This window comes from Grampus griseus (genome assembly GCF_964374135.1).
Source record: "Grampus griseus genome assembly, chromosome: 19".
Lineage (NCBI taxonomy): Eukaryota > Metazoa > Chordata > Mammalia > Artiodactyla > Delphinidae > Grampus > Grampus griseus.
The window spans coordinates 14,521,252-14,573,785 of NC_139013.1; the positions used below are offsets into that span (position 1 = coordinate 14,521,252).

A 52,534-nucleotide genomic window follows, 5' to 3' on the forward strand; every position below is an offset into this window, starting at 1 on the left:
ATCTGCATCTTTAGTGTCCTTGAATTATATACAAGAATTGTGACTTCTATGATTAAAAATAAATGCGTATGACAAGGATTCAATAAAGGATAGGCACTAATAAACTGTACTCCATACTTACTGGGGTGAGGTCTTTAAAGATGCTACTACAGTAAGAAAAAAGAAAAAGAAAAGGCAGAGAAACTGCATTGGCCAACAAGATGCTAAAATCTACCTAAGTCAGTTATTCAGCACACACACACTAAATGGATGTATAAAATGGTCAACACAGTCTCCTTGAATATAACCCCTTATTAATAGGTCCGTGGAGTAAGAGATGGTGTTCTACGGAGTCAGGGATGGGAGAATATGCATTATCAGTGATGGGGTGTCTGTGAAATCAGTGAAGGGGCTACGTGAAGGCCAGACCTGTGGGGTTATTGATCAGGATCTGTGTGTCAGTGATGGGGATTGTGTAAGGTCAGTGAGTCAGTATGTGTTCGGGGTCCGGCCAAGTGCACCGATACCACCCACCACTGGGTGCGGTCTGGAAGGACAGTGACACCTCGGAGTGAAGGGCGGGGTTGGTGGTGGTTTTTCAGAGACGGCAGACATCCGAACACCGGAGGCTTTTAGGAAGCAGTTTTTGTCTGGGTCGCATCAGGGTCCAATGGGAGACCTGGTGGGAGGTACTGCCGGGCTGTAAATAACTGGTGAAGGCGGGGCCTCTCAACAACAAAGGAGCCAATTGGAGGCCTGGGATGCTAGGCCATTGCTGTGAGTGACCGGCAGGGACAAGCCCTCCCCAAAACAGAGGGCCCCTAGGAAAGAAATCTGTGAACCAGCGGACACTGAGACATTGCTATGGGAACAAAGGGCCTTTCAGGTCCAGGATCAGATCCTCTCTCTGACGATTTCTCTTTGTCTAACTGGCGAACTTTCGTCCAGTGCGTCCCCATGAGGGTCCAGTGTGCCGTCTCCCGCCGTTTTCTCTAATCTGGGGGCTATGTGTTTTCCTACGTCACTGCGCGAGTCTCACTCGTCTCCTACCCCAGGCATTTGCCGCGTGTTGCTAGACATGCCCTCTCTCGCTCTACGCAAGAGAGCAGTTGGGATTTGGGGGAAGGAGGCAGGTGCGGGGTAGCTATGGCGGGGTGGGGTTGGGGGAGGGGAAGAGAACAGAGTCCTTTACCACACCGTAGCCCACTTAGATTCCCCTGTCTGTGACAGGAGAATCATCTTTTCGCAGGGTTTTAAATCTGAGGCACTTGGGGAGAGGGCAGAGTTGCAGCATGGCAAAGTTGGGGATTCGAACGGTGGGAGATGTGTCAATGTGAGTCGGTATCATTATTCCTGGCACCCTATATTTGCCTGCTCAGGTTTCCCAGTCTGTACCAGGTGCACCGCTGACCCGCAGGGCTCTGAGGGGAAGTCAGTCCCAAGTCTCTGCTCCCCTGGGCTGGACTGGAATTTGGTCCCAGAGGCTTCAATCTCAACGTACACATCCTGGGTGGAGGGGATAGTGTCTTTCCACTTTTAAATATTCAGTTTTTGCATAGTTACATTTATCAGTCTCTTCCTTTATGGATCCTGGGTTCTGTTTCTTATATGCAAAGATATCCTCGTGCTTAGATTTAAAAAAAAAACTTTATGTTCACCTAATTCTGTTATAGTTTTGATTTTTTAATTTCCCTTGGAATTTATTTTGGGGTACGGTGTAAGGTAGAGATGTAACTATTTTTTTCCCAGATGGATAAACAATTGTCCAAACACCATTTACTGAAGAGTCATCTTTTCCCCCTCTCTTCCATGTTTGTTACTGTCCCAATAACACAATGAAGTTCTGCAGACTATCTGACTTCTGACAGGGCAAGTCCTTCCATTATGTAATTATCTTCCAAAACTTTTCTGGCTCTTCTGGCCCATTTTGTCTTGCAAATGAGTATCAGGATGGGCTACTCAAATTCTACTAAAGAAACGATGCTGGGATTCTGATTGAAATGGCCTAGAATTTATAGAATATTTTAGAAAGAACTGACATTTTAACATTAAATCTCCTATTGGGAATTCTGGTATCTGTTTCCTTTTATTCAAGTCTTCTATGTCTTTCAGTAAAATCTTATACTTTTATTCAAGTAGATCTTCCATAATTCTTTTTAGACCTATTCTGAAGCTTTATTCTAAGACCTATTCTTAGAACTATCCTAAGTTTTTATTTAGTTTTATAATGATATATATTGTGATTATTACATTTTCTAAGTAATTGTTACCTGTGTGTATTTTTTAGTGTTGATCTTTTTTAAAATTAATTTTTATTTATTTATTTGGCTGTGCTGGGTCTCGGCTGCAGCATGCGGGATCTTCGTTGCGGCATGCAGGATCCTTAGTTGCGCGTGTGGGATCTTTAGTTGCGGCATGCATGTGGACTCTCAGTTGTGGCATGCTAACTCTTAGTTGTGGCATGTGGGGTCTAGTTCCCTGACCAGGGATTGAACTGGACCCCCTGCTTTGGGAGCTCATAGTCTTAGCTGCTGGACCACCAGAGAAGTCCCTAGTGTTGATCTTATTTGTTTTAAGAATATAAAACATATATAGAAATAGTTTCGTTTTGTGTATATAAATTATACATATTGTTTTATATCTGGTTTGATTAGTTAACATTATCTCTTGGGAATTTTTCCATCTTGGTATATATAGATATTATATTTCTGGTTTCTTTTAAGCTGCATATTGTTTCATAGTAAAAATGAGCCATGGGATTGGCTGGGCCTCTGCCGTGGTAGGTAGCTCCGAGAGGTAGGGAGGTAGGTGGGCCGCATCGCGCCGCCTCCACCTCCAGTCGGTAGCTTTGCCTCCCTCTCCTGTTCTGCCGCGGGCCCACGATGCCGCAGTACCAGACCTGGGAGGGGTTCAGTCGCGCAGTGGAGAAGCTCTACCTCGCAGACCCTACGAAGGCACGTGTGGTTCTCAAATATAGGCATTCTGATGGGAGTTTGTATATTAAAGTAACAGATGATTTAGTTTGGTGTATAGAACAGGCCAAGCTCAAGATGTAAAGATTGAGAAATTCCACAGTCAACTAATGCAACTTATGGTGGCCAAGGAATCCACAGTGTTGCCATGGAAACGGACTGAATGGTTTGAAATGAAGACTGTCATGTTCTTAGGAAGTAGATATCTTTTGAATTTGAGAAAGTGTTGGGACAGAAAATACTTTATGTAACTAAGTGGGCTATTCAGAAGCCAAGAGATCATTTTTTGTACTTTGTTTTTAATGTTTACTTTAGAGAGCTAGGAATGTAAATGCTTTCAGTTAGAAAACCTTTATTTTTGGAAATGGAACAAGGAATGCCTCTATCTTGGAAACTATTTGCAGATCGTTTGATGTTAGGCAAAATAAATAATTACTCTCTGGTAAGTTCGTATCAGTAATTTGAAAATGAGCTATCAAGAAAAGCCAATTCTTCCTTAAATTTAATTAATCTGTCTTTAAAATAAAAGTAACCATTTTGATATATTTCTTTTGGAGCATGAATTGTGTGCTGTTGATGATCAGCAAATATAAAATACGGTAACTGGAATTAACTGTGCACAGCAGTATAGCTGATTATATATGGTAGTGTAGTCTCAATTATATCTAAAAATAACTATGAAAACAAGTATGCTTTACCTTAAACTTTACAAATTTAAACTACATATTTTGTTGTTGTTGTTTTTTAACATCTTTATTGGAGTGTAGTTGCTTTGCAATGGTGTGTTGGTTTCTGCTGTATGGCAAGGTGAATCATCTATACATAAACATGTGGCCCCGTATCTCCTCCCTCTTGCATCTCCCTCCCACCCTCCCTATCCCACCCCTCTGGGTGGACACAGAGCACCAAGCTGATCTCCCTGTGCTATGCGGCTGCTTCCCACTAACTATCTATTTTACGTTTGGTAGTGTATGTGTGTCCATGCCACTCTCTCACTTTGTCCTAGCTTGCCCTTCCCCCTCCCCGTGTCCTCAGGTCCATTCTCTACGTCTGTGTCTTTGTTCCTGTCCTGCCCCTGGGTTCTTCAGAACCTTTTTTTTTTTTTTTTTAAGATTCCATAAACTATATTTTTAAATACAAGGGATTCATAGTATCATTAACTTGTTGAGCAAAGACTTAACTTTGAATCTAATTTTCAGTGCTCAGAAACATCTGCCTTTACTTTAAATGCACGAACAGAACACTCACTAATGGACTGAAACCACCATATTACAGAAATATCTGCCACCTATATTTTCTCAGAAGGGCTAAGGATCATTTGAACTGTTAAATTTTTGCATACCTCTATGACACCCCAACCCATTTCTCTCATTACTTAACCAAGGTGTTAAGCATGACTGTCACAACTGTTCTCCATTAAACCAGAAGTATGATATTATTTGATATTTATCTTATATTTGTAACCTGAATTTTATCACCTAAATATAATGTTCACATGTTGATACCTATATTAAAATATTTTTTGTTAGAAAAAAAAATGAGCCATGGTTATTTACCCATTCCTGTACTGGTGGATATTTAAATTATTTTCAATGCTTTGTTTTCACTAAAAACACTGTACTGAGCATTTGTTCTAGGTGGAATTGCTCACTGAAGAGTCTGTGAATTTCAGCTTTTAATGGGCACTGAGACTGTCTGGATAAATGTTCTTTCCCAGAAGCCACCCATGAGGGTGCCTTTTTCTACCACAGCTGCCAACACATGACCATTCAGAACCATTTGTGGCCCCTTGGACCATTAGTCTGCAGCTTCAGGGTATAGACTATGTTTTCCTCCCCTTCTTCTTGGCTGCTCTTTCCTTTTAAAATTTCTATGAGATGAGAATACAATAGACCTTCAGATTCCTCCATGACCTTCAGCTGTTGCTTCATACTTGCCATTTGCACTGCATCCTGGCAAATTCCTCAGATCTATCTTCCTGTTTAACATGTCCAACTTAAACTGTATTTATTCTTCCATCCAGCCCACTTACTATACTGTTTTTATTTCAGTGATTTCACTTTTTATTTCCAAGTTATTTTGCTGATCAGTTTTAAAGAAGTAATAACCTCTCACATCTCTCTGAGTAATTAGACTCATTCTAACATTCTGCCCTATTTGCTTTATTAGCCCTATCCCCTGGTTCTATAATTGTTTAACTTTTTGACTACAAGCTACCCTGAATGTTGCAAAAATAGTACAGAGAGTTTCTGTGTGTTAACACCTTCCCCCAAATGTTAACATCAGAAATAATTATAGCACAATTATCAAAACCAAAAAATTAACATTATACAATACGAAGTGGTTTTCTCCTAATAGGATATTTATACTTAACATATCTGTGTGCTTATGATTTAAACTCACTACTCCCTTCATTTTCAAGGACCCTATCTATTTTGTTTTCCTCTTCTTTTCTTTCCTGCCTTTGGTTCTACTCATTTGTTTAGTTTTTTTCTCCTCTAGTGGTAAAGAATTTTAATCTCCTTTTGCCCTATTTATTTATTTATTTATTTATTAACATCTTTCTTGGAGGATAATTGCATTACAGTGGTCTGTTAGTTTCTGCTTTATAACAAAGTGAATCACCTATGCCATATTTAATATTATTCCTTGCTTTCTATTTGTTTGATATTTTAATATTGCTGTACCTGAATCTTTTAACATCTTCCTGTGATATCTTTTTAAAAAATCCCTGTATTTGCAACCTGTACAAGTCTGTTTTAGTTGTTCCTTAAAAACAGCATGTAGCTCAAAATTTCTTTTCCAATCTTAGAATCTTTGTCTTTCCATCCAATAACTCAACACATTATTTTATTGAATTAATAATAATAGTAACATTAATTTGAACAATTATGATGTGCCAGGCCTATGTGTAGTATTTTACATTGGTTATAACAATGGATTATACCATTTCATCCTAAGAAATGTACAATTATTCATATTTTTTAGATGTGAAAAGTAAGACCAGAAAAGGTACTAGAAAGCTTTGCCCAATGTTACACAGAAAGTGGAAAGCAAGAATTTGTACCCACAAAGACTGGCTTCCAAGTCCACAAGCTTAGTCACTGTGGTATATTGCTACTTTTGGACTCATTTTTTTAAAATTCTGCTTTTCTTTTTCCCTATGCCTTCAGGCATTTTTCATCAGTTTTCTTCCTCCATTTATTTAATTCTATATGGAAAAGTCAGTATTCCCCCTCAAGCTACATCCTCCGACCCAGTTCAAATATTGAATATTGGGCTTCCCTGGTGGCGCAGTGGTTAAGAATGTGCCTGCCAATGCAGGGGACACGGGTTTGAGCCTTGGTCCGGGAAGATCCCACATGCCAAGGAGCAACTAAGCCCATGCATGTGCCACAACTACTGAGCCTGCGCTCTAGAGCCCGTGAGCCACAACTACTGAGCCCGAGTGCCACGACTACCAAAGCTCGCGTGCCTAAAGCCTGTGCTCCGCAACAAGAGAAGCCACCACAATGAGAAGCCCATGCACAATAAAGAGTAGTCCCCGCTCACAACTAGAGAAAAACCCATGCGCAGCAACAAAGACCCAACACAGCCATAAATAAATAAATAAATAAATAAATAAATAAATAAATAAATAAAATGAATAAAAAGAAAGTACAGTTCATCCACCGGGGAAGGTGGGAAGGAAATTAATAGAAACTGTCCCTGGAAAAGCTCAGACAGACAAAGACTTTCTAGACAAAGACCTAATAGGCAAAGACTTTAAATCAATTATTTTATATATGTTCAAAGAGTGAAAGGAAACCACAAGAACAATGTTTCACCAAATAGAAAATATCAATAAAGAAAAAGAATTTACAAAAATGAACTACATGGAAATTCTGGAGCAGAAAAGTACAATAATTGGTATGAAAAATTCACTAGAAGATTCAATAGCAGATTTGAACAGGCAGAAGAAACAATTGACAAACTTGAAGATAAATCAAATGAAATTATCCAGTCTGAGGAGCAAAAAGAAAAAGAAAAATGAATAAGAGAACTATGGGACGTTTTCAAGCATACAAACATACATAAAATGGTAGTCTCAAACTGGGTAGGGGAGAGGAAGAAAGAATATTTGAAAGTAATGGCCAAAAACTTTCCAAATTTGATGAAAAACATGGATCTATACATCTAAGAAGCTCAAGAAACTCGAAATAGGACAAATTGAAAAAGATTCACAGGCAGACACGTTATAATCAAATTGTTGAAAGCCAAAGATAAAGAGAGAATACTTAAAGCAGTAAGAGAGAAGCCATTCATCATGTATACAGAATCATTAACAAAATTAACAGCTGATTTCTCATTAGAAACCATGAAGGCCAGAGGCAATAAGATGACATATTCAAACTGCTGAAAAAGAAAAACCAAAATTGTCAGTCAAGATTTCTATAACCAGTTAAACTATCCATCAGAAATAAAGAAGAAATTAAGATGGTCCCAGATGAAAGTTCATCAGTATTGACCTGCCCTTCAGGGAATGCTAAAGAGAACCCCTCAGGCTGAAACAAAATGACACTAGACAATAACCCAAATCCACATGAAGAAATAAAGAATGCCAGTAAAATAACTACATAGGTAAATACAGAAGTCAGTATTAGTGTATATGTGGTCTATAACTCATTTTGACCCCTATATGAATTAAAAGACAACTGCGTGGGGACTTCCCTGGTGGTTCAGTGGTTAAGACTCCATGCTCCCAACACAGCGGGCCTGGGTTCAATCCCTGGTCAGGGAACTAGATCCTGCATGCTGTAACTAAGAGCTCACATGCCGCAACTGAAGATCCCACATGCTGCAACAAAGGTCCCACACGCAGCAACAAGGATCCCATGTGCCACAACTAAGACCTGGCACAGCCAAATAAATAAATAACTAGTTTTTTAAAAAGCCAAATGCATGAAAAAATAATTATAAATCTATATTGATGGGCACACCTGTAAAAAGATGTAATTTGTGACAATAATAAAAAGAGGGCATAGAGCTGTACAGGAGCAGAGTTTTTGTATACTACCGAGGCAAAGTTGGTATTAATTCAAACTAGATTGTTATAAGTTTAAAATGTCAATTGTAGGGAATTCCCTGGTGGTCCAGTGGTTAGGACTCAGCACTTTCACTGCTGGGGCCCAGGTTCAACCATAGCTGGGGAACTAAGAGCCCGCAAGCCACACTGCATGGCCAAAAAATAATAATAATAAATAAAATAAAATGTCAATTGTAATCCCAAGAAATCACTAAGAAAAAAATATATATATATACAGAAAGAGAAATGAAGAGGGAATCAGAATGGTACACTACAAAAAAACTCGATTAAAAATAAAAAATGGCAATAATGAAGGAATTTGAGGAACAAAACATGTATACATATGAAACAAATAGCAAATTGGCAGAAGTCCTGTCTTATCAGTAATTATTTAAATGAAAACAGATTAAACTCTCTAATTAAAAGGCAGAGATTGGCAGACAAGATTTTTTAAAAGATCTAATTATATGCTGTCTACAAAAGACTCACTTTAGATGCAAAGACAGTTTCAAAGTGAAAAGATGGAAAAAGACATTTTATGCAATTAATAATTCAAAGAGGTTTGGAATTGTTATAATATTAGACAAAATAGACTTTAAACCAGAAAACATTACAAAAGACAAGGACATTATATATTAACTAAAGTGTCAACCTATCAAAAGATATAACAATTGCAAACATACATGCAACTAACAACAGAGCCCCAAAATATATGAAGTAAAACTGACAAGATTGAAAGGAGAAATAGTTCAATAATAATGGCTTAAGACTTCAATACCCCACATCCTTTAATGGACACACGAGATAGAAGATCAACAAGGAAATAGAAGAATTGAATAACACTATAAACCAACTAGACTGAACAGACATATATAAAACACTCCATCCAACATCAGAATAAACAGTTTTCTCAAGTGTACATGAAATATTCTTCAGGACAGACAATACATTATATCACAAAACAAGCTTCAATAAATGTATAAACTCTGAAACCATACATAGTATCTTCTCTGACCAAAATGGAATGAAATTAGAAATCAACAGCAGAAGGAAATATGAATATTCACAATACATGGAAATTAATTCACATTCTTAATCAAAGAAAAAAATCACAACAAATTTAGAAAATACTTTGAGATAAATGAAGACAAAAACACAACACACTAAAATTTATGGGCTACAGCTAATGCAGTACTCAGAGGGAAATTCATACCTATAAACTGCTACATTAAAAGGAAGAAAAATTTCGAATCAATAACCTAACCTTCCACCTTAAGGAACTAGAAAAAGAAGAGCAAAGAAATGTAAAGTAGGAAGCAGAAGGAAGGCAATGATAAATATTAGAAAGGATATAAACAAAAAATAGAAAAACAGTAGAGAATCAACAAAATCAAAAGTTAGTTCCTTGAAAATATCAACAAAATTGGTAATCACAGACTAAGAAAAAAAGGGAGAAGATTCAAGTTACTAATATCATGAATGAAAGAGGAGACATTACTACTGAACTTACAGAAATAAAAAGGATTATAAAATAATATTATGAACAATTTTATGGTAACAAATTAGATGACCTAGATGAAATGGGAAAATTCCTAGAAACACACAAACTATCAAAACCTATTCAAGAGAAGTATGCCTTTCTATGACAAGAGATTGAATCAGTAAACAAATAACTTCTGTTATGGACTAAACGTTTGTATCTCCCACAAAATTAATATTGAAGCCCTAACCTCCAACATGATGGATGATATTTGGATGTGGAGTCTTTGGGAGATAATTAGGTTTAGATGAAGTCATGATGGCAGGGTGCCCATGATTGGACTAGTTAGAAGAAGAAACCAGAGAGTGCACCCTGTCTCTCCCTCTCTCTCTCTCTCTGTCTCTCTTCTCTGCCATGTGAGGATACAGCAAGAACAGACACCATATCTGCTGGCCCCTTGATCTTGGACTCCCCAGCTTCCAGAACTGTGAGAAGTAAATGTTTTTTGTTTAAGCCACCCAGTTTATGGCATTTTGTTATAGCACCTTGAATTGACTGAGACAACTTCTAACAAAGAAAAGTTAAGAATCAGATGGCTTCGCCAGTGAATTCTACCAAACATTTAAAGAAAAATTAACAATACTTCTCAAATTTTCCCCTCAAAAAGATAAGGAGGGAACACTTCCTAACTCATTCTATGAGGCCAATATTACCCTCATATCAAAGCCACTTATATACATCACAGAAGAGAAAAACTACAGACCAATATTGTTTATGAATATAGATGCAAAAATCCTCAACAAAATACTAGCAAATTGAATCAAGCAGCTTATTAAAAGAATTACTGTATGCACCATGACTAAATGGAATGTATCCCAGAAATGCAAGGCTGGTTCAATACTGGAAAATCCATTAATGGAATACATTATATTAACAGAATGAAGGAAAAAGGGCATGTATGGAAATACCTATAACTAATATCACACTTAATGGTGAAAGCTTTCCCTTCTAAGACAAGAAACAATACAAGAATATCTGCTCTCAACAGGTCTCTTAAACATTGTCCTGGAAGTTCTAGCCAGGGCAACTGGGCAAGAAAAAGAAATAAATGGTATCCAAATTGAAAAGGAAAAAATAAAACTATCTATTCACAGATAATATGATCTTATAGAAAACTCTAAAGAATCCACTAAAAAACCATTAGAGCTAATAAACGAGTTCAGCAAAATTGCAGGATACAAAATTGATATACAAAACTGAGTTGTATTTCCATACACCAGCAATGAACCCAAAAATGAAATTAAGAAAACAATTCCATTTACAATAACATTAATAAGGTACTTAAGAATAAGTTGAACTAATGAGGTATAAGACTTGTACACTGAAAACTACAACACATATTGTTGAAAGAAATTAAAGAAAACCAAATAAACAGAAAAGCATCCTGTGTTCATGGACTGGAAGACTTAATGTTGGTAAGATGGCAATACTCCCCAAAGTTACTGCAGAGTCAGTGCAATCCATATCATAATCCCAATAGCCTTTTTTGAAGAAATGGACAAGCTGACTCTAAAAGTCATATTGTTATTGCAAAGGAATGACCAAAAATATCTTTTTTCTTGAAGAACAAAATTGGAGGACTCACATTTCTTGTTTTCAAAACTTACTACAATGTTACAGTAATCAAACCAGTATGGTACTGGCACAAAGACAGACATATAGATCAATGGAATTGATGTTGATTTTTTTTTTTGGCCATGGTGTATGGCAGGCAGGATCCTAGTTCCCTGACCAGGGATTGAACCTGGCCCCTGCTGTGGAAGTGCAGAGTCCCAACCACTGGACTGCCAGGTAAGTCCCAGCTTAGTGGAATTGACTTTAGAGTCCAGAAATAAACCCATACATATGGTCAACTGATTTTCAGGAAGGGTTCAAGACTAGTCAATGGGGAAAGAATAGTCTTTTCAACAAATGGTGCTGGGACAATTGGGTATCAACATGGAAAAGAACTAATATGGACTTCTACCTCATACTATATACAAAAATTGATTCAAAATGGATCAAACGTAAATGTAGGAGCTAAAACTATAAAACTCTTAAAAGGAAAAATAGGTATAACTTTTTGTGACTTTGCATTATGTAACTATTTCTTAAATATGACAGCAAAAGCACAAGCATCAAGAGAAAAGAATAAATTGGACTTCATCAAAATTAAAAACTTTTACACATCAAAGGACACCAACAAGAAAACGAAAACACAATCCAAAGAATGGGACAAAATCTTTGCAAATAATATATTCATAAGGGCCTGGGATTATATAAATAACTATTGCAACTCAAACACAAGAAGATAAACAATCCAATTTAAAAATGGGCAAAGCACTTGAATATACATTTCTCTAAAGAAGATATACAAATGGCCAGTAAACACATAAAGAGAAGTTCAACATCATTAGTAATTAGGGAAACGTAAATCAAAATCACAGTAAGATACCACTTCACAGCCACTAGCATGGCTATGATTAAAAACAAAATAAACAAACAAACAAAATATGGGAAATGACAAGTGTTGCTGAGGATGTGGAGCAAGTGGGACCCAAATACATTGCTGATGGCAAGATTAAATGGATCTGTGGAAAACAATTCAGCAGTTCCTCAAACAGTAAAACAGAATGATCATATGACCCACTAATTCCACTCCTCCATATATACCCAAAAGAATTAAAAGCATATGCTCAATGAAAAACTCGTATATGAATGTTTATGGTAGCATTATTCATAAAACCCCAAAACTGGAAAAAATCCGAATGTCCGTCAACTTAAAAATGGATTTTAAAATGTTGTATATCCATACAATGAAATATTGTTTGGCCATAAAAAGAATGAAGTACTAATACATGCTACAACATAAATGAACCTTGAAAACATTATGCTAAGTGAAAGAAGCCAGACATAAAAGGGCACATATTGTCTGACTCCTTTTATATGAAGTGTCCAGAATAGGCAAATCTATAGCAACAGAAAGTACATTAGTGGTTGCCAGAGGCTGGGGGAGGCGGAGAATGAAAAGTGACTGCTTAATAGTAATGGGGTTTCTTTCTGGCCTGATGAAAATATTCTAGAATCAGACAGTGGTGATGATTGTACAACATTGTGAATATATTAAAAACTATTGAATACTATACTCTGAAATGGTTAAAATGGTGAATTTTGTTTTCTGAATTTTACCTTAATAAAAAAAATTTTTAAACAGAGTGATTCTTTGGAAAAACATTTTAAACAAATCTTTATTTTTTGAAGGTATAAAGATGACACAATATCCTAGTCTAGGATTTACTTTAAAATACTTCAGGACTGTGTGTGAGGGAGCAGGGTGGAATAGAATAAACAAAATTCATCATGAATTGATTACTGAAGCTAGATGATGGGGACATGAGTGTTTGTTACACTGTTCCATTTCTGTATTTGTTTGAAATTTTCCAAGTACGTGTAAAAATCCAATGTACAAGACAATTAAGCCCAGTTTTTTACAAGTTTTAAAATACCCATCAAGGGACTTTCCTGGTGGTCCAGTGGTTAAAACTTTGCCTTCCAATGCAGGGGGTGCAGGTTCAATCCCTGGTTGGGGAACTAAGATCCCACATGTCTCGTGGCCAAAAAACCAAAACATAAAACAGAAGCAATATTGTAATAAATTCAATAAAGACTTTTAAAAAAATGGTCCACATCGAAAAAAATCTTAAAAAATAATTAAAATAATACCCCATCAATTCTACTCCAAAGTATATACCCAAGAGAAATTAAAGTATATGTCCACACAAAGATGGGTACCAATATGCTCACAGCAGCTTTATTCATAACGAACAAAACCTGGAAAACCTGGAAATAACCCAAATGTAAACGTCCATCAACAAGTGAATGGACAAACTGTGGTTCATTCAAATAATGGAATACTATTCAGTAATAAAATGAATGAACCTCTGAATACATGCAACAACATGGATGCAGACATTGAGTGAATAAAGTTCTATATGAAAGATTACATATTGTGTAATTCCACTTATATGATATTCTATAACTTGCAAAATCAATCTATGGTTTTAGAAGTCAGGATAGCAACTCCCTTTGTGGGGTAGTGAGTGGAAAGAAGCATGCAGAGGTCTTTTGGGAGGGCTGAAAATGTTCTATTTCTCCATCTAAGTGCTGTTGATCTGTCCTCTTTTCTGTATAAATACTAATAAATGCCATACATCATTAAGCCTGATCCATGTTGGGCACCTCGGCACCCATGCCCTGGCACTCTCCCTGGCTGTGGAAGGCACCTGCATGTGCAGAGCCCAATCCTGGAAGCCTCTCCCTACAGTGCACTTTCTGGTGCATCTGCAGGTGGACTCTCTGACTGAAGCCCTTCCCACACACAGCACAGGGGTAGGGCTTCTCCCCTGTGTGCACCCTCTGGTGCCTCTTGAGGGCCGAGCGATGCCTGAAGTCCCTCCCACAAGCCTCACACCTGTAGGGCCGCTCTCCCGTGTGGACCCTTTGGTGGATACCCAGGTCCTTGCTCCAGCTGAAGCACTTCCCACAGGCCTTGCACCGGAATGGCCTCTCCCCAGTGTGAACACGCTGGTGCAGGTAGAGGCTGGCTCTCTGGCTGAAGCCCCGGCCACATGTGTCACACACATAGGCCTTGTCTCCTGCGTGGTCCTGCTGGTGTCGTGCCAGCGTAGAGCGTGAGGTGAAGCCCCGGTCACATACCTTACAGGCATGGGGCTTCCTTCCTGTGTGGACACTCTGGTGGATCTGCAGGGCTGCCCTGCGGCTGAAGTCCTTGCCACAGTCAGAGCACCTGAAGGGTTTCTCACCTGTGTGGATGCGCTGGTGGATGGAGAGGTTGGAGCTGCGGCTGAAGTCCTTCCCACACACACCACATCTGTAGGGCTTCTCGCCTGTGTGTATTCGCCGATGGATGGACAGGTTGGAGCTACGGCTGAAGTCCTTCCCACATTCCTCACATGTGTGAGGTTTCTTTCCCATGTGGTCCTTCCTGTGCCTTCTCAGAGCAAATTCTGAGTTGAAGACTCTGGAACACTCCATGCAGCGGCAGGGCTTGCCTCCTGGAAGGAGCACAGGAAGGTTAAGGTCTGTTGTCCTTTCACTGAAGGCTCTTCCACCCTCGTCATATGGAGAGGGCTTCTCTTCCTTACGGGTTCACGGGTGAATTAGAAGGTTTCTGAGCTGGCTGAAGTCTTGGCCACACTGGGGATAGCTATAGGATTTTTCTCCTGGAGAAACTGGCCAAGAGAGAATCCCATCATTCTCATCCCTGACTCCTGGGACAAAGAAAATTAGATGACGAAAGTGAGCAGAGGTTTTGTCTGAGGCTGCACGGTACTCCTGGACATACTTCGGCAGTACTGGTAAAGCAAAGAAGCTTCACTGAGTGAAGAAGCGTTGCTGCTGGTCTCTGTCCTCCTGACATTAGGTTTTTCATTTTTGCTTCAAGGGGAATGGGACGATACTGGGGACCTTTTCCTTAGTCAAGGAAACTAAATGTTACTAGAAACACCAAGTCAAATTCTATGAGCTACAAATGGGTTAATGTTGTCAAAGTATGATTATCAAAAAGTTAAAAATATAACTTTCATACAATTATGGAGTGAACAACTGTCAAAATTTTAATGAGGAACTAAGAAAATGGTAATGCTGGTTCCAAGTGAATTTGAGGAGCTTGGGCATTTAATGCTTTCATAAAAAAAGATATGTGGGGGGACCTTCAAGATGGCGGAGGAGTAAGACGTGGAGATCACCTTCCTCTCCACAAATACATCAAAAATACATCTACATATGGAACAACTCCTACAAAACACCTACTGAACACTGGCAGAAGACCTCAGGCTTCCCAAAAGGCAAGAAAATCCTCATGTACCCGGGCAGGCCAAAAGAAAAAAAGCAAAACCAGAGACAAAAGAATAGGGATGGGACCTGCACCTCTGGAAGGGAGCTGTGAAGGAGGAAAAGTTTCCACACACTAGGAAGCCCCTTCACTGGTGGAGATGGGGGATGGGCATGGGGGGGAACCTTCGGAGCCACAGAGGAGAGCGCACCAACAGGTGTGTAGAGGGCAAAGCAGAGAGATTCCCGCACAGAGGATTGGTTCCGAAAAGCACTCACCAGCCCAAGAGGCTTGTCTGCTCACCCACTGGGGCAGGTGGGGGCTGGGAACTGAGGCTCAGGCTTCAGAGGTCAGACCCCAGGGAGAGGACTGGGGTTGGCTGCGTGAACACAGCCTGAAGGGGGCTAGTGTGCCACAGCTAGCTGGGAGGGGGTCCGGGAAAAACTCTGGACCTGGCTAAGAGGAAAGAAACCATTGTTTCAGGGTGTGCAAGGAGAGGAGATTCCTTCCTTGTCTGCCCACAGAAGGCAGAAAACCGCCTAAACAAGCTCCAGAGACGGGTGCGAGCCGCGGCTAACAGCTCAGACACCAAAGACAGGCATGAAATGCTAACGCTGCTACTGTAGCCACCAAGAATCCTGTGTGCAAGCACAGGTCACTATCCACAACACCCTGGGAGCCTGTGCAGCGCGCCACTGCCAGGCTGCTGCACTGTCAATTCCAATTATAACTACCGTACCTCTCCCTCCCCACCCCTTGCCCCCTGCCCTCCCCCTCCCCAGCATGAGTGAGCCAGAGCCCCCTAATCAGCTGTTGCTTTAACCACAAGCATCCTGTCTGGGCGGGAACAGATGCCTGAGAGCAACCTACACACAGAGGTGGGGCCAAAACCAAAGCTGAACCCCAGGAGCTGTGCAAACAAAGAAGAGAAAGGGAAATTTCTCTGTGCAGCCTCAGAAGCAGTGGATTAAATCCCCACAGTCAACTTGAGGTACCCTGCATCTGTGGAATACCTGAATAGACAGCAAATCAACCCAAACTTGAGGCGGCAGACTTTGGGAGCAACTGTAGACTTGGGGTTTGCGGTCTGCGACTGACTTGTTTCTGATTTTCACGTTTATCTTAGTATAGTTTTTAGCACTTCTTATAATCGGTGGATTTGTTTACCGGTTTGGCTGCACTCTCTTTTTTTTATTACTCTTTTTATTTTTTAATTTTAATAATTAAAAAAATTAAATATTTTATTTAATTTTCTTTCTTTTTTTCTCCCTTTTCTTCTGAGCCGTGTGGCTGACAGGGTCTTGATGTCCCGGCTGGGTGTCAGGCCTGAGCCTCTGAGGTGGGAGACCCGAGTTCAGAACACTGGACAACCAGAGACCTCCTGGCCCCACATAATATCAATCAGCGAGAGCTCTCCTAGAGATTTCCGTCTCAATGCTAAGACCCAGCTCCACCCAACGGCCAGCAAGCTCCAGTGCTGGACGCCCCATACCAAACAACTAGCAAGACAAGAACACAACCCCACCCATTAGCAGAGAGGCTGCCTAAACTCATACTAAGTTCACAGACACCCCAAAACACACCAGCGGACGCAGCCCTGCCCACCAGAAAGACAAGATACAGCCTCACCCACCAGAACACAAGCACCAGTCCCCTCCACCAGGAAGCCTACACAAGCCACTGAACCAACCTTACCCACTGGGGGCAGACACCAAAAACAACAGGAACTACGAACATGCAGCCTGTGAAAAGGAGACCCCAAACACAGAAAGTTAAGCAAAATGAGAAGACAGAGAAATATGCAGCAGATGAAGAAGCAAGGTAAAAACTCACCAGACTGAACAAATGAAGAGGAAATAGGCAGTCTACCTGAAAACGAATTCAGAGTAATGATAGTAAAGATGATCCAAAATCTTGGAAAAAGAATGGAGAAAATATAAGAAACGTTTAACAAGGACCTAGAAGAACTAAAGAGCAAACAATGATGAACAACACAATAAATGAAATTTAAAATTCTCTAGAAGGAATCAATAGCAAAATAACTGAGGCAGAAGAACGGATAAGTGACTTGGAAGATAAAATAGTGGAAATAACTACCGCACAGCAGAATAAAGAAAAAAGAATGAAAAGAATTGAGGATAGTCTCAGAGAAGTCTGAGACAACATTAAATGCACCAATATTCGAATTATAGGGGTCCCAGAAGAAGAAGAGAAAAAGAAAGGGTCTGAGAAAATATTTGAAGTGATTATAGTTGAAAACTTCCCTAACATGGGAAAGGAAATAGTCAATCAAGTCCAGGAAGCGCAGAGACTCCCAAACAGGATAAATCCAAGGAGAAACATGCCAAGACACATATTAATCCAACTGCCAAAAATTAAATACAAAGAAATAATATTAAAAGTAGCAAGGGAAAAGCAACAAATAACATACAAGGGAATCCCCATAAGGTTAACAGCTGATCTATCAGCAGAAACTCTGCAAGCCAGAAGGGAGTGGCAGGACATATTTAAAGTGATGAAAGGGAAAAACCTACAACCAAGATTACTCTACCCAGCATGGATCTCATTCAAATTCGAAGGAGAAATTAAAACCTTTACAGACAAGCAAAAATTAAGAGAATTCAACACTACCAAACCAGCTTTACAACAAATGCTAAAGGAATTTCTCTAGGCAGGAAACACAAGAGAAGGAAAAGACCTACAAAAACAAACCCAAAACAACTAAGAAAATGGTAATAGGAACATACATATCGATAATTGCCTTAGGGGCTTCCCTGGTGGCGCAGTGGTTGAGAGTCCACCTGCTGACACACGGGACACAGGTTCGTGCCCCGGTCTGGGAGGATCCCGCATGACAAAGATTAATCTCCAAAATATACAAGCAGCTCATGCAGCTCAATATCAAAAAACAAACAACTCAATCCAAAAATGGTTAGAAGATCTAAATAGACATTTCTCCAAAGAAGATATACAGATTGCCAACAAACACATGAAAGGATGCTCAACATCACTAATCATTAGAGAAATGTAAATCAAAACTACAATGAGGTACCACCTCATACCGGTCAGAATGGCTATCATCAAAAAATCTACAAACAATAACTGCTGGAGAGGGTGTGGAGAAAAGGGAACCCTTTTGCACTGTTGGTGGGAATGTAAATTGATACAGCCACTATGGAGAACAGTATGGATGTTCCTTAAAAAACTAAAAATAGAACTACCATATGACCCAGCAATCCCATTACTGGCATATACCCTGAGAAAACCGTAATTCAAAAAGAGTCATGGGGCTTCCCTGGTGGCGCAGTGGTTAAGAATCTGCCTGCTAATGCAGGGGACACAGATCCAGGAAGATCCCACGTGCCGCAGAGCAACTAAGCCCATGCGCCACAACTACAAAGCCTGCCTTCTAGAGCCCGCAAGCCACAACTACTGAACCCATGTACCACAACTACTGAAGCCTGCGCACCTAGAGCCCGTACTCCGCAACAAGAGAAGCCACCACAATGAGAAGCCTGTGCACGTCAACGAAGAGTAGCCCCCACTCACTGCAACTAGAGAAAGCCCACACGCAGCAACAAAGACCCAACACAGCCAAAAGTAAAGAAATAAAATAAATTAAAAAAAAAAAGAATCATGTACCACAATGTTCATTGCAGCATTGTTTACAATAGCCATGACATGGAAGCAACCTAAGTGTCCACTGACAGATGAATGGATAAAGAAGATGTGGCACATGTATACAATGGAATACTATTCAGCCATAAAAAGAAACAAAACTGAGTTATTTGTAGTTAGGTGGATGGACCTAGAGTCTGTCATACAGAGTGAAGTAAGTCAGAAAGAGAAAAACAAATACTGTATGCTAACACATATATATAGAATCTAAAAAAAAAAAAAAATGGTTCTCATGAACCTAGGGGCAGGACAGGAATACAGACATAGAGAATGGACCTGAGGACACAGGGAGAGGGAAGGATAAGCTGGGACAAAGTGAGAGAGCAGCATTGACATATATACACTACCAAATGTAAAATAGATAGCTAGTGGGAAGCAGCTGCATCACACAGGGAGATCAGCTCAGTGCTTTGTGACCACCTAGAGGGGTGGGATAGGGAAGGTGGGAGGGAGACACAAGAGGGAGGGAATATGGGGATATATGTATACATACAGTTGATTCACTTTGTTATATGGCAGAAACTAACACAACATTGTAATGCAATTACACTCCAATGAAGATGTTAAAAAAAAAAGAAAAAAAGATATTTGCCTCCAATCAAATAAATACTTAAATATTTTCAATTAAATTATCAGCATAAAAAGTCAAATAATATATATTTTTGAAGTTGCTACCCATCCCTTCATGGATTCATAGGGTTATTAATGGCATTTTCTCCTGGCTGACTGGTTCTCACCTGAATAGGAGCTTCTTGGTATTTTTTTCTCCATCCACACATCATCTTCTTGTTCAAAATGGGAAATCATTTCTGGTTTGGACAGCAGATGTCCTGCTTGAGGGGAAAGACTGGTGGATTAGGGCAATATGATGTGGACAAGGACCCTGCCACAAGTCAATCTTATCACTTGGTATTCGTGAAGGTCCTATGAAGACTGGGAAAGGTGAATAAAACCACTGCGCATCAAAATCACATTTTGTATTTATATATATATAGACACACGCACACACACACACACACACACACATAAATAAAAAAACAAACAAATATTTTCTTCCCCAGAGAAAAAAATGGTTCCAGGAATTCCAGGAATTTCAGTGAAGAGGCCTATTTGCAATATACAACAGTAATAATTCTCAGTGGGGTGAACAGGCAGTAATGATTGTGTGTCCACCAGAGAAGCACTGCCCAAAGTGTGGTTTGAAGAGACTTATCAAAAATGCAGACTCCATCCCAAATCCACTGAATCAGCAGCCCTGGTGATAGAACCTAGGGACGTAGGTTTTTCGGATAACATTTTATTTTAGAGAAAGATAGCAAGAGTGATACACAGAACAGAATGCCTGTAGAACCCTAACCCATAGTCACCAATTGTTAATATTTGGCCCATTTACTTTATTATTCTCTCTCACACAATTCTTTTTTAAACCACTTAAGAGAAAGTTACAGGCCCCATGGCTCTCTATGACTAAATTCTTTCAGTACACATTTCCTAAGAACAGGGACATTTTTTTCCATAACCACAGTACAGCCATCAAAATCAGGAAACTTAACATTGATGCAGTATTAGTATCTAGTTCACAGTTAATTTGTAAATGATGCCAATTGTCTCAAATATGTTCCGTTTAGCACTATTTTCCTAGATATTTTCTATCTAGAATAAGACACTGCATTTAGTTGTCTTATCTCTTTAGTCTCCTTTAATTTGGACAGGAACTGGCATTTCTTGCCTTCACCTCAGGTACTTCTATGCACTCTCAAATCTGATACCCACTACCATTAAGGGATCTGGAACATGTGGACCCCCAAATGCAAACCCCCTCAGGATTTACTCTATACAACTGAACCCGAGAGAAAGCAGATGGGGTCAGGAAGATGCTGTTCTCACCCAAGGAGATGAGATTCCCATAGTTCTCCAACATCACTTCTCTGTACAGGTGCCTCTGAGAGGGATCCAGATGCTCCCACTCCTCCTCGGTAAAGTCCACAGCCACATCCTGGAACGTCACCAGCTCCTAAAACAACAAACAAAGTCACCCTCACACATACCCATTCCCACAGAGGAATGCACCCTCACACATACCCGTTCCCACAGAGGAATGCAGCACTGTTGCTCAGACAAGCAACAGTGACATCCATAAGTGGTCCTGAGCGCTTCCAGGGTCCTGAGTTAGACTAACTTAGGCACACATCCATGTACTTGATTGTGTTATATCATGCAGAAGATTGAAAAGATGCATGAGGTACATTTTTTTTTAACACTTCAGCCCTTAAAGTCTCTTTGGGTGATAAGACTCAAACTTCAACCACAGTACACCAAAAGCTACACGATTTCAGAGGTGTCATCCACACAACATTCTATGAATCAGAATAAGCTTGAGATTTATTTGGGGAAGGGTCCAGAGAAGGAGTCCAAGGTGGGTTGGGGCCATGAGGGCAGGTACCATGGAGAAAGCCAGGTACCAGCCTTGTGGAATGGTTAAAATGTGAATGGAGGGAAGGGAGGTGGGGAATTCCACTTGGCAAGAAAAGTGAGTGGATAGTTGTGTGGGAAGGAACAAGACGTAGATCAACAATAAGGACTCTTTGGTTAATAAGAAATGCTATATAGGAAACATCCCTCTGATAATTATGTATTAACAATGTTTATTATGGGCCCCAAATCCCCACTCCCACATTCACAACAGAAAGGATATATGAACACTTGCAGAGTCACATGAAGGACTAATATTCAGTACCAATTCCCAAACTGTGGTTCAGGGACCCATGAGGTTCCCCAAGACCCTGTCAGAGGGGTCTGTAAAGTCAATATCATTTTCATAATAATTCTCAAGGCTTATACACTCTCATTCTCTTACAACAATATGGAGGCTACATGTTGTGTGATCTTGCAACTGAGAAAATGTTGAAGCAGATGTGAGATTCCAGCTGTTTTCTATTAGGCCAGACATTAAAGAGATTAGCAAAAATATAAAACATTTCCATTCTTCTTTTTTATCTTTTTTTTCGTTTTGGAAAATTAAGTATTTTTCATAAAATGTGACATTAACTGTAATGGATTAATTTTTGAATGGATTAATAAATATTTTAAATTTTTGTTAGCTTGAACCGCCAATCTGTTAATATTGATAACACACATAATAAAAGCCATTTTTTAAAGTGTAAAGGGGTCCTGAAACAAAAAGTTTTAGAAACTACTGCTATACTGAAATGAAAGTGAACAAACTACATACACATGAAACAACATACATCAATCTCACAACATAATATTGAAAAAAAACAAGCACAAAAGAGTACTGTATGTACTCTTGATTCTATTTAAAAAGTTCAAAATCAGACTAAACTAATCTACAGTACTAGAAGTCAGAATAGTGGCTACCATTGTGGGGAAGACGGGGTTCTCTAGTAGGAGGGGTTTGTTCAGAGCTGAAGTGAGAGGAGAAGGCACAGAACAGCTATAGATTAATTTAGCCTGTTCTAGAGCTTCATATTAATGGAATTGATACCAACTGGGGTTCTTCCCCAATCAACAGAAATTGACTAGAGGCCAGATAAGAAATTCAGGCTAGGCTTTATTGGGGCCCCTGCTGCAGTGAGGAGGAGCAAAAACAAACAACAGTTTCCCTTGCTCCCAGAGCCAGGGAAGGCGAGCTGGTTCCTTATATGGGGTGAGGGTAAGGGTGTGTCCAGGGGTCGGGCCACAGGGGTGGCTTAGGTGTTTTGCCCAACCCTTTGGTGGTGCTGAGTGCAGGGCGCATGTGCAGTACCCAGCTTTTGCTCCCAGCTCTTCAGAAGTGGCAGCTGAATTTTTTTGGTCTTTTTGTATCTTTTGTCCAGAATTTGCCCCAACTGCACATGCATGCAGTTATTTTTAGTCCCTTATAGTTCTTTGCATTTTGTTGCTCAAGGAGACGTTTGTCCAGGTGCAAGCACTGCAGCAAAAGGTCGAGGGCCCAGCCTGTCTCAGAGTCACATAATATGTACTCTTCTGTGTCTGGCTTATTTTTTCTCAGCATAATGCTTTTGAGATTCATTCATGTTGTTATATGTATCAGCAGTTGTTTCCTTTTTTTTTTTAATGAGTAGTTCTTAATTATACGGGTTAACACATTTTATCCATTTATCAGTTGATGGACATTTGGGTTGTTTTTAGTTCAGGGCTATTATAAACAAAGCTGCTAATAGTCACAGATTTTTGTGTGGACATCTATTTTCATTTCTTCTGGGTAAACACAGTGAGATTTCTGGGTCAATGGTAAGTGTGTGCTTAATTATATAAGAAACTCTAAAACTGTTTTCCAAAGTATATTGCACCATTTTGTCACTCCTACCAGCAATGTTCAGACTTTGTTGAGAAACTGGAGTAACATATGTCTAGCCCAGGGCCAGCACAATATACATGTTATATTGCTCTCCTTCCCCAATCCCCAAAATGAGGTATGTGGGTGATATTTTGAGGGAGAGAAGGTGGACTCTAATTTACCTGTAATTTGGGCATTTCCTCCTCTTCCTGAAGAAGGGCAGAAACCTCAGAAGGCAGTGCTGGTTAAGAAGAAAGAAGCAGTGAAAAATGAACTTGGCTCACTGAAGCAGACCAGTATCTTAGTTACCAAGAAGGGAGAAGGGGTACATTGTATTCAGCTGGTAACACTGGTCCTTGTTTACCATTACCTGACTTTTCTAGGCCCTCCCCTAGAAAGCCTTTTCCTCTCTTTCTACTTTTACAGATGGCCCTTCGACCCAGACACTTTCTCCCTCCCTCCTTGCAAAAACCTACTGAATACCTACTGTGTGCCTTGGTAATGATTTAACTCTCACCTTTCTCCTTACTCTTTGAGGTCACACCAGCTTCTACATGGTCCCACATCTTGCCCTCCCTGTTAGGAGGGGAATCCCCTCAGTCCCAGCAGCTCTGCTGAGGGAATCTCTCTTCAGCCTCTCCAGACTCCACCTGGAACATCCAGAGGGAGTTTCAGGAGATGTTGTCTCCACCAAAGATGGAACTCCTGCATGTGGGGGACCTCCTGCAGCCTTCATGCTCAGGTAGCTGTTTTGTTCCTGTAGGCAGGAGAGGAGATGTCCCAGCAGCCCGGACTTCAGGCTGGGTCCTGGACTTCTCTATTTAAGTGAGAGCACAGTTAATAAACTAAAGCACAGTTAACGTGATAAACGTTTACTAAGCATCCACTGTGTACAAGGCATAACCCTACTTCCTAGGGGTACCCAGCTCTGACTTTCTCAGGACTGTAGCTTCACAGGTTGATCAAGTCACAGGGCAGCAAATTCTGTCTCCTCTGTGAAGATTTCCTGGAAACCTCCCACTTTGGGGATACAAATCCACAATTCTCAAAAGGTGAACTGGTGAAATACTTGAATTTCTCTTTTTAGCTATCAGATCAGTAAATGTTTTAAAATCTGAAAACCTTATCACTAGTGAGGCTGTAAGAAAATGATCAGTCTCATATGCTGTTAGAACATAAATAGGTACAGTCTTCTGGGGGGAAGCAATTTGATTGTATCCTTCAAATTGAGGGGGCAGGGAGGGTCAGGAAGCAGGGGTTACAAAAGTGAACCAGGAAACTTTGGGAGGTGATAAGATACATTGATTATCTTGATTGAGATGATAGTTTCATGAGTGTATAAAAATGTCAAAATTGAATATATTCATGAATATATATATATGAATATAAAATTGAACACTTTATGTGCAGTTTATCATGTGTCAATTAATCCTCAATACAAAAAATTCAGTTCACTAAAAAAAAGTTTTTTAATGTACAGAACACCTTTGGTCCCACACTTGCAATTCTAAATGTCAGACTTGCACAAGAGCATGAAGACATGAGTGCAGAGATATTTATTGTAGTTACATTTGTAATATTGAAGAACTTTCAGTTATCTGAAAGTACACCCACACTGGACCACACAATACTGAATATCTGCTAAAGAATGAGGCAGCTCTGTATATACTGACAAAGAAAGGCAACTTTAGTGTAACTTTAGAGAAAGCAGCCAAACTGTGTTAAGATTTACTTTTGTAAATTTTTTTTTTAAAGTATGAGTATTTTACATAGATGTAAATGATTCTCAATGCATTGGATGGGAAATTGGACACAGGATAATTCCACGTTCAACTCTATATCCAATTGTACTCTTCTATTTACAACAAGCAATATGTTTAACAAGCAAAATATTAAGCTATTTTCTTTTTAAACAAATATAAACTATGGAATAAGAAGTGACATAACAAAATGTTAAGGTGACAGCTGGATGAATTTCAGAGATATTACACTGAGTGAAGGGAGTACAAACTGTATTCATGCAGTTATAGAACAGGCAAAACTAATCAGAAATAGTGGTTGCCTATGGGGGAAACTGGGAGGGAGCACAAAGGGAACTTTATAAGGTGACAGACATATTCTGTATATTTACTTGGGTGGTGATTTCACTGCTGTGTATATATATGTAAAAATTCACCAAGATGTACTTAAGATTTGTGCAATTTATTGCATGTAATTTACATCTCACTTTTTAAAGTTTTTGCAAAAATTTAATAAGGTATGGTGATTCTAAAAAACTCTAATTAGCAAAGTCATGCAATAACACCCAGTTTTTTGTTGTTTTTTTTTGTTTATTGTGGTACGCGGGACTCTCACTGTTGTGGCCTCTCCCGTTGTGGAGCACAGGCTCCAGACGCGCAGGCTCAGCGGCCATGGCTCACGGGCCTAGCCGCTCCGCGGCATGTGGGATCTTCCAGGACCAGGGCACGAACCCGTGTCCCCTGCATCGGCAGGCAGACTCTCAACCACTGCACCACCAGGGAAGCCCTTGAATATTTTTGTTTCATTCCATCTTCACTGTGATCACCCTGATCCAGGACACAATCAGCTCTTATCTGGACCACTGTGGCCATCTTCTATATAAGATTCTATTCCCTCCCTGTCCCCATTTTGATATGCCTTCCACATGATAGTGACATCCAACTTAAGAGATCTGTTCCCTTCCTCTCTAATCCTCAAATAGAAAAGTTACAGTGGAGAAACCTGGCAGACTCAACATTAATTAAGTGATCAAAGTTAGTATCATAATGAAACAAATCAATATTCTGTGCCAACTGATAAGACAAATTGAGGACACATCACTTCTGTGTTACTCCTGCCAGAAGTGTGTAATCTTAATCTAATCATGAAGAACCAAAAGACAAATCCAATTTGAGGAACATTTAAAATAACAAGGCTGTACTTTTCAAAAATGTTAAGATCAATAAAGACAGAAATGTTAAGAAAGTATTCCAGATTAAAGAAGACTAAAGACATGTAAGGGCAGGGGGTGTGGGGCATAAAGAAACTTATTAGGACAACTGGCAAATGTTTATTATTATAAATTGGAGATTAGACAATAGTACGGTATCAATGTTAAATTCCCTGAATTATACTATGGCTATTTAAGGGACTGTCTTTGTCTTTAGGAGATGCATGCTGAAATAATTAGGGGTAAAAGACGATGTCTGCAACTTACTCTCAAATGATTCAGAAAATGACAAATACACATATAGAGATGGAATGATAAAGTAACTGGCAAAAAGTTGACAATTGATGAATGTGAATGAAGGGTATACAGGTGTAATTTGTACTATTCTTGCAATTCTTGTTTATTTAATACCACTTAAATTTTAAAATCCATTGCAGTAAGGAAAACAAACAAACCATCCACCTCAACAAGGCCTACAAGTCCTCAAGAAAAGATAATACTTCCCAATGTACACAGTGCACACCAGGGCATGTGGAAGAGAGGGTGAACCATTTGTGGACTAAATTAATGGAAAGTAGGGGCAAAGGTTAAGGTGTGCCAAGAGCTCTGATACCGATGGGGTCAAAGGGGGAGGTAAATTGAGGAGAGAGAGTGGGCTTTCCTCTAGAGTTTCCCAAAGCTGTGCCACGTTTCATGTTTGTCTTAGAGCCTTGGTGGGCACTTCGAGGCAGTGAACAAACATGTCATCTAACTGGGGACAGGGATTACTGCATGAAAGAGGTTAAAAATCACTCACTGAGGGTCCTGCTGCCAGGAATCCTGGGGCCATTTTCTCCTCTTTTCACAGATCTCTCAGGGCCAGCAGATTCCAAAGGGGGCAGAATGGGGAGCCAGGAGCAATGAGGACTGAGTCACATGCCAGAAATCTTCACACTTAGTCTCTGCAGATCCACCCTTACCTAAAGGAAAATAAAAGAGCCATGAGCCAACCTTGACCTGAAAGACCAAGGAAAATGTAGAGCATGTTCATCCCGCAACCTCTGCACTCAGAGAGGCTTTGCAGAGTTACAGCCAGGCCTGTAACGTACGAGTCACCTGTGATACCAAATTCACAACTGGGACACCTCCACCTTTAAAACCTGGAACTATAACTTCCAAAGAGACAACAAAGGAAATACAACTCCCCTACAGCCCTCACTGGCCAACAGTGTGGAGAATTCTCTTTTGCAGATAACTGTGGAGGTGATTATAGGTGTGATATTCCTGGCTTTGCTACCCCAGAGGCAAGTACCCAGGGGGAGGTCATTTAACTCCACAGCACCTGGGAAGCTTACAGAAGCTGCTGACCACTTTAAGCTCTGCGGTTTCTCAGATGCAAAGTGGCAGCAGGCCTTTGGCAATTCATAGAGGGCCTGGCTGGGGGAAGAGCCCACCCTGGTGGCTAGCACAATCTGTCCATCCCTCTGATAACACACCCCTTGGCTCACTTATAGAAAAAGCCCTCTGAGTCAGAGGTGACAGTGGCCTCACAGGAGCATCTACAACAAAAGGGGGGATCCAAGACTCTGGCCCCCCTCCTCAAAGTCCAAGTCACCTCCAAACTAAGGGATGTCAAAACATATTGTCACCATAAAGACCAAGACTCATGACCCTCACTATATCCCAAACCCAGGGGCACCCACTTCCTAATTCCTCCCCACATCTCCCAAACCCAAGCATGCACAGATCTAGTTGCCCAGACAAACACCTCAGAACATACAGCCCCAATATGCTCCCCCAGTGGACTAAGAATGCCGCCTGCCATATCAGTAAACAAAGGATGTTGTGGTCAGCAAGCCAGTACCCACTGCAGCCACCCCCAACTGTGAACCCTGAAGGGATTCAGGATGGAGAAAAGCAGGATACTGGCCCTAGATAGCTAAGGTGCATATCAAAGGAATGATTTCAATGAGCCCAGACTCTCGCATCTTCCCATACATAGAAAAGTGCTAAATTCATTAACTTGAGATGTCTGGTTTTTTCCTAATTAACAGTAATCTTTTGATGTTCCGACTGCCTGGTTTTTGTTGCAAACCTCCCCCCCTTACCTCTTCAGAGCAGTCCCTCAGAGCAGCGGTCCCCAACCTTTTTGGCACCAGGGACCACTTTCGTGGAAGACAATTTTTCCACGGGGTGGTGGGAGGGTACGGACATGGTTCGGGCGGTAATGCGAGTGATGGGGAGCGATGGGGAGCGGCATACAAAGCTTCTCTCCCTCGCCGGCTGTTCACCTCCTGCTGTGCGGCCTGGTTCCTAACAGGCTGCGGACCGGTACCCGGTGGCGGCCGGGGGGTTGGGGACCCCTGCCTTAGAGATAAGAGGCTGGGTCCTGGTCTTAAGTCCTCAGAAAGCTCACCAAATAAAACATAATTCTCAACTTTTAGGCTGTGCTTTTTTTTTTCAGTCGACACCCCCAAATCCCTGGACCCTGCCTCACTGTCCTGTCCCCACCAACCTGGGGTTGCAATGCACCAGAGGAGCCTCCCAAACCAAAATGCCCGTCATGGGCTGTCGGACCCCGCGACTCCCGGACCTTCGGTTTTCACGTTCCCCCTTCGCAGGACCTGGGGACCCCTGGCTATTCCTGCTGTCCTCAGCCAGCGAGGGGACTCACCTCTCTAGGCCCGGAGGTCTTGGGCATGTAGGTCGCCACTGGGTCTTCACGAGCCGCTGTTTCACGGAAGCAGCGCGACCTACCCGCGCCGCGCACCCAGAAGGCCCAGCCGGTGGTGCCCGTGCGCAAGCAGAAGACGCGGCCAGGCGGCGGAACCACATCTCCCAGAAGACCTTGCGCAGGTTGGGGCGCTCTCCAAGCCCCTCCCCAAGGCGCGATGGGGGCGTGGCGAGGCCGTCACAGGTGAACTGGAGGTCTCACGTGGGATCATCCACCTTGCTAGGACTGGACATGCAAAATCACACGGGTGCCTTCGCCCACCGTCTATAACCAGGAATGAATAAATAAATAAAGAAGCAAACAGTAATTTCTGTATTTAGGCATAGCTATATTTAAACTAATATCCTTTCACATAAATATTTGTATTTTCTTAACCTACTTTTTAAATCAGATGTATATTGAACATTAAGGGGTTTTCCAGAATATTCTGTAAATTCTACATGCCACTTATGTAATTAATGTTTCTCTTTATCGTTAGGTTGTTTCCAATGACTGGTATTACAGGCCACAGTCACTTGTGTTTGGCAGAGACTCAAAGGCAGGCAGGGGAGTGGCAAAACTTCATAGTGAAAAAAGAGAAGGCTTCAGGTATATTCTGAATGGAGGTTATTGGCATAGAGAAGCTGGAGGTGGGCCAACTACAAGCAGTGCAACTTATGTGATTGGTTTGGGGGTAATGGTTTGGCTTTCTCTGGTTGGTTCTGAGTTGGAAGCAGAGGCAAAAAATAGGGAAGCTGGTATTGACCAAGTTCTGACTGTTCTGGGCTGATTGCTGCCAAAGTTGTAGTTTGGTTTTCTGGTTGGAAACCAGTTGTTTACTGCAGAGTTTGTGGGTCAGAGTTCTGTTGTCGTATGCAATCTGGTATTGTTTTTGTATAACCAGTCTCTCAAGTTTAGTGGTTTCAAACAACAGCAACCATTTATTATCTTTCATGGTTTCTCTGGGTCAGGAATTCAGAAACAGCCTATCTGGACAGCTCTGGCTCCACTGAACGTGGAACAGTGTGAAATTCCAGGAGCAACTGGGAGCTGGCTGGACATCTCTTGTTTCATGTAATCTCAGGGTTTCTCCAGGTGGTATTTCTGTGTAGGCTAGTTTAAGCTTCGTAATAGCATGGTAGCCTCAGACATCTTACATTGCAGCTCAAGGTTCTCAAGGCAAGAGTCCCAAGAAAGATCCAGATGGAAGTTGTAACACCTTTTATGTCTAGCCTCAGAATCACATAACATCATTTCCACTTACTCACAGTTTTAAAAGCCCATCCAGATTCAAAGGGAGGGGACATGGACTCCACTTCCTGATGGGAAAGTGGCAAGGTTCTGGAAGACCATGTGGAAACAAAAATATAGTCATAGCCATTTTTGGAAAATACGATTTGCCATAAACTGCAAGCAGATCAAAGCAGAAGAAGAAGTTTTAATTTTCAATCTGCCATGAAGACCGCATATTTATATTACTGAACTGAAGCCATTTGTAGTAAGTAGGAGTGATCAGAAAAATCATGATCTCTCATGATTAAATTTTAAGAGGATCAAAGAAGATCTAGCTCCACTGAGCATGTTTAAAGAGACAATGAGAGACAAAAATGAAGCTGTTTTCTTTTTAGCCTCTTGAGTATTGGGTCCAAAGTGATAATAATTGATAAAGATTATTCTGCACAATTAGGGTATTATGGCTAACTGGGGTCAATCAAAAAAGCCACAAAGAACTTCCTTATGTTCTCCATGAAAAAGAGATCTGGGACTTCCCTGGTGGTCCAGTGGTTAAGACTCTGCACTCCCTATGCAGGGGGCCTGGATTCCATCCCTGGTCAGGGAACTAGATCCCTCATGCCGCAACTAAAGATACCACATGCTACAACTAAAGATCCCGCATGTGGAAATGAAGATCCCGCGTACCGCAAATAAGACCAAGCACAGCCAAACAATAAATTAATTAATTAAAAAAAAAGAAATGTGAGAAAGTTGGTTTAAAACAACAAGCATTTATAGTCATTCACACATCTGCAGGTTGACTGGGGGTTAGCTTTTCCTCGCTGGGTTAAGCTGAGGTGATTTGACTGGGGCAGCTCTCATTGTCTCTGGACAGTAAGGTAGCCAGGGCACATATTTCTCATGGCACTGGCTAAAAATGAAGAGGGAAAGTGGAAATATACAAAACCTCTTAAGGTCTAGGCTCAGAATGTGCACATTGTCCAAAGCAACTCACATGGCCAAATCCGAAATAAAGGGCAGGGAAACTATATCTCGCATATAGTGCACTCAAGGCAAGAGTGTTGTGACTGATTGGTTTTTTTTTTTTCAAATAGTCGCAATAAGATCTCCCTATCTCACATATTCTTTCAATATGACTTTGAGAAGAAGGGAAATTCAGTGGTCCCTCTCCTTGAACTAGTTGAGCCTGTGGTTGGAAATGATAGTATATGACTTCCAAGGGTAGGTCACAAAAGGCAATATAGGTGGGCACCCACTCTGGAGCCCCTGAAGTGATATGGCCACTCTGCTGTGCCCAGGGCATGTGGATGGGGATTCAACATGAGAGACAAGTGCCAGACCCCAGGCCCATGTGCCTGGGCTGTGGCTGCGACCTAGAGACACTGCCAGTTCATGGGACCCTCCAGTTTTTGAAGTTGCTACTCTGCTTGAGTTAGATCTCACCCAGCACTCTATCTTTCTCTATGTACTTTGTGCGGATATGTTTTGGAGCATCAGTTAGGAGTCTATGGGTGAAATCTAGCTTTCATTCATCGATGAGGACTTATTCTTGACACAAGTATTTTAAAAGAAAAATCTTTACATTCTTGACACAAGTATTTTAAAAGAAAAGTCTTTTACAATAGCCTCGGTGGTAGTTAGTTCTGTTCCCACTACTGCTTCTTTTGGCGGTACGCGGGCCCCTCACTGCTGTGGTCTCTCCCGGTGCGGAGCACAGGCTCCGGACGCGCAGGCCCAGCGGCCATGGCTCACGCGCCCAGCCGCTCCGCGGCATGTGGGATCCTCCCGGACCGGGGCACGAACCCGTGTCCCCGGCATCTGCAGGCAGACTCTCAACCGCTGCACCACCAGGGAAGGTCCTCCATTACTGCTTCTTGTTTTGCCCTGTTACAAGTAGAGAGTGACAGTGCTTCTAATTCTGAGCCTGGAAAAGGTAAAGATTGGAATACTAGAAAGGATCACCTCAATGTGGCAGGGAGAGCTCATGTATGGGTTGATCTGACCATGAGCTCTGTAAGTCCTGCACCGCATCTTGGGGGGGCTTTGTTCACCTGGATGTGCTCAATGACCAGAGAATCTACATCTAAGCCCTTAAGTTCAGCATTACTCTCTGCATTTTTGAGCATGTGCAGTAAAAATTCAGCACTCTTTTTAGGCCACCGACCCTGCATTCAGCCCCAGTGTTGGGCCTGGGCACACCTACCACCTCCACCTTTGTAACGATGGAATAGCACACATTGCTTCTTTAAAGTGACATCCTTCAGATACTTGGTGGCTTTTCAGATATGCATACCCTTAATGGCCTGGGCAGTTTCACGAGTGTTCTTAAAGTGAACACAAGATTTGAACCTCTTGACTTGCATGATTTTGTGGCGTTTTCTGGGCCAAGTGAATAGTGAGCCATTTTTAGAGGTCAGGTCATCTCAGGCCACTTCCCGGAAAAGTCTAGTATTTTAATGTATGCATGCACACTGGGTTATAAAACTTCCAATACAACTTTGGCTGCCACTCACAGGTTTGTTTTTTTTTAATATTTATTCATTTTGGCTGGGCCAGGTCTTAGCTGTGGCACACAGGATCTTCATTGCGGCATGCGAGATCTTTAGTTGCGGCACACAGACTCTTAGTTGTGGCATGTGGACTCTTAGTTGCAGCATGCATGTGGGATCTAGTTCCCTGACCAGGAATTGAACCCTGGGCCCCTGCATTGGGAGCACGGAGTCTTACCCACTGGACACCAGGGAAGTCCCACAGGTTTTTCAATTGTGTTCTCATATTCATTCACGTTTAAATAATGTGTATATTAAGGTTTTAGTTCCTTAACCCATGTTAACCAAGAGGGGACACTAAATTAATATTCAGATATTTGCTGGCCTTCCTTTTGTTACTGTTTCCCCCATTCTGGTCAAATAATGTGCCCTGTATATTTTCTTTTTTGGAAACTAATTATTAGGAAAAATATTCTTATCTCTTCCTGCTTATTTGACTGTGCTTTCAACTACCCATCATTGTATCAACAGGGTATTAGTCTTTGTGCAGCATAGAAAATAAAGTCTGAATGTAGATTACCCACGCAAACTTTTTTTTTCCCCTTTTGAAATTTCATGCAGAATAATGAGTGATGGGGAAAGCTTTCCTATGTTCATTACACTTATTTCTCTTTTTTCATTATTAATTCTTGGATTTAGACAAAAGTAAACAACATGGTTAAAATCCTTTCCACAAATAATAATGACGATAATTATGAAAATGGGTGTATCAATGATAATAGTGGACTTTTACTAAACATTTACTACATGATAGGAAAAGTTCTAAATACTTTATTAACTCATTGAATCCTCACAACAAACCAATACATAGAACGTGATTATATTTACTAATACATAAGAAATAAAATGTCACTAACATATATAAGTAAAAAGTTTAAAAAACCTGGAAGCCTAAATAATACTGGTAACAGTAGTTAATTACCTTTCTAGTATGAGCTTAGGGTTAGGGTTGATGAAAAGGAACAAAACAGTTTATAAAGGAGAAAATATGGATAATTTCAGCAACTAAAATAGATGCTTTAAAAGGAAAAAAACAAGCATCCGAAGATAAATTTTGGGTCATATTAGTCAGGGAAGATTTTATAACTGAAAACAATTAGATGCAACCATAACATGAATAATAAATAAGGTCATTTTAAAAAGTCATTAAGTACATCGATAAAGATAAAAATCTATATTTACTGAAATGGCAATCATATTTTATAGCATTATAAAAGCCAACACATGTGTATCAGGTGAAGGTGCAACATGTGTACCATGACTACATTTTCTTTAAAAACAAAGTCTGGTAGGATTTGCTCTACCAACTTGAGAGTCATCATCTATAGTTCATATAATTACAATTAATCTTGGCTTTTTTAATTTCTAGTTTTCTGATATTCTGTTTTATAATAAAAAATATAAATTTGTGAAATGACACAAAAAGACTAACAGTGACTTCAAAAAAAGGTTATATTGTAATTAATTCTACAAGGAATTACAAAATACAAGGTCACACAATTTAAACAGTGTGATGTTGGTATAAGCACAAATATATATATCAGAGAAGAAAGCATAGACTTAAGACTCAAGCAAATATAAACAGGAATATAATCTATCTCCAAGAAGGTAGAACAAAATAATAGGAAAGGAAAAAATTGTTGAACTGCTATTAGTACAAGATGGGGTTGGGGAAGTAAGGGGGAGAGACAGGCAAATGTCAATTTAGAACCCAAATTCATAACTTAGAGTAAAATATATTTGGATTAAAAAGAAATATAAAATAAAATTAAGAAACAAAAAATAGTGAAAGAGGGTAGCTATCACACATGAATTTTTGTTGTTGTTGTTTAAAATATCAGGAAGGTGACAAGAGCTTTAGTCTTTATTATTCATCAGTATGAATTCCCTGATGACGTATGAGATCTGAGCCACTACTAAATGCCTTTCCACATTCCTTACAGTTATAGGGCTTTTCACCAGTATGAATTCTGAGGTGTCGAGTAAGGTTTGAGCATTTATTAAAGGCCTTTCCACATTCATTACATTCATATGGTTTTTCATCTGTATGAATTCTCTGGTGTTGAAAAAGCTGTGAGTTCTGAGTAAAGGCCTTCCCACATTCAAGACATTCAAAAGGTTTCTCACCAGCATGAATTCTCTGATGCTGACGAAGTTGTGAGCTCTGAGTAAAAGCCTTCCCACATTCCTTACAATCATAGGGTTTCTCCCCAGTGTGAATTCTCTGATGATTAGTAAGTGCTGAGCCACTACTAAAGGCTTTGCCACATTCTTTGCACTCATAGGGTTTCTCACCTGTATGAATTCTCTGATGCTGTACAAGCTTTGAGCTCTGAGTAAAAGCTTTGCCACATTCCTTACATTCATAGGGTTTCTCACCTGTATGAATTCTCACATGTTGAAAAAGCTGTGAGCTCTTAGTAAAGGCTTTCCCACATACTTTACATTCATACGGTTTTTCACCAGTGTGAATTCTCTGATGGTCAATAAGATTTGAGCAATAACTAAAGGCCTTCCCGCATTCCTTACATTCATAGGGTTTCTTACCGGTATGAATTCTCTGATGTTGAGAAAGGTATGAGCTACAGCTGAAGGCCTTTCCACATTCTTTACATTCAAAGGGTTTTTCACCGGTATGAATTTTCAGATGTCGAGTAACATGTGAGCCACAACTAAAGAATTTCCCACACTCCTTACATTCATAAGATTTTTCGCCAATATGAATTCTCTGATGTTGAAGAAATTGTGAATTCTGACTAAAGATCTTTCCACATTTCTTACATTCATATGGTTTCTCTTCACTGTTAATTATTTGATGTAGAGTAAAGAATGTCTGTTGAATAGATGTGGGCATGTATTCATGAGTGAATATTTCTTGGCTGAAATGCCCATTTTGATATCCCACTTGTCTTTCAAAGTGGTTTCTATATTCCAAAACATCTCTAAAACTGGAGTATTCAAGGCCATGCTTTGTAAGTCCCATCATCTCCCTCTGGCATGATTCTATTTCATAAACTTCCTTCTTTAGTGATAATAACTTGGTTTCACACATTGACTCCAGATCTGAAAGAAAATAAAATGGTAAATATTCTTCCCCCACCTCATTTGTGAAAAGTTAAACTTTTAAAATAGAAATGGAAAAACTAAAGTGAAAATAATATCTGGTAGTGAATGACATAGAGTTCTCAAGTATATCTGTTTAATCTGAAAAATGGACAAGAAATGCACAAAATTAAGGAGATATAATGCAGGAAGCAGCAGGAGGAGACTATGGAAATAGGAAACCACAATGATTCTCAAATACTGATGTGGATCAGAATCATCTGAAAAGTTGATAAATATACAATGCTTGGGCATATTAAAAGATGACTAGTTTTATATACATCTCTATAAGCTTGTATGTATGTGTATGTAAGAAACAGAGTACATCATCATACTATATATATTACAAAAAGTGGACAATTTGTTACCTCCATTAAAGGTCTACTGAGAGGAATAAACGCATATAGGGGGAGATTCTTGGGCTCTGTAGTATAATAAAGTATGAATTTGGTCTTTGTCCCCAGTTCCTAACACAGAGCTTGAAAAACCCTTTGAATTTCCTGAGTGATAGCAGTGTTTTCATTATGCTAATGAGGTGACTCATGGTGGACCCCTAGATAGTTTTAGGATGGGCAATGGTCACTAGAAAGACCCAGCATATGATTAGAGGATTGGGACTTTCAGCTTCTTGACCTCTGGGGTGGAGAGAGAGGCTAGAGATTGAGTGGCCAATGCCTTAATCAATCATGCCAATGTAATTAAGCCCTGATAAAAACTCTGGACACCGAAGCTCAATGGAGATTTTTGGTTGGTGAACACACTGAGGCGCTTCACCAGGAGGGTGACACACTTTGACTTCACAGGGAGAGGTTATGGAACCTCTGCCTCCAGAAGCCTACCCTAACTCATCTGATATGTATCCTTTACAGTAAAACTGCAATTGTTTTACTGTAAGTACAGTAAGTACAGAGCTTTCCTAAGTTCTGTGAGTCATTCTAGCAAAGCCTGCAGGGGCCATGGAAATCCCAAATTTATAGCCAGTTGGTCAGAAGTGTGGGTGGTCTGAGGAACCCCTGAGACTTGCAGCTGGTGTCAGAAGTGAGGGCAGTCTTGTGTAAGACTGGCTGTTAACCTATGGGGTCTAAGCTAACTCTGGGTAGTTAGTGTCAGCATTAAACTGCAGTACAGCCAGTTGGGGATAAAACAGAATAGGGTCCATAATAAAGGGCATACTAGATGCAACTTAAAAGCGATTACAGAGGGTCAGCCAGATGGGGGAACAGCCTAAGATAAGTCAATGAACTGATTTGATGTGAGTGGCAGATAGGGAAGACTCAGAGCATGCTATGTTCTGGGGATTCAGTGAAAATACTGTTTGCCTTGGAATTCTGTGATGCTGATCTTAGGACAAGGGAGAGACTTGCTCATGTACCACTGCAGTGACTGAGAGGGGAGACTCCTGAAGTTTAAGGCAGACAGAGAGAAAAAAGACACAGTGCAACAGCAAAGGAAACAATAAACAAAATGAAAAGACAACCTATGGAATGGGTGAAAATATTTGCAAACAACACCACCAACAAGAGCTTAATTTGCAAAATATACAAATAGCTCATACAGCTCAATATCAAAAAATCAACCCAATCGGGACTTCCCTCGTTGTCCAGTGGATAAGACTCTGTGCTCCCAATGCAGGGGGCCCGAGTTTGATCCCTGGTCAGGGAACTAGATCCCACATGCTGCAACTAAGAGTTCTCATGCAGCAATGAAGATCCCACATGCTGCAACTAAGACCCTGTGCAACCAAATAAATAGATAAATATTTTTTTAAAAAATCAACCCAATCAAAAATGGGCAGAAGATCTAAATAGACATTTCTCCAAAGAAGACATTCAGGGGACTTCCCTGGTGGCGCAGTGGTTAAGAATCCGCCTGCCAATGCAGGGGACACATGTTCGATTCCTGGTCCAGGAAGATCTCACATGCCATGGAGCAACTAAGCCTGTGCTCCACAACTACTGAGCCTGTGCTCTACAGCTTGCAAGCCACAACTACTAAGCCTGTGCACCACAACTACTGAAGCCCGCACACCCTAGAGTCCGCATGCCACAACTACTGAGCCCATTAGCTGCGACTACTGAAGCCCACACGCCCCAGAGCCCATGTGCTGCAATAAACTGAGCCCGCATGCTACAACTGCTGAAACCATGCACCTAGAGCTCTTGCTCTGCAACAAGAGAAGCCACTGCAATGAGAAGCCCGTGCACCTCAATGAAGAGTAGCCCCCACTCGCCATAACTAGAGAGAAAGCCCATACAGAGCAATGAAGACCCAACACAGCCAGAAAAAAAACAAAGAAGACATTCAGATGGCCAACAGGCACATGAAAATATGCTCAACATTGCTAATCATCAGGGAAATGCAAATCAAAACCACAATAAGATATTACCTCACAACTGTCAGAATGGCCATCATCCAAAAGTCTACAAATAATAAATACTAGAGAGGGTGTGGAGAAAGGGAGCCCTTATACACTATTGGTGGGAATGTAAATTGGTGCAGCCACTAGGGAGAATAGTATGGTGGTTCCTTAAAAAACTAAAAATAGAGTTACCATATGATCCAGCAATCCCACTCCAGGCATATATCCAGAAAAGATGAAAACTATAATTTGAAAAGATACATGCCCCCCAATGTTCATAACAGCACTATTTATAATAGCCAAGACATAGAAGCAAGCTAAATGTCCACTGACAGATGAATGGATAAAGAAGATGTGGTATATATATATACACACACACATACATACATACACACACAATGGAATATTACTCAGCCACAAAAAGAATGAAACAATGCCATTTGCAGCAACATGGATGGACCTAGAGATGATCATACTAAGTGAAGTAAGTTAGACAAATACTGTATGATATCACTTATATGTGGAATTTAAAAAAATGATACAAATGAACTTATTTACAAAACAGAAACAGATTCACAGACCTAGAAAACAAACTTATGGTTACCAAAGAGGAAATATGGGGGAGGGAATAAATGAGAAGTTTGGGATTAGCAGATACAAACTACTATACATAAAATAAACAACTAGGTCCTACTGTATGGCACAGGGAACTATATTCAATATCTTACAATAAACTATAATGAAAAAGAATCTGAAAAAATATATATATATGTATAACTGAATCACTTTGCCGTATACCAGAAACTAACACAACATTGTAAATCAACTATACTTCAATTTAAAAAAAGAACAATATAAGGGAAAAATAATTCTCAGGAGTTTCATACAAGGATTGTAAAAAATAATAATAATAAGACACAGTGCAAGATACTACCATGGAAAGATGACAGGAGTCAGAAGCAGATTGATGAGAGCTGAGTCCCATCACTGAGAGTTACTTACTATAGGTTCCTAGGCAATTATTTAACCTTTCTAGTCCCCATTTCACCTGTAAAAGGGAGATAATCCTTAATTCATGATTACTAAGAGTGTGAGGAAAAGTGTAAGTGAATGTCTTTGAGTAAAGTGTTCAGTATTTGATAACTATTATTATAAAGCAATTTCTTACCCAAAATGGAGATTTTAGGCAAATTAAACAGTGTGAAGATATCAAAATGGAGCCTATTAGAACATCTCAAGCCAGAAACAGGGAATTCATTTCAGCATGTTCTTCTTCCTCCTACCTCCATAGGATCTTTCAGCAACTTTCATCTAGTTAAGCTCTTCAGTAGCTTTTCTATCTCCACTGCCAATACCCTATCCCAAACCAGAATCATCTGTTACTCAGACCACTCAAGTAGCCTCCTAACCCAGATCCCCACCAAGTTTGCACAGTCTTTAATCTCTTCAGGCACAAAAATGACATTTGGCCTGGCCTTCCACTGCTCAAAATCCAAACTCCTCATAACCACTGGCAAAGGCTGAATAATGTGGTTCCTACTTGTCTCTCCAATCTCGACTCACACTCCACTCATGCTTGTTCTTGGGCCCCAACAACGCTAGCTTTCTTTCAGTTCTTCAAACACACCAAGTTTTCCCCTCCTAGAAGGGCCTTCACCGGGGTTCTTCCCTCTGCCTGGAGTTTTCTTCTTTATAAACACATTAAAGAGTAAGACCTAGCAGTGAGCCTAATACTATAGTAATTCTGAAATAGTGATGAGCATAAATGGTATTTCAATACGTCTACAGCAACAATAAAATGATATGAAAATATCTGTGATTTCCATTCATGTCAAAGTCACAGGAACTACTAACACTACTACGGTTTGTTGCATATACCATAACAGGAAGAGATGCTAAATTTCAATTAGAGGATACTAAATATAAAGATGCATTTTTTTCTTTTCATCCAAGTTCATGAACTCCCTCAATTCTATCCAAAGGAACCCAAATCATTGGCCAGCAGCTATAAGGAAGACTAGTACTTGGAAGGGAGGGGCAGTGCAGATACACGCAGACATGCGCCCACGCATGCACACACACATAAACTATTTTGGGAGTTGTAACAGAAAACATTTAGATGAGTCGAAGAGGAAGAAAAGCTAGCAAGGAACTGAATCTAAAATATGGGTAAAAGAGTTTTCTTTGTGGGGGATGTGAAGGGCACCTTCTACTTGAAATTAAGAGGGGGAGTGGAGAAGAGTAGTAGAAAGCAGTAAGTGAGGGAAGGAATGAAACAGGTCATTTGTAAACTCGTGCTAAAAAGACTTAGTTTTTCCCACAGGCCTATGGTTTTGATGGGAGCTTCCAAGATAACATCTCAAAGGTGCTGTTTCTTCACTGATCAACTGAGTTATTGCCTGTAGTGTCCTGCTTCTGTCCAATCATTTCTCACTCACCTGAACACAGGCCTCTTGTCAGCTCTCTGCCAATCATCCAGGGCTCTTTCCCCTGTTCCAATAAGGAGATAACTTGAGGCTTAGGAATGTAAAGTCCTGCTCACAAGAAAAGATACGGAACATGGTTACGCTGTGGGTAAATCTGATCCAGAAGTAAGATCCAGTCCCTTGATGACCAAGGAAGAGATGCCACTACAGGAACAGTCAAACAAAGAGGATGAAGCTCAGCCACAGCCAATTGGAGCTGCCCATTTCCCACTCTTCCTTTTCATTTCAGTTCAAACCATTTACTTGGGAACAGGGAGCAGAAATTCAGTGGGTAGCTCGAAAAGCAGCTGAGAAATTCACTGTGGAAGAAACAGACATTCCAGAGAACTCAAAATTACTGGGATAGATGCCCTTACCCACTGACACCAGATTGCTATAGTTCTCCAACATCACATCTCTGTACAAGTCCCTCTGAGCAGGGTCCAGGAATTCCCACTCCTCTTGAGAGAAGTCTACAGACACATCACTGAACATCACTGATCCCTGAAACAACAGACACGTGTATTATTTGTGTAACAAAAAGAAATATTTCAGAGACTACTGTGCTTATATTTGGGAGTAAAGCAAAGAGCAATTATATGGGTGTCACTAAGAACCAGAATCTTTAGATCCTAGAAATAGGTGCAAGAGTTGTCAGTTTAGTTTGTATTAAAAAAAAAAATTCCTCACTCAGTCCATAGAAAAGGCCTAGAAACAATAATTAACCCAGTAGTGATGAGCATCCCTAGTGTCTAGATTGTAGTCTCTAAGTATCGTATTCAAATAAAAGTAACCAAAGTTGGGAAGGAGACAATTTCAGAATTGAGTCAAATGCACAGGATGAGTCTGAACATTCTGTTGTATCAGAAAACAAGAGAGCTATCAAAAACTACTAGAATCATGTTAAAAGGACACAGGAGCCTACTTGAAAAGCCTCCCATTGGCCAAAGACAGCATAATTTGAGGATCAAATGTAATGGACTGATGAGATCAAAAATGTTTAAATCCATGAGCTCATAACAATATTGAACAAAAAATTACTAGCCATCTTTGTAGGATTCTAAGAAACCAACTCATTATTTTAAAAACTGCTAAATAAGGGGTAAGAATCAAACATTCTTTTCCATACAAACTGTCCTTTAGGGTAATCAAACAGTTGATGAGACATTTTACTTTACAGATAGTACTCTACCTAATCTATGAAGAAGGAATGACAGAATTTAGATATCATTTTGCAACCTCTAATGAATTAATAAATCTAGACAATAATCATCACTGGTGGCTAACATTACAAAAGGAAAGAGAACCAGAAATAATACGCCCCCTAATGGAATCACACATCACCACCTAGGAAATATTCCTGACAAAAAAATCCCAACTGAATCTGACCATGTTTCTAGACCTAACTACTGACTCTCAGGAAACACTTAAATGATACCAGAGAGAAGAAATCAGCAAAATCCAAACAGTGGACAAATGAATCTGTTTTTCTTTCCCAACAAAAACTGCACAGAAAGAAAAGAGATGGAAGGGGTACCTACAAAGTAAGAGACTGGAGAGACATATTAACCAATTGCAGTGCACAGTCCTTCTCTGGATTCTAATTCAAATAAATGATTTAAAAAGTAGACAGTTATGAAAAGTTGAACATTGACTGGATATTGATATTAACAAATGATTTTTAACTTTTTCAGATGCAATAATGGCATAATGATTTTTTTTTAAAAAAAATAAACCTTATCCTTGAGAGATACGTACCAATTTGAATTTGCTTCAAAAAAATCCTGTGTGTGGGAGTGAGGTTAAGGGAGTGTGCATGGAAGAAACAAGTAGAGGTATGGATGAAACAAGATTGACTGTGAGTTGATAATAATTGAAACTTAAATGGTGAGCATATGGTAGTTCACAAGACTACTTTTCTGTGTCTGGAGTTTATTATAACAAAGCTTTCTAAAGAAGGTTCTTCTGAGACCTCTGATCTCAACAATTTATGAAGTGGCTGAACTCACTATAATCATCCATCATCCTTATCCTTATTTCTGAGATAAAGAGAATTGGTGATTCATTTGGAAATTCCTCATGACTCACACTTCCTGTTCAAACTTAAATTCGACTTCTTCATGGATACCCTAAAAGAGTCATAGAGATCTGCCTGTATCAGCTACCAACCCAACAATCCTCCAAGCCCCATAAACCAGGAGACCTTGCAACACTCTAATATTTGGAGCTACCAATACCACCTCCCGTCCTATTTTACTGGAGAGTACTGATCTGTAGAGATAATCTTGGCTTTTCCATGTTTGTCTCAGCTAAGCAACTCATACCTCCACCTTGTCAAATCACTGCCCAGACAGGACAGTTTATTCTACAAATCTACTCTTGTTTCCTTTAAGAAAATGCATTTCTTCTCCATCATAGTCCCTGGGAAAGGGCTGAGAAAAGAGATGCTCAATTATTTACTGAATGAAAATATTAAAACTGAGTCAAAAGAAGAGGAGCACTTAGGAATGATAATAGGATTATCTGACTAGAATGAGAGGAAATAGGGACCGGGACCTGAAGGAACCCTCATAGCCAGAAATGTCAGGAGAAAGAAAGCAAATGCTCACATGCCCTTTAAAAAAAATTTTTTTTTTTTCTTAGAAAGAACTGAATGTCAGGAAGGTAAGAAAGAGCATCAACTAACTCACCTGGGCCATGGCTTTCAGTATTACAGGAGGTGATCACTCCTCCTTGGGGCTGTTCTCCTGGAAAAGGATAGTGTTCTGAGAAGGCAGGCCTGGGGAAGCAAAGAAATGCTCTAGAAACAACACTGGCTTTACAGTTTTCAGACTCTCCAGGCAAAACTACCTCTACTTCCCTTGGTCTTAGGATATAACTCTAGTGAGTGGGAGTATGGAATAAATCCCCCTCCTCTCTCAGCTCCAGAAACCCCAGGCTTTAGCTGCAGTAAGATGGATCCTGGCTAGTCGATCCAAAGAAACACAGACTCCTATTGCCTCTCCTTCACCCAAGCAACCCAGGTTCCTGTCTCAGCCAGTGATTCAAGCAAGACCTTGCCCCATCTCAGTGCTGTTGTTGCTCTGAACCCAAGACAGCGCTGCTATGACTTGCCCTGAGCAGATCCCTCCTCTGCAGCCCTCAGGTCCCCAAGCCAGACTCACCTAAATGGTGCTTTTGGCCAGGAACACAGTTCAATCTAATTAGAAGGACTAAAGACTTCCCTAATCAAGTCTCATTTCCCAAGCCTGAGAAAGTCAAATTCCCCCACCACACCCCTGCACCCATACCCACACTGAGGCACTCCTCATCCTTATGTTCTAGCTGATTTGTTAAAAAACAAAACAAACAAACAAAAAACTTTGCTTATGTGTTTTACCCACACAAAACAGTCAAAATGTCAACTTTTCTAGCTCTGGGGTAAGATCTTTCTTACCTATACATATTTATATAAATTTCTCTTTTTTAATTTTAATGCTTTCATTTGTTACATTTAAATCTTTAATCAATTATTATTTTATTTTGGTATAATATTATTTGGTAAAAGACAATGGAATAAGATTAGCAATTATAATTTTATTTTAGTATAAGAAATGAGTTAAGAATTCTACTTCATTTCCCCCCAGAGAGGGCTACCCTGGTGTACCTAAAACACATGCGAATAATATTTCATAAGACATAAAACGCACCATTATTTTATATGCCACTAAGAAAGAAAGAAACTATTTAAGATATAACCTGATTTCAGGTATGTTGAAATGAGGAAAAAAAGTGAGCCTTAGAATAGATGACTATGGAATGTATTTTGTCTACTGATTTAAATGCTACCCTTATCATAGATGATACATGTTTAGATTTATTTGTGATTCTATTTTGATTCAGTGATCTCTTTATTATTTTGCCAGTACCACATTCTCTATATAATTTAAAAATATGTTTTAATGTCTTAATAAAAGCTCCCTCCACTACATACCAGTTAGAATGGCCAAAATCCAGAACACTGATAACACCAAATGCTGGCCAGGATGTGGAGCAACAGGAACTCTCATTCATTGCTGGTGAGAATGCAAAATGGTACAGCCAGTTTGGAAGACAGCTTGGCAGCTTCGTACAAAATCAAACATACTCTTACCATATGGAGTTGATAATACCTAGTGGGATGGAGAAAAAGTTCAGGAAAAGGAAAGAGAAGCAATCATCAAAGCTATCTCACTGCAAACTCCTAGCTCAAGGAGTCAGAAGGTTAAACTTTTTCTTTAAAGTTTATGGTATTGATTAGTTCGGTGAAATGGACACTGTTTATTATCTAACACTGACTGAAAAGCTTATCCATGGGCAAGAAATCAAATGGCCCCCAGAGAAGCTTGATAGTAGAAGTTATGGGAAAGAACAAAGCAATTGTTCTCTAGTTGTTTCCTATGGAGTACTGCTTTTCTAATAGATTTAGGAAAAAAAATGTTAAATAATACTGTTGATAGTGCCTTCTCCCTGATATTACTATGAAGGCTTCTAGTATTTCACTATTAGGTATTAGGTTAGTTTTTTTTTTAACTTTTTAATACAGAAATTTCCAAACATACATAAAAGTAGAATTTAAATAGTATAAAAAACCTTCCATGTGCCCACTAACTGGCTTCAACAATTATAAAGTCACAGACAATATTGTTTTATCTAGATTCTAATCCACTAATTTTTATTGAGATATACCTCACACACCATGTAAGTTACTCATTTAAAGTATATAATTCAATGTTTTTTAGTATATCATCACAATCCAATTTTAGAACATTTTCATCTCCCCTAAAAGAAACCCCATTAAGAGTCAATCCCAGGACTTCCCTGGTGGCACAGTAGTTAAGAATTCACCTGCCAATGCAGAGGACACGGGTTCGATCCCTGGTCCAGGAAGATCCCACATGCCATGGAGCAACTGAGCCCGCAAGCCACAACTACTGGGCCCACGTGTCACAATTACTGAAGCCCATGCACCTAGAGCCCATGATCTACAACAAGAGAAGCCACTGCAATGAGAAGCCCGCACACCACAACAAAGAGTAGCCCCGCTTGCCACAACTAGAGAAAAGCCTGTGTGCAGCAACGAAGAGCCAATGCAGCCAAAAATAAATAAATAATTTAAAAAAAAAGAAACTGAGTTACAAAATTAAAAATCTATACTAAAAACAGAAATCAACACGTCTGATGAAGCTGAAAAGGTACTCAGCTTAACGATCACCAGCTCAGGTTCTAATGCTCTTATACTGTACAACCTAGTCCCAGGTACTGACCAAAAACTGGGAGCTCAGCTTTAAATCTATCCTGTAGTGTTTTTTCTTTCCTCATATCTAATTTGGTAATTTGTGTCTTATCTCCCCTTTTTTCTTTAAGTTTTTATAGAGGTTTATCAATTTTTATTGATTCCCCAAAATAAACTTTTGGAGTTATTAATTTTCTCAATTATATATTTACTTTATATTTCAATATACATAAATTTATATTGAGCTCTTATTCTTATTATTTCCTATTTTTTGTTTTCTTTGGGTTTAATTTAGTATTCAGTTTTATTTCCTTAACTTCTTGAGATGAAAACATAGATCATTAATTTTTCAACATTCTTCTTTACTAGAGTATGCATTTACAGCTATATATTTTCTTTAGGTTTAGCTTTAGCAACACCCCACATTTTGATGTTATATTTTCATTATCTTTCAGTTCAAAATATTTTTAATTTCCATTGCAATTTCTTCTTTGATTCACCAGTTATTTATAAATACAATTGTTTAAATCCCAAACATTGGGATATTTCTAAATATCATTCTGTTATTGACTTCTGCTGAATTCCACTGTGGACAGAAAACATACAGTATTATTTCAATCCTTTGAAAGTTACTGAGATTTCTTTTATGGTCCAGCACATGATCAATTTGGATAAATGTCTCATATGCATCTGAAAAGGATATATACTGTAGTTGTAAGGTACACTGTTCTACATATATCATTTAAGTCAAGTTTGTCAATCACACTGCCCAAATATTATATAGCTTTACTCAGTTTCTACTGATTGTTCTATCAGCTATTGAAACAAGTGCTAAAAATCCCCCACTATGATTGTGATTTGTCTACTACTTCTTTTACTTCCGTCAAATATACTTGAAGTCATTTTATGAAGGTCTATGTATTTAGAACTGTAATATCTTACTAGTAGTCTAACCTTTTTATTATGAACTATTGTTCTTTATCTCTAGTAAAGCTTCTTGTCCCACAGTCTAATTCCCATACAATGAGAGTGAGTCAGGAGTGTAAATTGATACAACTATTTAGAAAAACTGTCAGTATATATTAAAGCTGAATATTTGCATAACCTATGCCACAGAAATTTTACTCCTAGGGATATACCCAACAGAAATGCATTCATATGTGCACCAAAAGACATGTGCAAGAATGTTCATAGCAGCCTTGCTCATAATAGGTCCAATCTGAAAACAGCTTAAATACCAATAGATAATGGAAAGGATAAATAAATTGTGGTATGTTCATACAATGGAATTTTAAGCAACAACAATAATAAATGACCTATACTACATGAAGCAACATGGATGAGTCTCACATATTCATACTACATAATATTATTAAGTAGTACATTCATATTATATGTAAAATGTAATGATGAATAAAAAGAAGTCAAGCACAAAAGAGTGGATATTGTGTGATTCTACTTATATAAAATTCAAGAACAGGTAAAATTAATCTATGGCTATAGAAAACAGAATAATTGTTATCTTTGGGAGAGGTGGATAGTGAGTGGATGGAACAAGAATCGGGCTTCTAGAATGCTGGTAATGTTCTACTTCCTGATCTGATTTGAGCTCTGGTTAAGCAAATATGCTCATTTTCTAAAATTCATCAAGTCATATACTTTCATTTCTGTACTTTTTGGAATGTATGTTATACTTTTAAAACCACGTGATATATGAGAAGAGTCATCAAAAATTAAAATACCAAGTGACCAAGTATTAGAATACAGGATGACTGTGCTTATAATCTGCTGGTAAGAATTTAACTGGTACAACCATATTGAAAATCAGTCCGGCATTATCTAGGAAATTTGAAAATACACACGTATCTTATGGCCCAGCAATTCCATTGGTATGTTTATACCCTAGGAAAGCATGCATAGGTGCACCAGGGTACTTATAAAGCAACAAGGAAACCCCAGCGCACCTTGTATTTGGCTTGGTCAACAGCCATTCCTCCTTCTCCCTGGGGACCTCTCTGAGAAAAGCAGAGCTGAGGAAGGAGAAAGGAATCATGAAATGCCAGGCCCTTCTCGTGGCGCAGACTGATCAGATCAGAGGTTACCCTGGACCCACACCTGCCACCCATGGAGAGGAAGGATGGAGAAAGGTCAGAGGAGTCTAGGCTGTCCTGAGCATTCCTGGTTTCAGAAGGGGAAAAGTCTGCGGCCCACGAACAAAATCTGTCCTGACCTAACACATCAACCACTGGGACATACACACTGTTAGCCTGGCACAATTACAGGCACCCTCCAACCGCACACTCAGTGCCACAAAAAGTTACATGATCACACTCACACATCCTCACACAGTCAGACATCAGTACACTTAGTACTGCTAACATTCATAAAACCACAATCACACGCAGCCCTCTGATAACACAGCCATAGCAACATAATCACAGATTCTCAGCACTCCCCGCCGCCCCAACACACACAATGATACAAAGTTGTACGGACACACACAGTCTCAGTCCCACTACGGAGGCACAGTCACATCTACACACACAGAGTCGCACACTTTCACAGTCACACACCACAACGAGGATATCCACAGTCACACCTGCACACAGAGCTCTGCGCGCATGGTCAGTCACAGTGACACACCCACCACAGGGATATACAATCACACGCGCACACAGCGCGCACAGTCACATAAGGTCACAATCGCACACATGGAATCCCACACTTCACCCTCCCCCAGTCTTATCAAATCATACAGGCCCGAGACTCCGGACCCGCCTGGACCGTCCCTTCAGACTACTAGGGGTGCACCTCCGGAACCTAGTCGAGCCCCCGGGACCTAGGCTGCTCACCTTGCACTTCCCCTTCCCCGGAGGCCTAGGGTCCCGCAGGCGAGTGAAGGGTCAGCCCTATACCCGCCAGGGTGTCTGGGAAATGTAGTCCGGAGCCAGATCCGCTCGAACAAGATGTCACTCGACCCTCGGATTTTCTGCACAGCCTGGGCCAAGCCACACTTCTTCTCCCCTCTCGGAATTGCTGCCAGGAGGCTGGAGATCCAGATACAGTCCCCACACCCCGGAGACAAGCTTCCTCCTAGGGCCCGGCCAATCTCAGGGAGCCATAAATTCCCTGAGAAATAGAAAAATGTCGCTGGATTCACGCCGGAAGTTGATTGGAGCCGCAAGAGCTTCTGGGAAATGTAGTCTAGAGCTGGAAAGGTGAGGCGCTCGCCCACGTAGAAGATTGTCTTGGTTGGCTGCTTGCACAGAGCTTTCCGCAGTGAAGGACAGAGTGGCGGCCAGGACTATTCTAAGAGTTGTACCTCACTCTGAGAATATTCCGGACTGAGGAAGGCGTCATTTTTGCCTTCCTCCGTGGATTACCGTGGTGTGGGACCTATGCTGATCGGGGAGCGGTAACCTAGGGGTCTCAGACCCGAACCGCGCCAGGGAAACTAAAGGAGAGTAATCAGACAGCCTGGAATGGGGCTGATGGGGACGGGTTATCAGGAGCGTCCAGCAGTGTGTTTGCTGGGGATGGTAGTGTTGACTCTGATGATGGCCCCACTGTGTTAAGTCCATAGGTGAAATTGGATGAGTTACCTCATTTTGTTCATCTGGAAAACAGTGGTACTTCAGGGTGCATGTTCTGGTACCATCAGTTTTATTTGCCTTTTGGAAAAGCAAACCAATTCGTCTGACACAGTTTCAAACTTGTGTTTTATAAATCATATCTCTGTTCCTTGTATGGCTGTGGATCCCACACCCTTCCATGCCTTAGGGATCTTGTTTTCATGGGTACAGTTTGTCTTCCAAGAAAACGCAGAAGGCTGCAAATAAGAAAAGAGTTTATTTGGTGGGGTGTTAGGAATTGCACTTCTGGAGACAGATTTGGGTAAAACCGAAAGAGTGTTCCAGAAGAGAGTCAGGGGCTTATGAAGGCAAACCCCACAAAGTTATTAAAGTTGTCTGGAAGGAATTATGATTAACTCTAACCGCAGGAAAGGAAATGCTTGTCCTTAAGGGATAGGCTGTCACTGAGTTATTTTAGGGGAAGTGTCTTCCAAGCATCTTGAGTTTCTGGAAGTTGAGATTCCATCTAGGCTGAGGCACGCATGTCATACTTCCTCCATGGCCTCCCAGCTACGTTTTAGAGAGCTCTCTTCATAATACCGACTCCATTTTGATTTTCCTTTCACAAATTTCTACCTCCCTTTGCAGAGTTTAGAGTTATATTTTATTCCTCTCCAGTCTTCCATGGTTTGATCCCTGACTCCCCAAACTCGGGGGGGCGGGAGGGAGGGGGAGGAAGGGTTCATTACAGTAGTACAACAGCTTAGATATGAATCTTTTTTTTTTTTTTTTTTTTGCGGTATGCGGGCCTCTCACTGTTGTGGCCTCTCCCATTGCGGAGCACAGGCTCCGGACGCGCAGGCTCAGCGGCCATGGCTCACGGGCCCAGCAGCTCCGCGGCATGTGGGATCTTCCCGTACCGGGGCATGAACCCGCGTCCCCTGCATCGGCAGGCGGACTCTCAACCACTGCGCCACCAGGGAAGCCCTTAGATATGAATCTTATCCCTTTCACCTCTTGGAAACAATTAAAAGTCACAAAAAGGGACCAAAACAGAAAACTCCAGTTTCTGTGAAGTTTGGAGAAAGGAAAAGCCCATGAACTCCAAAATACACATGAGCACTTCCCAATACAGTTGATATTAGGTAAAAGCACGCTAAAGAATGAGGACTGGTGAACAGAAGTGAGAGTGATGCTTAGGAGCTAGTAAATCCTATTAGAGAAGACTCCAGACATAGGGGGAAAAATCATTTCAGGAAGACTAGGTGCTTATCTTGAAAGATAAACTTTGGAGAGGGAACTGCCATGAAGAGAGTAGAGGGCAAGCAGAGTAACAGATGGAAGCCATGTGCCAAGATCAGGAGTCAAGTTTAAGGGAAATTGATCCAGAAAACTAAAATATGTCTCAGTTTTGACTGAAGTTATTGGTCTGTAAGCTAGAAGAAGACTCCAGTATCAGAGAAAACCTACAGTTGCTTAAAGGAGAGAAACTTAGATTAGTGTCAAGTTTCTACTCAATAATATTTAGCACCAGAAGTCAGTGGAACAAAGCCAAAAGGATAATCAAGAGAGTGAATGCCAATTATTTTTGTTCACAAGCTGCAATTCAGGTATAGATATAATTTAGGGTCACCCTAAAATGAGGATGTGAATTAGGGTGGCTTGAGAGCCAGGGACAGTAATATAAAGGATAGGGTGGTTTATTTTAGTAGAATAAACAGGATGATGATTAATATGTAAAAATAGCTAAAAACAAAACAAATGAATAAAAAAGACACTAAAATGTTATGAGTGGAAGAAGATGGAGGAAGTAGATAGAATGAGTAGGACCTGATGGAGCAAAGTTTGCAGGAGAAATTCTTAGACAAGAAAGAAGAGTATGGATGCAGCAATTACAGAGGTGAGGGAAGAAAAGAACTGTGGGGAACAGAGTAAAATGTGAAAAAAAATGGCTTGTTAGGAAGATTGTATGCTTCAGATTATGACAGGCCTGAGATTCAAATCCCAGTTCTGAAAATTAACTATTTGTGACCTTGAGCAAATGACTTGTGTTCTATGCACAACATCATCAAAAATCTTGATAAAAGTATCTTTTTCTCATGAACATCATATGGATCAGGGAAAACGTGTGGATTAGTTTATACAAAATAAATGCTCAAAAGCTATTGAACACTTCTCAACTAATTCTTTGAAGCCAGTATCGCCCTGATGCCAAAATCAGACAAAGAAATTAGGAGAAAAGAAAACTAGAGGCAAATATACTTTATGAAGACAGACACAAAAATTCTCAAAAATTACTAGTAAATGGAATCTAGCAACATATAAAAAAGATTATATGCCATAGGGCTTCCCTGGTTGCACAGTGGCTAAGAATCTGCCTGCCAATGCAGGGGACACAGGTTCGAGCCCTGGTCTGGGAAGATCCCACATGCCACGGAGCAACTAAGCCCGTGTGCCACAACTACAGAGCCTGTGCTCTAGAGCCCTCATGCCACAGCTACTGAAGCCCACTCACCTAGAGCCTGTGTTCTACAACAAGAGAAGCCAACGCAATGAGAAGCCCGCGCACCACAACGAAGAGTAGCCCCCGCTCGCTGCAACTAGAGAAAAGCCTGCGTGCAGCAACAAAGACCCAACACAGCCAAATAAAATAAATTAATTTTTAAAAGATTATATGCCATAAATAACCAACTAGGATTTATTCCAGGAATACAACGATGGTCCAATATATGAAGACCAATCAAAATAATACATCATATTAACAGAATAAAAACAAAAGCCATATGATCATCTCAGTAGATCCAGAAAAGCATTTGATAAACCCAATAACATTTCATGATAAAAAACAAAACAACTCAACAAACTGGGAATAGAAGAGAACTTCTTCAAACTAATAATGACACCTGTGAAAAATGCACAGCTAACATCATAGTTGATGGTAAAGGGCAGAAATTTTTCTCTTGTGCTAAGTGCGATACATTGAATGTG

General features: G+C 40.3%; 1 protein-coding gene, 1 long non-coding RNA gene and 1 pseudogene across 7 annotated transcripts; 1 reads left to right on the forward strand and 2 right to left on the reverse strand.

Annotated features, from left to right (window-relative positions):
* The first annotated feature begins 2,861 nt into the window (after positions 1-2,861).
* Positions 2,862-3,114, forward strand: LOC309836920 (signal recognition particle 9 kDa protein-like; annotated as a pseudogene). Its single transcript has one exon. The product of its transcript is annotated as a signal recognition particle 9 kDa protein-like (transcript).
* Positions 3,115-23,909: 20,795 nt separating this feature from the next.
* On the reverse strand, positions 23,910-29,089 carry LOC309837417. Its single transcript, XR_014298249.1, has 3 exons — positions 28,971-29,089; positions 27,114-27,276; positions 23,910-24,017 (listed from the first exon to the last, which is right to left on the reverse strand). It is a non-coding gene; the product is annotated as an uncharacterized lncRNA (long non-coding RNA).
* A 4,738-nt stretch (positions 29,090-33,827) lies between these two features.
* On the reverse strand, positions 33,828-48,876 carry ZNF383 (zinc finger protein 383). 5 transcript variants are annotated; one of them, XM_082676577.1, is made up of 7 exons: positions 48,827-48,876; positions 47,939-48,004; positions 44,694-44,775; positions 43,411-43,499; positions 41,098-41,224; positions 40,694-40,789; positions 33,828-35,857 (listed from the first exon to the last, which is right to left on the reverse strand). In XM_082676577.1, exons 4-7 carry the CDS (start codon positions 43,417-43,419, stop codon positions 34,662-34,664), a joined length of 1,428 nt encoding a protein of 475 aa, XP_082532703.1. In that variant the 5' UTR covers positions 43,420-43,499; positions 44,694-44,775; positions 47,939-48,004; positions 48,827-48,876; the 3' UTR covers positions 33,828-34,661. The 5 variants fall into 5 exon arrangements, with proteins under 5 accessions (XP_082532703.1, XP_082532702.1, XP_082532700.1 ...); XM_082676576.1 differs by having other exon boundaries at positions 43,411-43,467; positions 44,694-44,871; XM_082676574.1 differs by having other exon boundaries at positions 44,694-44,871.
* Between the last annotated feature and the right edge of the window lie 3,658 nt (positions 48,877-52,534).

Coding starts and splice junctions, on each gene's coding strand:
- ZNF383 (XM_082676577.1), bottom strand. Junction 40,790..41,097: donor TAGCAATCTGGTGTCAGTGG/GTAAGGGCATCT, acceptor TCTTGTGAGCAG/GACTTTACATTCCTAAGCCT. Junction 35,858..40,693: donor GACAAGAGGCCTGTGTTCAG/GTGAGTGAGAAA, acceptor ATTTTCTTTCAG/ATCTGGAGTCAATGTGTGAA.